We start from the raw sequence: 72,089 nt of genomic DNA, 5'->3' as shown, positions 1-72,089 counted from the left end.
CTTTGGTTTGGCTCGCACAGTTCTGAGGTAAGTTCACAGAGATTGGTTGGCACATGTCTGAAATTGCATGGTCTGAAGCTCGCATCTCTATTTCTAGGGCTTTGGATCTTAGTTGCGTGCATGTAATAGACAAATTTAGAAAAAAAGGATTTCATTCACATGCATGACACATATTTAATGTGACTGCAATGTAAAGGTTGAATTTTCAGTTGACCAAAGTTTGTTTCCATTGACTACAGAGTTTGATAGTTGACTACTCATGGTGACAGTTGACTGCAAGTTCTTGAATCATGGTGTTTGGATTATTATCATTGTTTGGTTCATATTATAGATATTGTTTAGTTTATTTTGTTGGATGGTTGTATGGATGAAGATATCGATCATTGTACTCTCTTTTGTTGAATCATTCAATAACAATATAATTGGAATAAGAATTTGAAAGGGTTTTCCCTGTACTAGGTTTTTCTGTGGTCTCACACCAACCCTAGTGTCTCTATGTGTGAATGTTTTTCTTCTATTTTTCCTGTATGATGCAAGCATTGATGATGATATTGTTCTTTGTACATAGTTCCATATGTTGTTGAATAATGATGTGAATCTAAAAAACGATATGATGTTCTGGGCTGAATTTAAATATGGAAATCATGAAATGCAATTATCAAAGAAAAGAACAATATAGCCCTAGGAAAAATCAACAGTTTTCTACTGTAAATGTTTCCATGTAAAAGGTGGTGTTCTCTTGTGTTCATGATTGTTACTTATTGGGAAGTATTATTCATTTTTATGATGGATGCTATTTTTTTATGCACTATCATATATTGAGTTGTTGATGAAATAGTTTTGAAAGGTTGAATTTTCTTGTACACTGATTCACCTCACCTCTCATTGTACTCTTTAACGTAATATGATTTGGGCAAATGCTTTTTCTCAAGGAAATTTGTGGTTCACGGTGGTCTTTCACATGGTTTTATATTTTTTGTAAAGGAAATATAGTTGTATTCTAATACGAGGTAAATTGATTGCTAGTGCATGGATGTTGCAAGAAATATATGTTGTATTATCTAAGAACTATATATATATATATATATATATATATATTTGTTTTCTAGTCTTGTATTTCAAAGACAAAATGTATATGTTTATGTGTGTGTTTTCCATTACATCCTTTTTGTTTTATTAATAGTATTTTTGTAGTGACTAATTGTATATGGTTAAAACCTACACCTTAATCCTTTTGGAGTTTTTCAAAAGTAGGAGTTTCATCTATAGTATCCACTTCCCTTTTTGTTGTGATCCCTTGATACCCTCTGAGAGCCTTCAATACTTTTTACATCCATTATTCTCTGTCATTTTGTAGGTATGATAGTATGTTGTTTCTCCAAAAATATTCAAGGGGTGGGGTTTCTACCATCATCTCCTCCCACATATTCTTCATATTTCTCTCCTCTTCCTTCAATAAATTCATAATTCCTATTGGTAGAGAAGGAAATGTTGTGGGTTTGTTGGGTAAAACTAGCATCAATGCTAGTTCTCGATTTCCATATCTATTAATGTTTAGACTAATCAAATTCCTCTTATAGGAGAAATTTTTTATGATGAGTATTCATACTAGAATGAGAGTAACCTCATCATGGCAGACTTGTTTCTTTTATTTAGAAATAAATTTTCTCTTGGTGGGGACCTTTTTTGCAACTTAATGTTTACTCTCATTTTTGTTATATTGTTTCATAACCTATAGTGTTACAGTAAAAGGCACACCATAACCAACCAAAATCATGTGTCCTCAATAATACTTCTAGGTCAAAACATTGGCATGGTTTAGTCTCTTTCATATGTAACGAACTCATGTGTTTAACCATAATGGTCAAATAAGATAAAAGTTTGAATGAAAAATTAACTATAAAATGGTAAGATAATAAATTAACACTTTATTTTATTATCAAGGAAATCAGACTAGAATTTATATTCTCTACATTATTCAACAAATAAATACCTATCATGAACCAAACAATGGAGGAGGAAAGGCCTCCACTTAAAATAAAAATAAAAATACGATATAATTTAACTCTTGTCTAGACCTTCATTCTTTCTGGTTGAGCGACTTGTTCCTATCTTTCCAACCTCATCAGGATGAATACTTTCAAGTTTCTTTGAAATCCATTTTGGAGGACAATTCTAAGATGGACCAGGCTGCAATCAATTGGCAAGCTCTGCATAGCTTTCTCGTTCTAGGTTTTTCATGATCCCTTTCATGTGGATCGTTTCATGCCTGTATGTTTGATCCTCTTCTCCTGAGGTTTCAGATTCTACGAGCTCTTCTACTGACGGTTCTATATGTCTTCCCCCTTCGGAGGGGCGGGTAATACCCCCCCTCCATGAAATTCTGGCCCTGCGGCGAAACTTGCCAGGAAGCTCTGCGCCAGGGTTGCAGACAGATTCTGACTAGACCCCCACTACAGATAATATAAGTGACGCAAATACAAGCTCTAATGTCCCTATGAATGAGAGCACTGAACAAACAACTTCTGAGGCTCAACCAAAATTTTCCTCTACCACATGCATCCCTAAAGTAGCAGATCGGGTCAAAATCGACCTCCCTAGTCACTGTATCAATGGTCACATTCAGTATATGAAAGATGATGCCCTCATTGGACTCTGACCAACTGAGAAGGCTTTGCAAGGATGGATAATGACCAAATGGAATCCCAAGGGACAAATAACTCTGTAGCTTGGCCCCAGAGGATTTTTCACTGTTGTCTTCCACTGCTTAGAGGACAAGACCCACATCCTTGAAGGAGGCCCTTACTTCTTCAACTTAGGGGGTCTGTATCTACGTGACTGAATTGAAAGATTTCATCCAGACAGGGAAGACTTCCATTGGGCTCAAGTTTGGATTTGCATGTATTCCATACCTTTGGAATATTGGAGGAAGAGACATTTCGGGACATTGGAAATGGTCTAGGAGAGTTCATAAAGGTTGTTGAGGAAACAAAACTCAGATGCTACACTTCCTATGCTAGAATCTGTGTCGACATGCACCTTGATACGCCTCTTATAGACTCGGTAAGCTTATTTCATGATGAATTTGAATGGATTCAGACTATTGACTATGAGCATGTTCCATTCCACTACAGAAAATTTCATGAGCATGGCCACCTGTTAAGAGATTGTCCTCTGACCTAGAAGCCTAATACCTCTCCCCTTGAAGCTGGAAAAGATGCATAAGGCTTCACCAAGGTTTCCTCCAGGAAGAAGAATTCCAAGAAATCCCCTATTATCTCTATCGCCCCAAAACATCCTGACACTAGCAATAGATTTGAAGTTCTTGCCTCTCAAGACCCTCTAGGGGTTCACCAAGCCCAACCCTTTGCCTCTAACCCTCATTCTGACTCTTTTGCCTCTACTCTCAAACCCCAAAATGCTGACGCAGCTTCAACTGTCTCTCCTGCCTCCACTTCTGCTGAGGTCCAAACAATGCCCTCTGTTCCCACCACTACGCTCATGGAAGTGGACTACTCCCAAGCTATGGTCATCCCTCTTGGTCCGAACATCGCAGATCAGAATTCCCTCACCCTCATGGATGAAGAACCTGAAAGCGTTGATATGGGGGAGCTGGAAATTCTTCCTTTGGAAGAAGCATGCCATCAGAAAGACTATAGCAACATTCACCATCGACAGATCGACAATTTGGAAGTGGTCCTTTCCCATGAACCATACAGAAACTCACTAGGCATTCAACCAGGAATCCTATGGGATGGAAGGAAAACTATGAAAGAAACAAGAAAAAGAGGAAGGAAGACAGACTTACAGAGAACTATTATTATAGGTGAAATACTTGTGGAATCAGGGAAATTTCCCAAGTTTACAAAGTTCTACAAGGCTCTTCCTCATAGTTCCTCATGAAGCTTATCTCCTAGAATGTGAGAGGGCTTAATATCCCCTCAAAGCACATAATTCTTAAAAATTATGTTACAGCAATACAAACCTTCAATTGTTTATCTTTAGGAGATGAAATGTAATAGCATAGCACTTGAACACATCGTGGCCAAAGTTTGGGCAAACTGTCACTTAGTGATGGTGGACGCTTCGGGTGCCTTAGGAGGGCTAGCAATCATTTGGGATCCTCAAGTTCTTTCTCTCGATGACCTCCATGCATTACACTATTTTATTCAAATGACCTTCCATCTGGTAGGTATCAACATACATGATAACCTAACCAATGTATCTTTCCCGCAAGAAATCCAAGAGAAATTAGATTTGCTCCTTGCTTTAACAAATTCGAACTCCTTGAGGTGTTTCCCTGTCTAGATCTGTGGGGGGGATTTTAGCATGACTACCTCCTTAGAGGAAAAATCTAGCAGAAGGCACAAGCTATATGGGCAATGCTTAGGTTTTAAAGAATTCATTCTAAGCAACCAGCTTGTGGATCTACAGACATCCAATGGTACGTACACCTGGACCAAAAAACATAGAGGGCCACAACACATTACCTCTTGCCTTGATCAATTTCTCATGTCAAACAACACTACTCATCTTGGGGGTGACTTCCATTCTTGCATATTGCCTCTTGCTGGATCGGATCATTGGCCCATCCTCCTTCAATGGGCTCGTCCGGGTTTGCGCTGCAATCAGCCTTTTCGATTCGAATCATTCTGGTTCACCCACAATAGTTTTAAAGAACTTGTCATTAAAGCTTGGCATTCCTATGTACCACCTGAGGGCTCAAAAATGTTTCAATTCCAACAAAAGCTTAGGAATCTCAATCACATGCTCAAACATTGGAATAAATCTCAGTTTGGTAACATCTTCGACAACCAAAAAGATATATAGCTTCAAATGAGACTTCTAAGAAAATCATCAATGAAGGCAGAAGAGAGGACTATGACAGTAAGGAAACCGATCTCCTCAATAAAATTAACAAGAGTAGGCAACAGGAGGAGACTGTATGTCAACAAAAATCTAGGGTCAGATGGCTTCAAGAAGGGGAGAAAAACATGAAGTTTTTCCACAAGTCCACTATTCAAGGAAGGATGCATAATAACATTTATTTTCTTAATAAAAATCATGGAGTTCATTTAGAGGCACATGAGGACATTGAAAAAGAGCTCAGAGGGTACTTCTGAAATATTCTGCAGGAACCGGAAGGAAATCAAGATCACGCTATTTGATCTATCACACAACATATTCCTAAAATCGTTACTAAGGATCAAAATGTGTTGTTGCTCCAGTTAGTCACTCTTCATGAAGTAGAGCAATCCATAGCTCAACTCAAAGATGGTAAAGCACTAGGCCTGGATGGCTTCACAGCCAACTTCTTCCACTGATTTTGGGAGCATATCAAGATGGAGGTTTGGGCATTAGTGGAGGAATCCCGCTCCATGCACTAGATTCTTCCTTCACTAAACTCAACCTTCCTTGCTCTCATCCCCAAGGAGGAGAATTCAAGCACTCCGGACAAATTCAGGCCCATTACGCTCTACAATGTCATATACAAGTAGATTTCTAAAGTCATTGCGAATAGGCTTAAGCCCCTCCTACCTCTCCTTACCCCACAAGAGAAAACCAAATATGTGGAAGGGCGACAAATCCTGGATGGCATAATACTCTTGCATGAAGTGATTCATTCACTCAAGTTCCTCAAGAAACTAGGTATGCTTATCAAACTAGACTTATCTAAAGCATTCAACAAATTAAGTTGGAATTATATCAAACAAATGCTCTTGGCTTTTGGTTTCAATGCCCCTTGGACTCAGTGGATCATGAGCCTTCTATCATCCCCCAGCTTCTCAATCCTTGTTAATGGATCTCCCTCACTTCCGTTTCAGTCTTCTAGAGGCATCCGTCAGGGGGATCCCCTGTCCCCCTTCCTTTTCGTTCTCATGGCAGAAGGCCTTAGTCGCCTCATTCATCATGTTGCCTCATCCAACTCTATTAAAGGGATCTCTCTACATGACAACTCCCCTATCACTCATCAACAATTCATTGATGACAACTTGCTTTTTGGCCATCCATCCATTCAAGAAGCCTGGGCCTTTGAATCCTTGCTTAGCACATTCTCAGATGCTTTTGGAACCACCATTAATTCAGACAAATCCCAAATTTTCTTTTTGAATACCCCCTCCATCTCTCAACGCAATATCTCCAGAATATTGGGCTTCTCGATTGATGTTATTCCTTCCAAGTATCTTGGGGCTCCCCTAGTAGACTCGATCATCAAGCATGCATCTTGGAGAGCCCTCCTTGATAAGCTAGAAGCCAGACTCTCCTCTTGGACATACCATTCTCTTAATATGGCCAACAGAATCATCTTAATCAAATCGATACTCCAAGCTATGCCTCTTTATCTGTTTTCCGTTATGGCTGCTCCAAAAGGGGTTCTGAAGCAAATTCACAACTTACAAAGGAATTTTCTCTAGGGATCTTTGGGCCACAATAGAAAGTGGGCCCTTGTCAAATGGACGGAGGTTTTCACACCAAAAAAAGTTGGGGGGCTATGTTTGAGAGATCCGCTTCATAGAAACCATACCATGGGAGCCCGTATCTCGTGGAATTGGATCTCTAAAACAAAAATCCCTTGGGCTCATCTTTGGCAGGCCAAATATGCTCTAGGTAGACCCCGCGAAGATCTCATCTGTATCATCATGGATGCCCTTGGTTCGATGATTTGGAATGCAACAAAACAACATAGTGCTTTCATTCAAGCTCACAGTTTTTAGGAGATCCAGTCAGGAGACAAAGCTAGATTCTAGGAAGACTCTTGGCAAAAAATACCAAAACTATCCTTTCTTTTCCATAAACCATTGTGGCAAATATTTCTTCAGAACACCATCCTGAATCAATTCGATCAGTTCTGACGACCCCTCTCCTCTCATGGTCATCAGTTGTGGAAACCAGCTCTCACCTGGAAAGAGGACTGGTAGGGGGAGACTGATGGCAACATTGAACAGGAGCTCATCTTAAGAAGGATCAAAGTCTCAGCCCTCGCAGATAGGCTGAGGTGGGGATACACTCAACAGGGTAACTTTTCTACCCAAGAAGCTTACAGGTTACTCTATTTCCCCCAGCAGAATCAACAGGATCGCATATGGGTTCAAGTCAGGCTTCCCAGAACCTGGCCTAAAATCTCCTCTTTCCTCTGGCAGGATCCTCAGCAAAGGAAAAATACCACGTGGGACAATCTTCTGAAATGAGATTTTATTGACCCTTCAAGGTGCCCCAACTGGCCCCAACTGTAGTTGTTAGGCAAAAACCATACAACACCTCCTTGACTCTTGCACTTTAGTTACTCATATTTGGGACCAATTCACCTTCTGCTTTAAAAGAACTAGTAGATAGGTTGGTGATATCAACAATACCATCAGATGGTGTCGCTCATAGCCATTCCAAATTCAATTACTCAATGCCATCTGAAACTTTTTCCCTGGCTTCATATATTGGTCCGCTTGGAAAGAATGCAATTACAGGACATTCAAGGACACATCCACACTGGTTGAAATCCTTTGGTCCAAACTCAAGCACAACCTACAAGAAACTTTAGCTCTTGTTCGCTAGCAAGATTTGGATATGCCTTCTTCACCGATTGAATGTCTCATTTTGAAAAGATTGAACCTCGATCTCAAACATCCTGGGGGGAACGTTCAGAATTCCTCGAAGCATTTTGACTCGCCTATCTCCAGGTCTCCTCCCATGACTCATGCTTTCAAAATCAACTTTGATGGTGTGGCAAAAGGAAATGTGGGCTTATTAGGCTATGGAGGCATCTTTAGGAATCATGAGGGCACTATCTCGTACATCATCTTCGGCTCTCCTGGTCGCGACTCTAACAATGTAGCTAAACTCGAAGGCCTATGGCATGGGTTATGCATAGCTGATAAAGAGAACTTCTTCCCTCTAGAAGCTAAAGGGGACTCTTGGACCCTAATTGAGGCCGCAATTCGTCTCCACTCTAGCTCTACAGCAACTAAAGCGGCCTTGAGTAGGTGGCTGCTGAGCAGACTATAATAAATTAAAAAATGGCTCAAGGTGCCCAGAGCCATCACCTTTAAGAATATTAGATGCACGACTAACAAATTTTCTGATCAATTGGCCAACGAAGGTGCCACTCAGATTATTCCTTTCTACAACGGCCCTCTCCACAACTCTGATGATGTGCAACTCATCAAAAATTGCACTTCCTAGGTGCACCAGGATCTTCAAGCCTCAGATGTGGGTGATCAGAGGGAATGATATGTGGCAAAGGATTTGGGCATGCACATGGGATTCTACCATCGCCATCATTCCTCTTGTCCTCATCCACATTAACTGCATTAACGACGAGCTTGCCCACTGCCCCACTGCATTTATGCAGCACAGTTGCCCATGCTCGCGTCTGTTCTTCAGCAATATGGCTTCTTCTAGAAGCTTCACGCCTACTTTGTTACCTCTGCACTCTTGCTGCTCCTTAGCTGTCTCAGAGCACAGCTCCAAAACCAACACTGGGGGAAGATGTTCAATTTTCTATTGCATTGACCTCATTTCGGGCTTTCATGTTACGCAAAGCTCCCATTGCTCTTGGGGATTCTAGTTTCACTATGACTCTTTCCCTGATTCGTGTGCCCTTTCCCTGCCTTTTGATGTTTTCACTGGTCTGCCCATTCACTCCCTACCCTCTACTTCTTACTTTATCACATTCAATCATTCTCAATTGTATCCAATGCCTCATCTATGCCAGAGGATGTGGTGTCATTGCAGCTTGAGCCGTGGGTGTCCTCCCCACCACCCTCCCTCCACCTCTCTGAGCTCCTCGTCTCCTCCCTTGAACTCCCCATTGGGTTGTTACCCTGAGACAAGAAGTGGTCGTGGCTTCTGAGCTGGTCGCGCGATTTCTTAGCCTACAAGAGGCATCTACAGTCTCATCCCCAGTCAGCAGCATACTGCCCAGTTTCGTTTCCCCTGTTCGTTGAACATGCCGACTATAATAGCCACCATTACCATTGATTTTAAAGAGGAGCCCCATGAAATGAGTACCGGGCTTCCAAGAACTAATTTGGTGTAAAAGGAAGCTGAAAGGCCTAGCTCTCCCTCCAGAGGTGGTCATAAAAGTAAAGTGGTTGAGTGCAGCACCTCGCAGGATCTCAAAGTTGAAGCCGGTTTGTGCGACCCCAAGTGAGGTTTTTCCAGTGCTATAGATGATAAACTGGATGAGGACGACACCAAGCGAAGTTGTTCCAGTGCTAAAGATGATATGCAGGATGAGGATGACCCTTACGCCTATGCATGTCATGTGGTCAAATCTCCCAACTCCTCTCCAGGTACTTAAATGGCTAATCTCCATTTTTGCATGTTTTTGGATGGACGACAGTCCAGGTTAGTCACTGTTACTCGCTCATTGCCACAACTTGGTTACCTTCAGATTTATAGCTTGTGAAGTCGTTCGTTTCCCCTTTGTGGGCGGCTGTGTTTTTTGACTGGGAACAATTTTGTATGCATAACTTCTCTTAGTTACTGTGGGTTGATAAATTGTTGGAGCTTCATGGACGTTTTCCCCTATGAGGGCCACACTCTCTTATTGAATTGCCTGATACATGTTGATCATGTCTGCTGTTTTAGAATGCCCATACCACGGGCCAGAACTTCTGAGGCCCAGGCCTCCATGTAATCTTTTTGTATACTAATAGATTAAACTTATTCATAGAAAAAAAATCCTGTCCACACACACACACACACACACACACACAGATATATATATATATATATATATATATATATATATATTCCTTTTCCATCGAAAAGATTTAGCATTTCCTCTCTAATCTTGTTTAGCTCTGCTTTAGTAAGCATACATTTTAGTTATCTGATAAAGAAACATTGAATATGATAGGAGTGAAATGGTTTTTTATGTTTCTACAATGTTGGGTACTAGAATTTATTTGGGTGTTCATTAAAATACATATTTCCTCGTAGGGGAAGTAATTCAAAAATACTACTATGAATTAAAGAAAAGAAAAAAAAATAATAGGTCATGAAATAACTCTAATTTACAGTAGAGTTTTAAGGTTTATAGGAACCTCACTAGAACTTATTCTTTCTTAGATAAATACCATATTCATTCATATCAAGAAGTGCATCATGTATAAGAAATACGTAGGAATGTATCCAACCATGTCTTGAACGAAAATTCATGAAAATACCCAAGAGAAGTACTTGAAATGTTTGAACAACATTCATATATAAATTTTAGAAATATTAATTGACCTATTAGAATGTTGAGCTACAAAATGTTTAAGTAAATTCATCCCATCGCCCTAAGAGTCGAAGATAGTGTCTACATTAACAAGTGTGAGAAATTTTTCTAGAGTTAGTAGTCATAAAATCCTCTGAAACGTTTTAGAGAAATGAGGACATGATTCTTCTAGATTTCCTCAACTTGAGTCAATATTTGATTAGGATCGAATTTGTTCACACATTAGGAACCTATTTTTCTTTAAAATCAAAGACCTAAAGAATTTGAAAAGAAATATCTAATCCAAAAGGATAGTATTTTTTTTGGAAATATTGTATTCTAGTGAATGGTTAGGAATCCATTTACAATATGCAAATCACTAGAATTCTCTACTTTGGTGAGTTAGAGAGTACATTATATCTCCATAGAAAGGATTTTTCCTTCATCACCATCTCTTACTTTTAATTTGATTCGTTATATGATTGGTAATTTCTCATATAAATGAAGGCTTCATCTCCTGGGTGGAAAAAAAATCATTCGCAATTCTTAATTATCTACCACTTCCCTTTATACAAGCTATACCATAATGCATGCAATTTATTAGTAGTAATTGTTATTTTTATGTGAAGTATTTATAGGAAATTGTGATGATTAGGTTCATTTATTACCCAAAATAATTATCATATTGTGGAAGGTGAACGATAAATGCACCATAAGTTATATTGGTAATGGAAACTAGAAATTTTTTAAGAAGTGAAATACAACACCAAGACACGTAGAAATGGTTAAGCTGTGGAAATATTTCCTACGGATGAATGGCTATGTGAAGAAGTAATTCATAAAGAAATGGTTAATGTCAATAATTTTTTCATCAACACATACCCATACGATAGGCTACATGAATTGGGAAAATAAACTTAGGCTACATGAATTGGGAAAATAAACTAAGTGTATTATTGATTAGCAAACAATGATGTCGAGATGGAAATGTGATATGGGATGGAAGATTGTAAAAAATGGAAGATAGATGTTTGTGGGATTTTTTCTCCAATATTACATTAATATATTCATGTAGGATGCATAACGTGGAGAAAGGTAATACAAGGATGAACGGATATTTTCTTCCACATTTTCATAAGTGAGGAATTTTTATCGAATGGATAAAATAAATGCAACATAAAAGGTATCAAAACTCCTATATTGTTGCACTATATTGATGGTGCTCTTATTTGTTTGCATCCAAGACATTCCCATGTTGTGATTAATATAAGGGAAGTTTAAAAATAATATAACCATTTATTTTTCTTAACCCTCCATGTTAGCCATCCCTATGTTAGTTGTACCCAGGGACTCTATCTCATCACAAAATATCTTGGTGTTTGTTTCATCTAAATTTATGGTGGATGAATAAGGTACTCCTTCATTGGATATTCTCCTATAATATGCTAATTAATGCTTATATCATTTGTTTTCAACCCATTAGGATCCAACATTCATTAGATCAAATCCTAATTAGGCCAAAATATTTTTTTGGATATTTCAAAGAAATAAGTTATTAATGGAATTGAACATAATATGAGAAATATCAAAGGGACAAGAATATTAATTAATTTATAACCTTCTATTAGATTGGGTAAAATATTGTATGTATGAAACAATAATCCCTTCCAACCCTAATTGTGGTCAATGTTTCCGAATAGATTCGATCAATTCGATCAATGAAAGACATTCCTTGCTTTACACCCCTTAATTTTAATTAGATAAGAAAAATGCCAACAATATTCAATATTTGTATAGATGGTGCATTTATTCATTCAAATAATCTTTTTTTTGGAAAATTAAATCAGGGTTATGCAATTTGTTATCCAATTTTCGATATAATGCATGTTCTCTCTTTTCTCTCAGCCTTTGTTTGGAAAGTTGTTGTAAGTTTTCGATAAAAAGTATCCCCTTATTTCTTTTTCAAGTTTTTGGATTACTGTCATTGATCCATTTTTGTATAACTCTATCAAATTTTTTTGTGAAAAAAGTTATATTGTTTCTCCACCAGACAATACCACATTCATATACCTTATCTTCTCTCGAATGAAAACTTTTCCAATCACCTTTATTAATTCCTTCTAATTCCATCTCTCACATTGGATTGGGATATTTGTTACATATTGATATGATCGATACCAATGACATATTTCATAAAGTTTTGGTAAATATCTGGTTGATGTAAAAAAGAAGAGGTGAAAAAAGACCATTTGGAAAACAAAGAAGAATTTTTTTCCTTCTTTCAAATTTGTTTTCACACGTTATTCAAAGAAATAATTTCGTGATTTGTAATAATCATATTATTATTTGGTATTCAAGTATCCATATATGGAACAAAGATTGACAATCTATTATGTTATACTTATAATTAGTATTATGCAGACTATGTAATGCTTACTCTTAAGTTTTTCATTTATACAATAGTGGCATTTTTCATTTCTCTTTTTATCTTTGTATTTCTATTGAATGATCCAAGATGTAATACGAGACATAAAGAATAGTGAAAAGATTCTATAGGTTAATCGTCTTTTATGTTCGATAGAAATATTTAAGGTTTATTCGTTTCGGGATTAATAGTGGTCAAATAAAGGGAGAGGGATTAAAAACCTCAGTACGGATGATCCTTACAATGGATTAGAAATCCACTGCTTTGGCCTTCTCAGCCATCTCTCCAAGGTGGAAGAGTTCATGTGTAACAAAATGAATGGTGGAGTAAAGGTGCATATCATAGTATGTAAAAATTATATCATCCATATAATGAATATTGCAATTATTTAGTTGGATAAAGAACAATCCAGTCAATCGTATTGCACATTTTGTTTAAAATAGTTTTTTTTCTTCCCCTCTTTTTTCTGACCTGCTTAGCCTAGCCGATGGCTAGGCCAAGAAAATTAGAAAAAACATTCCTACAATGATTTACCTAATTTGAGAGCTATAATACTTGTTTTAAAAGAAAGAAAAAAAGCTACCCAAAAATTAACCTCTATTATAATCTCTTCATTTCCTCCCCAATCAATTTGAATAAATGTGTTACATGGGTTAGTCCATTTATTCCTCTCCAATATCAAATTTTATTATCTAGATATTGAAGGGTTATCTATCTATTTTATCTTATCTATTATTGCAAATATATTAGTTTCACAAGGCCATAGGTTCTGGATTGAAACTCATAAATGGGTAGGAGTATGAAGAAGGAAAAATAAAAATATTAACCTTGACAACATTTTATTCATACATCTAGTCGATGGAGGGTGAACAAAAACCAACTGGATTTAGAAGTTATTTCATAGGGAACGGTTCTAACTTTGATGGTTGTATCCGGGTCATTAGTGATAATTTGTTAGAAATTTGGAAAGGTAATATATAATTACAATGAGCCATCTCTAGAGATGAAATACTATTTACTAATTATTTCATCTTCGGGGATGGAGATTCATGTAACTATGAAAATCAATTATGACTGATAGAAAATTTTAATAGATATTGGTTGATAACTCCTCATCTTACTATTGGTTGGACAAAAGATCAATCTGTATGCTGTAATTGGATCATGGAGGGTATAGTTTAGTGGTAAAAGTGTTATTCGTTACATTATCAACTCGAATAGTTAAAGGAACTTTTACATAGATTTTTGATCCATCTAAAGCTCTATTTCCAAACAGGTTGAAAACATTCCTTACGAATACCTAGAATTAGAATACCTTCTCATCATTTGGGTTTGAAACGAGGGAAAAGAAACACATTTTTGGTTTCAAGATAGTGATGCAAAATCTTTGAAAGGTCAGATAAATTACAGATCTATGGGGATCCAAAGATATTTTTTCATCATGACTAAACCTTCAACTTATGGATGGAAAGACGAAAGGTTGAATTTGAATAGATATAAGACTATGACTTTGGTTTACTTGGGTTATCAACATTTCATTCGAGGTCGGTGGAATATGTTCTCGTAGGGAATGAAATCAGTAGAAATAGGGAATGGAGTAACTAGAAATATTTGTGATTATTTGAAACTTTTCAAATTTCTCTTTCTATCAAGGTCATCTAGAAAGTAAGTATTCTATAATTTTTGAAGCTTCACTTAAGAAATAGAAGAGGATAAAACAAAATAAACTGACATAGATGCGATGGGTACGATAAGAAATTAGGGTTTTATTAGAAAAGAGAAGAAAAGAGAGGAATGGAAATTTCCTTTCACAAATATTCCACTTCTTCCCTGATACCACTCTTTATCTTCCATGAAGGACCCAAATGACATGAAATTCTCATGTTGGGTTCTAAATTAGAAGCATTGAATAATCAATGTCATCTATAACCTCTAGCCTTCCAAGCTAACGACGGGGATTTGATTCTCGATACCCGCTAATATCTCTCTCTCTCTCTCTCTCTCTCTCTCTATATATATATATATATATATATATATATATATATATATATATAGATATATATATAAAATAAGTAGATATAAGGTGATTCATTACATAACATAATTCCACGATTCACCCTAAATCAATTTTCCATTTCAATGTGAAATATATTCCATTACTTTCCTATCCTATAATCTCATTGTGAATAAAAGGGCTGACCCAGACAATTAATGCGAAAGGGAGTGAAACTAAAAAAAGGAAGAGAGAAAGGGCATCCATTGTCTAATGGATACGAGTGAGGTATTCTAAACCTTTGGTATAAGTTCAAATCATATTGGATGTAATACTCTTGAATTGTTCTAAATTGTTTTGCAATGTATTGGAAGAATTTTTTTTATTATTTTTCATGTTCTAAATAACCCCATCAAATGACCAAATATTCATTTTTGTTCTTGAAGTAAAGAAAGTCCATTATGTTCCTTAAAAGCCTCTTCCATAAGGTATTCTCCTTTTGTAAATTTGGTAGTAGAATGTTAGGTTATTTGAACTGTTGTTTATTTTTTATCAAATACTCACACAACCGAATGATAAATTTATCACTCAAGTGTTATTTCTAATATATCCAGGTTTCTGTTTGTTCCATTATAAATAGTATCTATTTCTTCTTCCACTTTCAAAGGAGCCAACTAAGATTATTTGAGCTACTCACGTAATCGTTGACACATTTCGAATTAACCTTGAGTAACTTTATCAAGATCAGAAGAAGATTCTGCAAGGAGTTCCAATTCTACAAATTGATCTAACTCTAATTTCAGCCTTGTAGCTACATTTTTCATAGCTTTTATCTGAGCCGCAGATCCTACTCTAGATACAGAAATACCCACATTAATAGAATGTTAGGTCCTGACATTGAATAGATCGGTCAACGAAAATGTTTGTCCATTATATTGGAGCTTCTAGTCATTAGAAGAATGTTTCTGTATGTTTTTGTGTCATTTTACCTCATTAACCCATGATTTATTAACTCTATGGATGTTTGACATTAGCTTATTTATCCACATTCATTAGATTTTACTAGGTACCTTGGGGTTCATTATCATCATTGAGTGATCCTCTTGGATATATTAATGGTTTTCCTTATTTTTCATTGATGACACAATTTGTAACATAATCGACACTAGCTTCTTTATTTTCATGATATAAAATCATATCATTGGGGTTAGGATGAAGACATTGGGCTTGGGAGCACATATCACTAATTTATGCTACTCATCCAAAGACATGATGGTGTATTTAATTATCATATTTTCATTGAAAACCAATTCAAAACTCCCATTAGTGTTAGATGTATTGCTAATGTATAATATGACATAGATAAACATTGTATTATCTTATGGCTATGGCTGCTTTTGATGACATGTATCCACTATGTACTATTTCATGGCCATGGGCTTTCATATTATTACATGGATCCTCAATATATTATGTTAGTTGTGATGTTTTGTTATATTTTTTTTGGAAGCTTGGTAGTACTTTCTCTATTAATATTGTCTAACCATAATCAAGTTTTACGAATAGTATCAGGTGGCCCCAACCTGCCTGTAGGAAACCAAGTTGGCCACCTGTCAACGTTAAACGATGTCAAAAAATCGAATATGTCTTTTTCTATCATCCATGCAACATTAGCTATTCTATCTATAATAATCATCAACTTAGGAAGGTAAAGGCTAGTTGTCATAGAAGCAAAATTTTATCTAGTACCCTATTTTACTCATCATCTGAGGACTCCACTGGGGCTGGAGCTTTAGCGCTGGATCCTGGCATCTCACTTCTCCTCATGTCTTGCAAACTTTGCTCGATCCTATTTAGAGCTAAGTTGTTTCGGTAGACTTGAATCTAGATTGATGCTACCTATCTGAGGTGCTCTGCCCTGATAGGCTCCTTCGTTTTGTTTCCTCCTATGCCTCTTGTCCATTGTTTGGTTCATGTTCCTTGTTGAGTGTCATATCTCAGGCCACTACATTCTCCATAACCTAGTACTGTTGGATATTTTGTCTGAATAGAGGATGGTGACCGCGGGTGTGTTTCCAAGAAAACTAGTGTCTTTTTGATCTGCTAGCCCCACTAGGATTGGAAGCTATCCTAGAAACAAACAATCAAAGAAATTTGTGATTTCCTCTATGTATGATAGATAAGAGAGAAGCAAAAGAACCAACCTAGATCTTCTGCTTGACTCCTTGCTTGATTTCTCTCCCCCTTGATAGAGCTTGCAACTCCTCTCCTACTTGTCCCACTTAGATAATACCTGTAGTAACAAAGTAAAAAAACACCATCAAAGCATCTCGATCTATTATATCATAAACAATGCAAAATCAGAAATACATTGAACATATAATAACATTCACACATAACAAGATTCACAAATACACTGTTGCCTAGAGGAAAACTCAAAGAACTTTATTAAAATAGAACGAAGAATTACAACCCAGCTGTCTGATCCAGCATCATCCTCCCAACATCAAAGCCCTCTTCACCTCATGAGAAGCAAAATCACCCAACAATACAATTCTCTTTCTCAAAGACAAACTATTAACACTTCCTTAGAAATTACAAAATTTCAGCCTCTGAATCTCTTAGATGAGGGATCCATTTATAGATGTCTGCAAGGGTGTCAGTCATCTCTAGGTTTTTGATTAGTGTCATTCCACTTGTTTTTCTTGATTCCACTTGGAGATTTCTTGGATCTCTTACTCATCCCTGGGCGAATTCAGAGACGCAAGTGTCATAGGAGAAGTTTCTAGAAGATTCCATGAGTATCCACTTAGTGAACTATCTTGGAAATTTGTCCATTCTCACTTATCACACTCCACATAAGGCTTCTTCAGCATGCATCGCACCTGGCTAGTGTAGGAGTCAGTATGCATCGCACCCTGACAATGGAGCAGTCAGTATGATCCCACTTTGGCCAATTCTAAGTGGTTTTTTAGGTGGAACTTTTCGAGAATGATGTAATCGGTTGACCATGATCCTTTAGGGTATGTAAAAACAACTTTAGGGGTTAAAGAGCCCTTTATTTATTGACATATAAGATTGGGGTTGCAGTGCCCAAATATGTTTATAACAGATGCCCCCTAAAGCATGAATTCGTAAATCTTTTGATGTCGAATGAAATGCTTTATCAGGAGGATCCAAGGTATTTGAACTGGAAGATGACCTGTATAAGATACAATATAATACATCATCATCACATTATTTTCATGATGTAGATGAGGTGGGCATTCTCGTGCTTAACTTTATAAATTTGTTTTCATGTACATACGACAGATAATCATCTGCAGTTGCAGACTGGTGATTCTTTACATGCAGAGTGATCATCCCTAGCCTGGATGATCATCTGTGCAGATTCTGTGTACATTTGATGTCATTATATTCCTCAATATATCGCAGCCCGGATGGATGAAACTAGATCCAGGGTCTTCAAACTTGTTTAATCTTCGCTCGATGTACAAGTCAATCCATGTGAAAACATGTCCTGAAGTCGAACATGGAAAGACATCACTTGATTACCAGCCAACAATGTAAGCTATTAACAGGTCCAAGAGGAATCACTGATAATGATAATGAACCTCAAGGTACTACAGTACAATTCACGTGGTGTGAATATGTGATCCGATGTCGAACACCACACAAAATCTTTTGGTCAAAGGCAACTAATGTCAACTATCATCGGAAGTGAGAAACTTGCCATTAAGGCATGCAAGCTCCAAAGCACTGAAAGGGTTGTTTCTAAGTCAACTTCTTGGATAATGAGCTAATGTCGAAGGGAATTGACCCGTTGTAGGAGGGCCTTAATTTATCCCACATATACAACATCAAATGAAGCAAATTATTTTCTGGAGGTGAAAACAATCGACAACACAAGGTTCAAGGATGGTGGTCATGAAAGATGGAGGTTGAAGGTATTGCAGTGGATGAGACATTAAATGGATGGTGAATTCTCAAATGAATGACTTCTCTTGAACATATCAGTGACACTGAGATGGATTGGTAGAGTTAACCCCAAAATATAGATGATATGGAGGACCAATGGTGATATGACTAGTGAACGGACTAACCCAACCTGAATCAATCATGGTGATGGAGTGAAAGTGTCATGTTCAAGAGCGACCTGCTACCAATAAAATTCTTCAAGTTTTCTTCCCTTTTTCCCTAGTCATTGCTAACTAGTACCTCTTTATTTTTGTCAAGCGTGAGGAGGATAACATATGCTTGTTCTATAATTTTCCCTTCGGGAAAACCTGTTGCTATGTTTTAGTGAGCCTAGTGACAGTGAAACTTATTCTTATCTGGGTGGACAAGTTTGTCGCTATTGTTTTTAACAAGTTTAATGACAAGGATAACTCGATCCTTTTCATGTTTAGAGAGCTTACAAAGGTTTGAAAAGGAAACTCCAGTAGTTCTTTCTTGTAATCCCTTAAGTCCGAAAAGGATTAACATAATACAAAAGGGATGAATTTTCTGATCACTTTATCAAGCCAAAAAATACAAGAGCTCGATATTTTTCATGAGATAATCCCTCAGGTTTGAAGAAGATTAAAATATAAAGGAGGGATGGTGCTTCCAATAAATTTAGCGAGCTGGAGAGGCCAACTGCCTGACACTCTTTTCATATTTAGCGAGTCTAAAAATAGTTTAAAGGAGACTCGTTTTTGAGGAATGAGTGGCATTTTAGGGTAGCAACTAGCTCTGGGTAAGCTTGGAACTTCTCAAAACATGGTGATGTGAAGAGGGTGGCTAATAGGACCACTCATTTAAGCTATTCCTCAAAATGGTAAACAATCAAGTGAAAACGTATGATCGGCCAAAAGGATGGAGGTGATGGAAGGAACACAGCCAAGGTTCAAAAGGCTGATATAATTGTGATCACAAGGGCTATTTACCAAAGGTGTGCTCATTATTTAATGAGCTTGAACTCTAGGGGAACATATGCTCAGTGGTAGGTTTATTTTTTAATAAGCTTGAACCATATGATAACATTGCTCATATGTGGGTTTATTTTTTAACGAGCTTGAACCCTGTGGAAACATTGCTCATTTTTTCTTTTTATGTAAGCTAGAAACGCCAAAACTAAAGAGCTAATAAAGCTAGAAAAACTAGAAAGATAAGGAACTACTGAGGTTAGGTAGGATGGTTTCATCAGCAGTTTAGACAAAACAGTTCCTTTGCTTCGTCCACGGAGCAGAAAAGGGTGAATGGTGGATCAAAACAATCACCTAACCTAAGAAGTTGAAAAAAACTAAAAAGCTAAAAAGCTAAAGAAAAATAAAAAGCTAAAAATGAAATTGGTCATTTTTAGATTGCATAAAAAGGTTTGCATGCCCACAGTCGTCGAGAAAAGGAGAGTCTCCAGGTTACCATATGGAAGTCACTGCAGTTCAACAGGATTGTTTTGTCAACAGAGCCAATGAAACACTCCATTGGATTTTTCCATCAAATAGACAAAGGTGAATGGTGTGAGATAACACTTCCAATCACATAACCTATAGGTAAACCTATCTTTCCAGCTGGGTTCGTCTCAAAATAGACAAGGGTGCATTTCCCCTAAGCTTCACTACATTAACCAGACTACTCGCGGTAATTAGGTGGATAGAATGAAGGTTGAAGAGACACTCTTGATGCGAAAGGACCATTTAGGGATGATGTTTGACTTGAAGCTATGTTTGAACCGGGAAATGAAAGTTGGTTAACATTAACAATTTTTTCTTCCTGCGGGAAACACATCACTCGAAAGAGTGTTGTAAACATAGTCACATTTGAGGGGTAGATTGTAATATAACGGTCCCTAGACTACCATCAGATTCAGGTGAACGATTTTCCTTCTCAAAGTTATCAGCAACTTAGGAAGGATCCCTAACGATCGAGTGGTTCCTTTGTTAAAGCCTGACAAATTCTGTGTAATAGGCATAAGCGATGGTGAACCAAGTGCTTTCCAAGCAGTTGAGGAAAGGATACTCACTGAAGCCCCTTCATCTATGATAGCGCCAGACATGACCATTTTGTAAAATTGTACTATGATCTAGAATGGTACATTAGAAGGAAGGCGGGATCTTGCTAGTTGATTCCAACCAAAGGAAGTAACCAGACTGCTTGGAGGGGGTGCCACATAAACAGTTGAATTAACCCCTTGAGTCGCGGGAACTAAGAGATTATCTTCTTGTTGTGAAGGAACGGGCGGATTGTCCCCAAGTTCATCGGACTCTAAAGTAACAAAAAGAATTTGAACAATATCATTCTTACTCTCTTTGGGAATGGTATCATCTGAAGATGGACTTTCTAAAGGAAAAATTGGGTCACCTGCCATCTTGACCTATTTACTTTGGTCCAGTATTGACTTAGAAGATTCACTCTAAATGATAGTTGTTTCGACCGATGATTGAGTTATGTCAGTCGGATTTTCAACTAGTAAATGACTTGGGGAGAGTTTCTTGTATCTAAATGGAAGTTGTTGTGGTGAAGCAAGTGATGAGCCCCAATTTTTGGTACAATTTGGGCTCATTTGGCCTACTTGCTCTGCTCAAACCATTCATTTTTTATTGCTTATGCATTCATTTCTTGGTTTATTCGTGTTGTTTGTAGGAAGAAGGGTAGGCATTCTATCTACGTGACTAATACATGATGATTTCAGGTTTTTGGCATTAAAAGGGAGCAAAGACCACGAGAAAGGAGACAATAAGGTGGCACTGCTGGTTTTTAGGAGAGGATGTCCACAGTCTTGGGGACCTTCCTTGTGATTCCCACCATAGCTCCGAGCTCCAATCAATCTCCCCACCGAGCTTAGAGGCAGCCAACTGTTCTACAGGAACAACAGTTATAACTGTTCTACAAGATCAGCAGTTTAACCTTCAGTTGGACAGCCGAGCTCCACAAATCAAGGACACCTGTTGGATGATCATTTTGCATAAATACTGAGGCCGTAGCCTTGGATAGAAGCTTTTTGAACTTTTGTATTGCTCTTGTAATTTGGAAGTACGAGCTACAGCTCGGTGTTTTGTTCCTTTTGTAAGCCAGTTTTGGCATGACATCAGATTTTCGTTTATGAATAAAGGCAGGCAGATTTTGATCTCATTCTGAGTTTCTAAGGGAGCTATAGCTCTCAGGTTAGGGCCCAACCTGAGAGCAATAGATCTCCTCGGTGTTGTAATGTTGTTTGCATTTCGTTCCAGCACTTTGAGTTTTTACTTTAACATGCAATTCGAATTTACAGTCTGTTAATTTAGTCTTTTTCATGAGATTGAATAGGATTAGTTTATGGTGAATTTGTTTCCAGTTGCTTAGGTTAGAAGAGGATAGATATAATTCATTGGAGCTCTAGAAAAGGGTTGTTAGAGCTCACTGCCATCTCTGCTTAGGGATTGGGGTGCAGTCCATAACCAACCACCAAAAAGAAACGCAGTTCTTCTAACTTCCATGCAAGCTGCAACATAGACATTTTCGTTGAAGATCCATCCATGCACTTTTGATATTGAACCATACTTCTACATTTCGCTTCCATGCACGAGTTTAATTTCTTGGCTTTCCATTGCTGTTCATAGGTTTCATGGCACAGTTATCATAGGTTAATGAATTCTCGTTCGTTTGGTGCATAAGTCATTTGTTTCATTTACACTGCTCCATATCATTCCGCTTCCTTTTCCTTCTTCTTAACCTCTCCTCAAGTCGCCTACTCGGCCTCTGTCCAGCTCGTTTACCCTCCAATTCATCCATTGCCACGTAGCTTCATCTTTTTGACCTTTTGTTGATCCCATCCTTCCAGCCATCAACCCACTGCATGCACTCTTCCTCCATCTGATTTCTCTGCTCCTGAGCCATCACCAGTTCCATCTCCATCTCACCTATCCTCCCACACCACTCCAACACTTCACCATCTCCCAAAACTTCCACGATCAAACATCCTGTAGAATTGCACAGACTTCCTGTAGAAATCCCTGAGTTTCCTGTAGGATCCCCTGCAGACTTCCTGTAGAAGCCTGCAAACTCGGTTGCTGAGCATCCGAACGTGGTAGACTTCTATGGACTGATGCTAGAGACCCTCTGGGACCTCCCCTAGCCATCCTGACCTTGCCCATGCTTTCCTTCCATTCCAACCGCTCCTGCACAACCAAACCCTAATCAAAAGCATCATCTCAATAAATCCAACCACTTAATGAAAAAATACAAAAACATGTCTTTTCAGATGCAAGTAGCTTAGATGCATGTATTTCAGTTCACTGCAAGTAATGGCATTATTGGTAGTGGTTTCATTCACAGTTTTGCATAGTTAGGGTCTAGCTAGTCAAATTAGGGTTTACTAGGGTTTTCATGCTTTGTTGGCTTTCAGTTTCTTTTTGCAGATAGATTAGTCTCCTTTGAGTTAGCTTTCGTCCATCATTCATAAAGCTTCTTCTGTGAGCATATAGAAGTTGGCTTGAGCCCTAGCGGACTTGTGCCAGCTGACCAAGTGACAGCTGCGACAAGAGCTAGTACTTGTGCATACAGCACCGTCGCTTCCAAGTTTGTACGAACTACCGGGTTGATAAAATTAGAGATAGGAAGCTCCAGGAGTTGTAGCATTATTGCTACAATACTGGAGCCCACCAGCAGGATGGTTATGTAAGACTCCTTTGGCTTCATCGAAAAAAGGACAATGAGGAAGGGTATTGTCCCCTTCACATAACTTACATGGAATTTGGACCTTTCTTCTCAACCCATTATTACTAGTTGATGGTGTGCTATCAACTTTATCACCAGAGGTTGACGACACCACATGGTGTGAATGGGGGGACCATTCTCTCAAGATCTGAGGAATGCACAAACATTCTCGATGTAAATGGCCTCCTCTACAAATTATGCATGGATCTTTAGGTTTGAAAAGCTTAGTGTGCATATTTTCACTAGATGTTGCATGGTTTCCCCCTTGCTTAACCGACTTCTTCTTCTTCTCCTTCCCTTTTTTCTTCTTCTGAGGAACTTGGTTACTAGCATCAATATTTTCACCAAGCGAAGATGAAGAAGGGGAGGGAGAAAAAAATGAAGAGGAAGGTGAAGGGTGAACTTCAGTATCAACATGATGCTGATTTGATTTCTAAGGAATCACGGTGTTTTGAATGACAGTGGTTGAGAATAGCCATTCTGGCAGGCCAATGGTAAGTCCTAGAAGTGACAAAGTGGCCATATGAGGAGCACCAATATTTCCCCAAAATGTAAAGGGACTAGGATTCCCTTCGAGAGGGATTCCTTGATTAGTGGACTCCATTATCTCAACCTAAGATCAACGAAGGAAAAATGTATGTTATTCTGAATTTAATAAATTTTAATGACACTTTGACACAACTTTGCTTTTTCAATTTTTAAGAGTCGAGAAAAAGCTAAAGATGACTCTAGTCCCCTTCGATTTTTAATGAGCCTGACGTGACAAGTACTCAGATGGACCTTTTCTTTCAAGGAGTCGAAAAGGAATGAAAGTGACTACTCTAGAAATCTATATAGAGGGATTACCAAACCAATCGCAAAACTAGAATATACACCTTGGTGATAAATTAAAGAGAAATTACCAAGGACTTATCTATGGAAGTCAATCTTCCCAACTGTTGTGTTCAGTGCATTGCGATCAATAAGGCTGCAAACATAGCTTCCTATGGATAAAGGATATAAGCCTATTGTGGTCTCCCAATATATACTTGACAGTACAAAGAGCATAAGTCTGTGCTAGCACTTGTCATATCAAAGAGGATGAATCACCCAACCTTTGATGAAAATGATGGTTACTATATTTTACGATGTTGGAACATGTCTCTAGCCTAGACCTCTAGATGTGTTGTGTTAGGTTCCAAAGCGTTGTTAAGTTCATTGAAATTTATTTTAGAGTTTATCTTGTTTATAAGTTTGCCTTTCAATGGTTCACCACGTGATGTATATGTAAAATTCCTAAAAATGCAATCTACAATGACAAACAATCATTTTTTATTTTTAGCAATGAAAATCCTAGCTACTAAGGAAAGAAGATTACGATTCTTTCAAACAAAGAGTAAAGAGCACACACTAAATGAACCTTTCCTAAATAATATTTCGCACACAGTCCAAATGCAAATGCAAATACATGTATTTTTTTTCATTCCCCTTCATGTGAAAAATGCCAAAAAGGAAAACTAAGTATAAATTTCAAATATTTTCTTCAAAGCAACATTTCGACAATTTCTTTTTCAAAATAGAAAGGAAGAATAGCCGACACTTTTCAATTTCGAATAGAAAATCCTTTTGACACTTCAAATATCAAATAAATCAAATCAAATACATGACAAAATGTTCAATCAACTATGAGGAGAAGGAAGACTGAATGACACTTCTATTTTTGGCACAAGACAATAGTTACGACACTTTTTGTACCAAAACAACAGATCGATTTAAACAACTTTTTGACAAAGGATCGTAAATGATGGGAAAATACATAAAAAAAATTATTAATCCTAATCAATGGAGGCTGGTCTATGTAATGTAAGAAGGCTTCAGTAATGAGACACTGTTCATGAGCAGCAAAACAACTAAACAGCACTGAAAACAAGGACAAAAAACCCCAAATTTCAAGGAGATAAATAGGTTCAGTCAGTCATCACACCTATGCATATTGGTTGACATTGACAGACAATGCGATGGGCTAGGGAGTGCAACTGAGGTGGGTTTTGGCTCAAATTTGCAGTTGATTTCAGTGATTTAAGCTGAGCTATGATGGACAGTAAAGAGCAAAGTACAGAGGAATGATCATGAGAGTTTACTAAGCTACCAAAAGGTCATCTAGAATGCTTGTAAGCCAGATGTTCAAATTATAAACTAAATCAGAGATTCACTAAAGCAGCATTCATCTACTTTGCAATTGCAGAGCAAGAGTAGTTTGAAGGCTATCTAGATAACTTCAGGCTCCGTCTATAGTTTATAAAAAAAACAATAAACAACAAAAAAACAAAATATTCGATCCCCAACGGAGTCACCATTTTATTTCCGGGAAAACTAGTGTCTTTTCAATCTGCTAGCCCCACTAGGATTGGCAGCTATCCTAGAAACAAACAATCAAAACAATTTGTGATTTCCTCTATGTATGATAGATAAGAGAGAAGCAAAGGAACCAATCTGGATCTTCTACTTGACTCCTTGCTTGGTTTCTCTTCCCCTTTATAGAGCTTGCAACTCCTCTCCTAGTTGTCCTACTTAGAGAATACCTATAGAAACAAAGTTACAAAACACCATCAAAGCATATCGATCTATTATATCATAAACAATGCAAAATTAGAAATACATTGTACATACAATAGCATTCACAAATAACAAGATTCACAAATACATGATTGTATGGAGGAAAGCTCAAAGAACTTTATTAAAATAAAAGGGAGAATTACAACTCAGCTATTTCATCCAACATTATCCTCCTAGCATCAAAGCCATCTTAACCTCATGAAAAGAAAAATCACCCAACAATACAATGCTCTTTCTCAAAGACAAACTATCAGAACTTCCTTACAAATTACAAAATTTCAGCCTCTAGATCTCTCGGATGAGGGATCGATTTGTAGGTGTCTGCAAGGGTGTGAGTCATTTCTCGGTTTTTTATTAGTGTCATTCCACTTGTTGTTCTTGGTTCCACTTGGAGATTTGTTGGATCTCTTACTCATCCCTGAGCGAATTTAGAGAGGCAAGTGTCATAGGAGAAGTTTTTAAAAGATTCCATGAGCATCCACTTAGCAAATTATCTCAGCCATTTTTCCATTCTTGCTCATCACACCCCACGGAAGGATTCTTCAGTATGCATCACACCTAGCTAGTGTAGGAGTCAGTATGCATTGCACCCTGATAGTGGAGTAGTCAGTATGGTCTAGTTTTGGCCAATTCTGAGTGGTTTTTCAGGTGGAACTTTTGGGGAATGATGTAACCAATTGACCATGATCTTTTAGGGTATGAAACAATACCTTTAGTGGTTAAAGAGCCCTTGGTTTATCAACATATAAGATTGGGGTTGCAGTTCCCAAATATGTTTATAATATGGTGTTCCCGGATCTTCTACGATGGCTTCCCATTCTTCCATCTTAGTGTCCTGGTTGGTGATGTTGTCATTAGGTTCCCACTCCCATACAACTATTTGTGCTCTTACCTCTAGTGAGTTTCCAGCCATGTACGCACTGATAAGAGTCTGCATATGCTCCTAATGAGTCTTCCTACCTCTCTTGCATTGTCCTATATTGGAGGTTGCATCCCCCCAGGTGGTTCATTTCCTTTCTTTTCTTGTTCCTTTGCTACTCCTTTTAGCCATCTCTTTTCCTTCTCTCTCGCTTATCTCATTTTCTCAATTGCAATTTTCTTCACCTGAATCTTTCTCCTTTATATTCTTTCTCACTATGGCACACTATGTGGTTTGGGCCTCCACAGTGTGTTGCTCTCTCATTAAAATTAAACTAAAATAATACCATAAGAAGTATCAGTATTTTGTATGTATACTCCCCAAACTAGCTTTTGTTTATATGTTCCAAGTTGGCCTATTGTCCAAGTCCTAGCAACTTGGGTTTTCCGCCCTTCTCCCCCACATACCCCTATTGATATCAAATTATGACTGTCCATTCCACTTAAAATCCTATTTTGATTATCATTTTTGACCATTTAACCTTCATATTCCAGCTATAATCCTTAGAAACTAAATAATATGATGTCATTATCATTATTTTAGCTTGAAATTAATTTTTGAAATTATTCTGTTAAAAATGACATTTTTCAGAAAATTACAAGAAGTTGTGACTTGCTGTAAATGCTCCATTGTTTGATATGTTCCATAGTAGGTGGAAAAATTTGAAGATTGTGGCCATAAACTAAAATGTACACAGATGGTGGATTAGCTATCCACTTTCGGTTTTCAAGTAACTAGGTGTCTAGTCAATGCTGATCAAACCCAACCACTTTAGCAAAATTTCCAGATTTTGTGAAGAAAATAATTTCTATTTTGAGAATTTTTGAATAAATGAAGGAAAAAATTCAATGTCGATCTTCTTGGATGTAATTAATATAATTTTTTTAGGATAATATGGAGGAGAAATATATTCTTTTGTTATAGGATTCATGATAAATAACCTATAGGAGAAGACTATGATTTTCTGCTAGATTTTGAACATATGAAAGTACAATTTGTGCATTTTTAATCTCCAGATTTAATAGACACTTCATTATCGAGTTTACGCTTCCAGATCCAATAGTCATACTCTTCTGAATCATTTTTCAGTGTGCTTGTGAAGTGTTGAAGGCCCCTCATCACTACACTAGTACACTATGTTTTCAATTTTCTTTACTAGTTGCATATTTATATTTGAAAGTTAGAAGTTATTTTATGTGTTGTAGGAAAGGTTATGTTCTTGAAGTTATCAATTGAAAAGAATTTGCATTCGTTGTGAAAAGAACCTTGTAAAAGGATTCAACAAATTCTGATCTTGAAAATTGATATATATGCTTGCTGTCATACAATTTCCATATTTGCTAATTGGCTTTGACTTTAAAGATAGTTCATGGTTTTATTTCCAAGTGATTCAGATTTATAATTGTTAAATTCAATTTGCAGTTTGATAAGTGATTCTTGTAAAAATATTTAGCTGTTATTGGTTTGCAACATTACTTATCTTATTGACTATTTGATTTAGTTAGTTATTGAAATTACTTTGGATTGTTATGATTGGGAAAGTATTCTATTGAGCAATATTCTTGTAAGGGAATGATAGGATTTATAACCATTCTTTAATTCTTTGTTTTGTTACCTAGGCAATCAAAATTTCATTATATTTCTTTCATCTAGATTGATGCTTGAGTGATTGAAAAGACAATGAAGGACCTCTTGTAAGAGAGCACTATTAATTTCATTTCACTAGGCTATCATTAGAACCTCAAATCCTTCTAGATATATATACATTAGACGAGTGCCTCTACGTGTACTTTCCTAGTTTGATAAAGGAATTAAGAGATTAACTTACCTTAGTAAGTAAAGACTGAACATTTTGGTGCCATAGTTGGGGAGCTGCAACTAGAAAGATTTAAATAAAAAAATATAAAAAAAAAAACATAAAATCAACGAAACAACAAAAACAGAGATTTAAATTTAAATTTTAGTCATGTTTATTTATGTCTATATTCAGGGATGAGAAAGGAAGATTCACAAAAACCCCCCAACCAACAACTAACCCTCCATTAGGAGCGGAACCATTAGAAAGGATTGAGTATACAACACCAAATAGAAACGTTATTGTGGAAAAACTTGAAGAAAAACAAAGATCAAGCCAAAAGACTTACTCTTGTTGAAAGACAAATCCTACTAGCTCATGAGGCAAGGAAAAGATATATACCTGAGACTTTTGAGGTAGGGAAATTAAAAGAGATTAGTACAAAAATCCAACAGACTATCTTTGAACAAATTTTCCCTCAAGAACTAAAACAATAAGAAGAGATAGAAACCTTAGACAAATCACAAATTACAGTGGCTGAAGACAGAGGATCCAAAGGACCTACTCCTGAACAACTAAGAGAGTATGAGAGACAAATGGAAGAGAGGAGAAGAATAAGAGAGAATGAAGAAAAATAAGGAAATGATAATCTGTTTGGAGGAAATCCAAATCCACCAGAAATAGAGGAATCCACATTTAAATTTCCAATTCAAGATAGAGGAGAGTATATGGATGAGGAAATTAAAATGAAAAATATGCCGCCATCTGTATTACCAAAATTTTATGGTACGACATCCAAAGACCTGGAATCGATTTTGTTCGGATTTGACATAGTATGCCGAACCTATGGATATAGCGATGATGCACATAGACTTTGAATTTTTCCTACTACCCTAAAAGCATCAACACTTAGGTGGTTCATGGGATTAGGTGAACATTTAGTCACTGATTGGGATGACATGAGAAATATATTTTTGAAAAAGTATCAAGCTTACTGTCGATCGAAATATTCTAAAGATGACATATTTAGAATGAATCAACAAGAAGATGAAACCTTAGAGGAATACTTGGAAATATTCTCATATAATCTACAAAAATCAAAACATAGAACCATGTATGTTGATCTTATTTTAACAATCTTTCTTAAAGGCATCTAGGATGAGTATCTAGATGACCTCAATCTCATGGGTAAGGGGAACATTTCTAATTTACCTTTTGAGGAGCTTGTTGACTTGTGTCAAAAGCACTCTAGAAGTAGGGAAAGAAATGGAAAAAGAGCCATGACATCAAAGATCAAAAAATCTGCTACAAGAAATATTACTAGAGCTGAACTATGAAATCTATTTGAAGATTTCAAAACAAACATTCTAAGTACTTTGGGTAATCAAATAGACACATTGAAAAAAAAGAAAAGAAAAGATGAATAAGAACAATGGTTATCCGTATTATGGCCCAAATGCAGATGAAAACATGCTTTGAAAGAATTTCATTTAGATAATGTGCATATTTGTGGGTTTTGTACAGAAAATCATGACACTAAGGATTGCACAAAGATGAAAATTTTGTAGAATTACAATTTGGAAGCCAATGCAGAAATGGAGAACATGTATTTCATGGGAGCTAGAAGGCCATGGCAGCCAAGACCTCTAGGTATGTATCAAAATCCAAATTCAGCAGATTATAACATGCCTATTCAAAATTCTTGGTATATTCCTATGCCTTGAAAAATTGGTTTAATCAACAATAGCAAACATAGCCACAACAAGGATGGAAAGCATATTCTTTTCCTCAATAATTTACTCAACAACAACCTCAACAATATCAGAAACCATTTGCTCAGCCATATCTCCAAAACTATCAGTCATAATATTCTCAACCATATCCACAACAATACCCTCAAGAACTAGTAGCTTATCAATAGCAGAATCCTCAACAAACTTTACATGCTCCTCCATAAATAATTTCACCACAGCTACAACTACCATCCAACCAACCTCATAGACCCACACAGCTACCAGCTCAACCCATACCTAGCCAAAACAACCATATAAACAGACCAACTTACAGTGTAGATGAAGGACCATTGTACCCAACTCTGGCACTGGAAAACATTGAACTAAGGTCAAGTCGAAATCTCCAAAAAGAACCTCCACCTATTAAAATGCAGTCACAAAAAGAGAGTCAGAATGATGAACAAGAAAAACAACCATGTTGAAAACAAAGTGACCCAACACAAAACAATATAGAACATGATAAATAAATCAAAACACTACAATCACCTGCATTTCCAGAACAATTACTTCAAGCAAAATTACCCACACCGTTGCCACAATTTGATGTTCTTGATGAATTGAGAAATGTGTATGTCAAAATTCCATTACTCCAGGCAATCAAGGATATTCTGATTTATACGAAAGCCAATAAAGAGCTTTGTCTAAAAAAGCATGCAAAGAAAAGATTTGATCCACAAACAATACATGTCATTGGCAATTTAGCTAGCTTTCTGTCGAATGCCATTTCCATGGAAAAATATGTTGACCCAGGCATACCGAGAGTCACATCAATTATCAAAAAAATTTCAATTCCAAACACTCTGATTGATTTAGGAGCTGCAATAAATGTTATGACATTGGACATAATGAAAACTTTGCAGCTAACAAATTTACAATCAAGCCCATTTTTTTTGGAATTAGTAGATCGCTATAAAGTCATTCCTGAGGGGGTACTGGAACATATAATTGTTTCACTAGAATATTAGGATTATCCAGTTGATTTCTTAGTACTCTGGCAAAAATAAAACTTAGTAGGACATACACTCATACTTGATAGACCATGGTTAGCAATTGTTGATGCATTCATTGGATGTAGATTTGGTAACATGATCATTTCTAGAGGCACAGAGAGAAAAAAACTTACCTTGTACCCATCAACACAAGCCCCAATAGTAACACAAAACTTATGTCTTGATGACAAGTACAACGATTAGGAAGGAATATACTCTATCTTAAGCATCAACCAAATGTATGATATTGAGGAGAACAACAATGAAGATTTAGTGGAAATGTTTATCTCCCAACCTGATGTTTCAGAAGAATTGAGAAATGAATAATACACAACTGTAGATCACATGTTGGCACAAAGCTTTCAGGAAACTTGTACTATGTACTCTCTGAAAGCAATCTTTGAGGAAAACTTTCCAATCAACTCCATTACAAACAGACAAAGCAAGACTATAGAAATAAGCCTAGGAAAAACATTGAATGTTGGGGCCTTTCTAGAAACATCTCAAGAACGAAAATTGCTTGATTTTCTCACCAAATACCAAAAGGAATTCGCTTAGGACTACACTGATATGCAAGGAATTCACCCAAAAACTTGCACTCACCATATCTATACAGATACAAGTATTCAACCAGTGAGGTAGCCACAAAGACGGATGAACCCCATGCTCAAAGAGATTGTAAGGGATGAATTGCAAAAATTACTAGAAGTAAAGTTCATTTACCCCATTTCAGATAGCCAATGGGTATCTCAGCTAGTAATAGTTCCCAAGAAAAATGGTAAGTGGCAAGTTTGTGTTGACTATCGAGAAATGAATAAGGCCACCCTTAAAGACTATTTTACACTACCATTTATTGACCAAGTTTTGGATATATTAGTTGGAAAAATGTCATTTTCCTTTCTCGATGGTTTTAGTGGCTACAAGCATATCAGCATAGCCTCAAGAGACCAAGATAAAACAACATTTACCTATCCCTGGGGTACGTATGCTTACAATGTACTACCATTTGTCTTGTGTAATGCACCAACAACATTTCAGAGAGAAGTATTAGCAATTTTTGTTGTTTTGGTCCACAAATGTGGTAAGGTATATATGGATGATTTTTTAGTATATGGTGATTCCTTTGGCAATTCTTTGCAAAATATTGAGAAAGCTTTACAACGACGTATAGAAACCAACTTATCTTTAAGCAATGAAAATTGTTATATGATGATGAATGAGGGAATAGTCTTAGGACATCATATTTCTCCCGAGGGAATCAAGGTGGATCAAACCAAAATACAAATTATGTTCGAATTGCCAATTCCAACAACCCAAAAATATGTAAGAAACTTTCTTGGATATGCAAGTTATTATATAAGATTTATTGAAAAATTTAGCAGGATAGCTTTACCTTTGTTTAAACTTCTTGCAAAAGATGTATCCTTCAATTGGAATGAGGCTTGTCAAAATGCTTTTGAGAAACTAAAAGAGAAACTTAGCACTGCACTAGTTTTAAGGGGAGCCAATTGGACTTTACCTTTTCACATGTCAATTGATGCATTCGATATGATAGTAGGGGCTATATTAGGCCATAAATAAGATTCTTTAACTTATGCCATTTACTTTATCAGCAAAAATTTAACTAAGGTTGAACTCAACTACACAGTAACGAAAAGGGAAATGCTTGCAATTATACATGCAGTGAACAAATTTCGTTATTAGATAACCAGATATGAAGTCCTCATTCACACTGACCACTTTGCCATTAGATACTTAATGAATAAACCTATTACTACTGGTAGGATCACCAGATGGTTACTATTATTGTAGGAATTTAATGTCACCATACTAGACAGACCAGGGAAAGAGAACCAAGTAGCAGATTACTTTTCTAGACTACAAAATCAAGGTGAAGTTGTCCAAGTTGAAGATTCATTTCCTGATGAACACTTGTTTGCAATTTCAGTGTTAACTCCATTGTATGCTGATTTAGCTAATTACTTGTCCATAAGAAAGGTACCTCCATCTTTGAGTTCAAAGGAAAAGAAAAGGTTGATCAAACAAAGCACAAGATACACATGGGTTAATGGCGATTTTTTTATAGTGGTTATGATATGATCATTAGAAGATGCATTAGAGATGATGAAATTGTTGATATACTAACCTCATTCCATGATCAACCTTGTGGTGGCCATTTTGCAGCTAAGAGGATAGCACAAAAAATTCTTAGTCTTGGCTACTATTGGCCATTAATTTTTAAAGATTCAAAGAAGTATGTAAGAACTTGTGGCATTTGCCAATGCATGGGCAGACCAACCACCTCCAATGAAATGCCACTACAGCCATAAGTGCATCTAAAGCCATTTGAAAAATGGTCTCTCAACTTTGTGTGACCCATCAATCCACCATCCAAAGGTAAGAAGTACATTCTTCTATGTACCGATTATGTGACTAAATGGGCTGAAGAAAAGGCACTTGGAAGGGAAAATGAACAAACAATAGTCAATTTCCTTTTTGAAGAAATCTTTGTTAGATATGGAGTACCCAGAGAGATAGTAACTGACCAAGGGACTCAATTCAAGTCAAGACTGGTTCAAGAAATTACTGATAAGTACAAAATCAAGCATAGAAGGAGTACACCCTACCATCCACAGCCCAATAGCCAAGTGGAATATACAAACAAAAGACTAGAAGGGATCATGACAAAAAAAATGGTAACAAATAGGAAGGATTGGGCAGATAATCTCAATGAAGCACTCTGGGCATATAGAATTACTTGGAAAAACACAACAGGGTTTACACCCTATTAGCTAGTGTATGTCAAATAGTTCATCCTTCCAATAGAATTTCAAATACAAACATATAAATTGGCTACAGACTTAGGAATAGATCTCTCTAAATCCCAACAAGAAAGAATCATGCAATTGAACCAGCTGGATGAGATGAGACAATAGGCAGTGCAAAGGACAACAATGATACAACAGCTAAGGAGACAATGACATGATAAGTTAATTAAAAAGAAGGAATTTCAAGTTGGTGACTGTACATTAATCTTTGACTCAAAATTCAAAGATTACAAAGCTAAATTTACAACCCAATGGATGGGCCCTTATGAAATCATTGAAGTCTTTGAAAATGGATCAATCAAACTCACCTCAATTGACTAGGAAGGACAAACATATATAATGAAAGGACACAGGCTAAAGATCTACCATAAGCCTATCAGCAAAGAAGACATCATGAAGACAGTGTCATAGCAAAAGGAGGTACAAATAGTACAACAGTCAGCTATAATATCGAAGCCTGAATCAGTTTCTGTTTTCTACAATAAAATAAAAGAAAAAAATAAAAATAAATAAAAAAACATTATATATACATATATAATAATGTTTATATACGAAAACGACATATGGCATAATCTAAACATCAATTCTTATGAGAAAACCAAGAAATTAGCTTGTAAGAATTCCTTTTTTTCTTTTGTGTGAATTGCAAATAAAATGATTCTGAAAGAAAACATGACTTGAGGACAAGTCAAATCATCAGTTGGGGAGAATAAAGTCTAAACTTGTTCATGCTTTTCTAACTCCCTAAGTCCATCTCCAGTAGAGGAAGAGATTTTTCTGTACATTTTCTAATGGATACTTAAAACAAATTATTGTTGTTCAGTATTTTTCAAAAGGATTTGATTTTAAACACAAAACATATCTTAGAAAGGGACCCATTATATATAATTTATCAGAAAGGGACCTCTTATATACAAATTCTCATTCTCGGGCAAGGGACCTGCTCTATGCATGTTATCAAAATGGGATCTGTTCAGAGGAACATTACATCTACAAAGAAGAAGATTGCACCTAAAAAGAACAAAATTGCAAAGAAGAAGACTGCACCCAAGAAGAGGAAGATTGCATCTACAAAGAAGATTGGACTACACCTAAGAAGAAAGAGATTACATTTAAGAGAAAAATGAACACCATCACAGGTTTGAACTATGCCTGAACATATCAAACAACAAAAGCCAGCTCCGAAACAAAGAGATATCAGAGAGTTGTAAGAATTTTCATTTTAATATTTTTAATTTCTTTTATTAATTTCAATTTTTAAATGGTGGTTTATGATGATTATTGATTTTAGTTTCTAAATACCCAGTTTATCCTATATCATTCATTCTTATATCCTGTAGGAGTTAGTCCTACCCTTCTATCTACATCCTATAATTGTAACCTATTTTCTATCTCTGAACATTAGTCCTATCTTCTACCCTATATATATTCCTAAAAACCTCATCCTTAAAGCCTACCCTTCTATCTTGTACATACATTTCTAAACAACCTATAGTCATAAGTACCAATAGATCTACCAAAACTAACCATGCATACTTTAGAACCAATTATGTCACCAACTGTAGATTGGAGGTCATCAAATAGTAAGCCATAGAACTGAATTTTGAAATAGGGATCAGGTCACGAAGATGAAGGATTTATAAATTTTTATGGTTTTCAACCTAAAATTTTTTAAATCTAGAAAATAAAACATATTTGATAGACAAAGGGTATGTCATCATAAGTAAGGATTACCAGCTAGTTTAGCGAAATCATCATGACCTGATGCTCTTACAATGTAAAGGTGCCATAATGATGTTTATCCCTCATGATTTCAACAAAGGGTTTGCACCATACCCAATTTCAGCATTCAAATACCACTGCAAGGACTCTGTAGGGCATCATTAGAAATCCTTGTGTACAGCATTGAAGGAATTATCAGTGAAGTATATGCTGCGTGAAGAGATTGAGGATTCATTGCATAAACATGTAATGAATGGAGGTAGTAAGAATAAAACCACCGTGTTAATAGGGGAAGTAAGTATTGTATTCATCACGAAGTATAGGTAGAAGTTTGAAGTTGTAGAAAATGTTGTGAATTAGAGCTATTTACCATTCTGAAAACTATAAAGAAATACTCTCTGAGATACATAAGGGTATATCGTTATGAGTATGTTGACAATAACAATATCAACATTTGAGTAAAAGGGCCACGACAGAGGGGAGACTCTATAGAACCAGTTGAAGGGTATTTTCATTTAACTAGAAGCGTCCTCCATTAAACAAGAGATATGCATACTGCTCAGGCTCAAGTAGTTTCCTTATCGAATCTATGGTGATTTTTTTTTTTACAGCATAAGGGAAATGCAGTAAATTTTATAAACTATGGCAAATTTTTGTTTACAACTATAAATTATTCTTACAGCACAGGGTAACCAGAGATAATTTTTTTTCATGGCAAACCGAATAGAGCCACAACAATTTGACCCTTCCAAGTACCATAAGGACTGCATAGACATTTTTAGGGCAAAACAATGGATGACATTCCTAGAAAACTTCAATGGGCACAATGAGCTAGCAGCAAGGGAGTTTTCCTCCTCATTCAATGGAGAGAGGGCCATTGTAGGAAACTTGTCTTTTAGGGTCTCAAAAGACACAATTTCTCAAGCAATAATTATAATCCCAAAAGGAGAATGTTAGTATCAAATATGACTGTCCATTCCACTTAAAATCCTTTTTTGATTATCATTTTTGACCATTTAACCTTCATATTCCAACTATAATCCTTAGAAACTAAATGATATGATGTTATTATCATTATTTTTAACTTGAAATTAATTTCTGAAATTATTGTGCTAAAAATGACATTTTTCATAAAATTACAAGAAGTTGTGACTTCCTATAAATGCTCCATTGTTTGACATGTTGCATAGTAGGTGGGCTTATTTGAATATAGTGGGCATCAAGTAAAATGTACATGGATGGTTGATTACCTATCCACTTTCAATTTGAAGAAAATAGGTTTCTGCTTAATGCTGGTCAAACCTAACCACTTGACTAGAATTGCCAGATTTTATGAAGAAAATAATTTCTATTTTGAGAATTTTTGCATAAATGAAGGAACTGATTCAATTTCGACCTTCTTGGATGTAGTTAATAGAATTATGTTAGGATATTATGGAGGAGGAATACCTTATTTTTCTATAGGATTCATGATAAATAACCAATGGGAGAAGACTATGTTTTTCTACTAGATTTTGAACATATGAAGGTACAGTTTGTGCATTTTTAATCTCCAGATTTAATTCAAACTTTATTATCGAGTTTATTCTTATAGATCCAATAGTCATACTCGTCTGAATCATTGTTCAGTGTGCTTGTTAAGTGTTGAAGGGCCCTCATCACTATGTTGGTACACTCTATTTTCAAGTTTCTCTACTAGTTGCATATTTAGATTTGAAAGTTATAAGTTATTTTATGTGTTGTAGGAAAGGTTATGTTATTGAAGTTATCAATTGAAAAGTATTTGCATTCATTATGAAAAGAACCTTGTAAAAGGATTCAACCAATTTTGATCTTGAAAATTGATATATATGCCTGCTGTCATACAATTTCCATATTTGCCTACTGGCTTTGACTTTAAAGATAGTTCACGGTTTTATTTCCAAGTGATTCAGATTTGTAATTGTTAAATTCAATTTTCAGTTTGATAGGTGATTCTTGTAAAATTATTCAACTATTACTGGTTTTCAACATTACTTATCTTATTCATTGTTTTATTTAGTTAGTTATTGAAATTGCTTTGGATTGTTATGAATGGGAAAGTATTCTATTGAGCAAGATTCTTGTAAGGGAATGATAGGAATTTTAACCAGTCACTAATGCTCCATTTTGTTACCTAGGCGTTCAGAATCTCATTAGATTTTTTTCATCTAGATTAATGCTTGAGTGATTGAAAAGACAATGAAGGACCTCTTGTAAGAGATCACTCTTAATTTCATTTCACTAGGCTATCATTAGAACCTCAAATCCTTCTAGATCTATATACATTAGATGAGTACCTCTAGGTGTACTTTCTCTGGTTGATAAAGGAATTAAGAGCTTAACTTACCTTAGTAAGTAAAGACCAAAAAACCCCCCTGATAGCTCTTGGGTTAGCTTTCTTCGACCTCTCAAGTCTTCTTCTCTAAAATACATATCTTCCTGACTACCCACACTCTGATGGTTTACCTTAATAGTCCTATAGGAGAGAATACAAAGGGAAACCATGTCCCTGTCCTGTGTTTGAAGGGGGTTCCCCTATTCTCTCTCCTCTCTGAGGTCTCCACTCGAATTGAGTCCCCGAATAACCCCTCCGTCTTATTCTAGTCATTCCAATTAGGTTTCTCAACAATCCAGTCTACGATTAGCTTAGCTTCATCAGGTTCTGGGAAACCCTCCACTCTACATCGGTAGCCTAAGTTATCCCTACCATGCCTCAGGTACAACCTAGATGGAGCTAGTTTCTTTCTGCGCTCTCTCTTACTGAGATCTATCTTATCTCCCCGACCTCCATCCTTCCCTCTATACTCTTTTTTCGAGGCCAACTCTTTACTTTTATCAATTCTCTCCCTTTCATCATCGTTCCAGACCTGGTTAGATTTCTAGGAATCACTGATTTCAAATTGTTATGAGTCTTGGCTTTCCCAAGCCTCTTTCCCCGGAACCCTCACATTAAACATTACTGTAATTCTATCGTTTAGGGTATTGGGGATGAAATACCATTGATTTGAGTTGACTCGGATGCATCTGTCGGCCTGTGTCTGCCTCCTACATCCACCACCTTCCTTTTCTCTTTCCCTAACTTTCATTCTCTGCATGGAACTATCCTCTTTCTCTCTCGCCTTTTTTTTTAACCTGTTATCCCTACTATCTTTCATCACACCTCTCACTTATCTTCCTAATCCTCTCATCTCCCTTTCATTCATTAATACTCGTCAAATGATGACCCTCTGTCACTTCTAGCTCTGTCCTTCACTAACTCCCTCATGCCTCTAGTTGCTCCTGGCATGGGTACTGCTTCATGCTCATGCCACTTTCAAGCTCCAATCTTCCTGCCCTATCGCTTGTCCCAAGGCCTTTCTCTCTCCCTCCCATTCTCAGTGACACCTATCCTCTTTCTGTGCCTTCCTCCTCCTTGCCCTGTCCTTCTTCCTGCCCTTCTTGCTGTCACAATCCCCCACATCGTGATGTCCTCTGTCCTTGTGCTCGAGTGGGTGATTTTTAGCACCTCCAGCTCCCATCTCCTGTGGCCCACCTTGCCGTCATTGTCACACCCTGATTGGGGTATCTCATGTACCAAATATAGGAATGCCTACCGTACGGTGATTTATATGTTTGGTTGATAATTACTGGTGGGTCCTAACTAGTACCTTGACCATATACTACTTCACTAAGCTACTATGGTTGTTGTAGTATCATAGTGTGCTTCGACTATTAATTCCTCTTTTGACCTCCCTTATTATTAAGAATCTATTATAACCTCGTTTTTCACTCTAAAGTCTACTTTGTTGGAAACTTGACTATATTAAGAGGGGGAGTGAATCAAGATAGTGCATTCATGCTCATCAATTTACAATTTTTATTATTCTTTTCAATATTTATCTGAACTATTAGATGTGCAGTGGTATATCATATGAATAAAAAATTTGACATATAAACTCCATTAAATTAAAACAGAAAAACCAACACATAAAAGTAGCATTTGTACACACTAGATATAAGTGGAACTCAAAAAAATAAAAAACCAAAAGTTGTGTTGTTGTGATGCAAATGCAAGCACTCAATCCATTTTGAAATCATCTTTTGTAGGCACCCACCTACAGGAGACTTCAACCTCTCTTCTATTTTGCAAGCATCAACTTGTTGGAAACACCCACTGCCACTTACAATTTCTTTTGTATGCTCCTACCTACATGAGGCTTCAACCTCACTTTCCTTCTACACAATACAACTTACTTGAAGCACCCATTTCCACTTACAAGCTTCAATCTATTCTTTTCTTGGCTACTACCATAAAGGATGCACCAATCCCTTGATACATGAAATTTTTAATATACTAGATTCCCTAGTCTTTCATTCTGAATATCAGCTTTTGTTTTGTCTCTCTTCTATACTCTATATTTGGATAATTTATGGTTTTTTATCTCCTTGTTGAAGCCCCGAAAATCGGGTCGATAACAAGGGGGATACCCACCCGGTCCGGACCTTGGTTGGCAGCTCCTTATCCATTTGGTATAGCGGGTCCGACTGGGGATAATGGGACTAGTTTCCCAATCTAAGGGTGTGTGTGTGTGCAGAGTTGGATGTTGCTAATCTAAGAATACTTAAAGCTAATCTAATTCAAACTTTTAAACTAAATCTATGCTATTGTAATCTAATGAAAAACAACACATCTAATCTATGCTAACCCGGGGTGTATTTCTTCTATTATGCGATCTAAAAAGATTTCAAACAATAATTGGTAATAAGGATCATTCAACTATCATAAGAATAGAAATCAATTAAGATGAACTACTTTGCATAAAAAGTTAGGCAAAACAATTGTGAATAGCATATCGCATAATAAGTTATTCATATATCAAACATAAATAAATGGCTCCACCGTACAAAAGTGCCAAATGGTAACTCACACATTCATGCAATAACATATAAACAACTAAAACTGTATATCACTTTCAGAATATAAGCAGAAATGGCCAAGAGATAAAAGTACCATTTATGATTGATCCTACTTATAAGCTTCAAGAAAAATTGATTTATCTCTACTTGTTCTAACATCTACTAAGAGTACAAAAGTGCAACATCAATAGCAGACATCAAATGCAAACATTAATAAACCTCGATCCATCCATTCATCAAAACATCCTCTGAGGGTGCAGAAGTGCATGTTCTGAGGACAAGTTTTTGACAAATTTCTGGACCCCTCCTCCAAATGCAATGAGAACGATTAAAATACTACTTCCTAATTCTAATAATAGTTTGTTTACAAAATTTAGGATGCGGTTTTCAAATGAGCGTCGTTTTTCTAATCTAAATCTAAAAGGAAAAACAACATTCTAAATAAGGCTATTTCTGAATCTGATCTTTAAAGCTGCAAGTGTTCATCATGGGCTTGAGGAGAGTCGGCTGGCTAACTTCTGCTTTGAGCTGGGCTGCGAAAATGGAATCTATGAGAGTTAGCACTACTTTTTCGGCCGCGTTTATGATGCATTTCACAGTCATCCATTGACTATGCGGCTTGACCAAGTATGCCCAGTAACACTCCCAATTTAACTTGTTTAATGCTTGGATCGCTTTTCCCTTCTCCTGTGCCTTCTACTTCCATTCTGCTTCTAGTCGTAGTTTATTTGGTAGATACCCCGGGGTGGTCTCTTCGATTAAATTTGCTCTGTGCAAATTTTCATTAACACAGTCGATAAGAATGCTTGCCTGCGTGGCCGCTGTCTCCGCTGCTTGTTCCGCCTGCCTGATTTGATCGTCCGATTTATCAAATAGCAATTCTTTGTGATTCTCATTTATTCTGGGTGCACTTGCTCTTTTCCCTTCATCTTCATCCTGCCAAGCCAAGTACTCCGTCACTCGTTTGTCACTCTGATCATAGTCACTCCGCAAGTCTACCACTTGATTGGTGATTTTGTCGCTCAGTTCGCAATAATGACTCCACTGTGATATCTTACGTCCCAACTTTTCCTGTTGCTGCAGTAGTTGTTCATCTAAGCCAATAGACTCTGAAATAAATTATGTAAGCTTAGGCTCATCTTTATGCATTTCTTGGAAAAATTGTAATTATTTTCCTTTCTCGTCTACACTTCTTTGATAGCCTATCTGCATCTGCTGAAAGTCTTTCTGCAACTTCTCGAGCTGTTTGTTAGCTTCAATATTAGCATTGGCTTGTTCCAATTGTTGTTGTAGTAGCTATATTTGATCTTCTTGTTCTTTCAATAGTTTCTGAACTTCTGATGCCTTGTTAATAGTTGTAGAAGCATATGCTCCTGCGATCTGAGACAACTTAGTGAGATTTTCAAATGGGTTATTGTTGGGGTCTTTCCATAAGACGTCCAATTGTTCAGCATCTTGTGACAGTGTATTTTCTAGTTTTCTTTTCTTTCTCTGTCTTCTTACTACTGCTTTATGTTGGGGACTATAGAATACGTCCAGTGGAGGAATTTCTTCTACATTAAGTAGAAGCTCAGAAGTTGGAGCGATAGGAATGTGCTCTATTTCCGTGACACTGCTGACTATGGTCGAAACCACTTCTTGTGCTACCTGTGTATTGCTCACAGGCGTTCTTGGGGCTTGCCCTTCAAGATTGATCAGCTCATTGAAGGTTTCCCATTCTTTGTCTAACTCTGTCGTGACGGGTGGCATTTTAATGAGGGGAGGAGGGACATCTCTTGGCGGAGAGGTGATAACATGCTGTTGCGACATTACACTTGACTGAGCCGTGTCCTTAGTTGTTTCTTCGTTCTTGCCTTGGTCGCTTCTAGACCCTTTAGAATGTTCAGGTACTCCTTGCGCAGTGTTAGATTTAGATCTGGAAGTGCTCGAGTTCCCACTAAGGCTAACACTTGGAGTCTGTTCTCTGGCAGGCAGTCGCAACTTTTCTAAAGGAACACTGGCCAGTCTTCTTTCCCTGTATACCATGAATTTTGGGAGGTCATTTGGAGACAACTTTGACTGAGCTTCCCACAAAATTTCCTGGAGTGAGCGTTTATTCTGAAATAAATCATCAAATAAATCCTTCTTTCCAATGAATACCTTTATTTTGACATTCGTTGTGAAATCTTGAGCAACTTCATTAGGGTCAAATGTCCTTGCTGGGAATTTAAATAATTGTAGACACGTCACATTCTCCACTTCGATGAATGCGTGACCTACATCGAACAATGAAAATTCCCACAAGCTACAGGAAACTGAGGCCATATGGCCTTCTTTTCATCTTTTAGGTCCTTAGTTAGGCCGCCTTCTGAACAGGTTTGATAAGCAATTTCTCGAGCCAGCAGTTTGTCAGGAATATACAAGGGCAAGACATGAGGAGGGATGGTGCTTCCAAATACTCTAATATAGGTGAACCATTCTTCTCCAAACCATCTTGCGATGGAGATGATATCTATCTGCGCCTCGGGTGAGCACCTCGGGCGGTCTTCATCATACATCATTCTATACAAGGGTAAGATAAGCCCGTCACAAATCTGGTAGAAATGTGGGATGAACTAAGAATCCCACAGTATCTTATGATAAACATGGATAGGTAATGGGTCCTGGGTAGTCCATTTCCAACCCATAATGGGAAATTTAGACACATAACAGATAGAATCCATAATATATGGGGATAGATAAAAAGGAGGATAGATCCTTTGAGACAAGGATCTCTTAGACCGGTAATTGATAATAGCCGTGCATAGATTATCAAAAAAGATCTTGGCCCAATCCATAATATTGGCATTTGTGGCAGCATCTTTTAATGGTAACCATTCAGACAAAAACTTATTGATATCTAGCATCCCAAATAATCTACAAAGCATGGCCGTAGCAAAACAATACGGAGAGGTGAGGGAACCAGTGCTGTACATAATGTTTTTGTCTTTCTTGAGCGGTTCCTCTTTTCTGGACCAACCTTTGGTGGTCTCTGATAGGTCTGGGTTCTCCGCCACAAATTTCTTAACGAATTGTGCATTGTAAGTCGCCTGCGGTTCAGGAAGATGATACATAAGCTTTAAATCTTGTGCAGCGAATGATCCGATGAGCCCTTTTCCTTGAATCTTGAATTGTCTGTCGTTCATGTCTGCATTGTCAAGTATCCACTTGATCATATCCGTATATGATAGAATTTTGGGTCTTGCTGCGATCCGATGAGGAAATGAGCATGCTAGCTCTTCTAAGGATGCTTCGGAAGAGCGTTGTGAGCCCGCGACAGTAGTAACCTCCATTATTCTGGGATTCTCCTCTTCAAGCAGTCTGTACATGCTTTCCCACGTTGATATCCCTGCGTCTTTGTTATAGGCAGTGTCTGTATACAAAGGCGCCATTTCCTTCGTCTTTTCCTTCGCCTCAGAGCCCTGAGCTCTATTTTTCTTTCCCATTTCTTCCTGCGTATGGTTGTTTATCGTCTTTCGCTCTCCATTCCTGCAGCTCACAAGTGAAATGGAAATGACTGATCAAGAAAGGTGATGGGAGAGTTTTAAATGCAGTAGATATATCAAATATGCCACCTTACGTGAAGTAATTCTTTACAAAAGCACACATCTACATTTCATTTAATAGCTGACAGCTAATCCCTTTACTATCATTAAAAGCGCATGATCTTGAGTCAGATTATGGTAAGTGGCTTTCCTTGAATAGCGTGCCTGAAGGATTCGTAATGAAGTGATTTTACAATTTGCCTACGTAACATCGCAGATCGCACCGTCGCAGATCGCACCATCGCAGATCGTGAAAACACACGAATATAACATCACAGCGATCGCAACATCGCAGATCGCAGAAGTTTTATGCTTGCCAAATCTTGTCAGCTCATTTTCTGCGATATGTGATCTTGCGATCGGTGTTATCGCAGATCGGTAAATCTTGAAGTTTTTCTGTTATGAGTGTTACTTTATTGCGATGTGATATATTGCTTAGCATGAGGGTCTTGTACATACCAATATTATAGGGAAATGGAGGCACTTCCTATCCTTTTTTGCAACGTGGCTTTAAAGATTTCTCCCTTATCATAGACTTAGGTTTTAAAGTATTCAAAAGGTCTTCCTAAGTTTACGATGGTAACCTTATTTTGAAGAAAGGAAACTCTTGCTTTTCCTAAATTTTAACTAAGGGTCCCCATTCATTTAGTATTTTGGACAACACTTAAATGAAAAAAGGGGGGGTTGTTGCTAGCCACAACACTCCTCTACTCGTCTTCCTCAATTTTGCTTCATATCTTCTCCTATGCCTCTTTCTCTCTTTGTGAGGCAATCCATTAACTAGATATCACAAACTCAATCCCTAAGAAAATCAATCCTCCCATCCAAAAGCACATCTTTTTTAATACATAACTTGTTGACTATTTGTGTTACAATGTAGAAATTTGATTTCAAATGTTATGTCTTTCTATTCCAATTTTTTTTCTTTAGGTTCAACTATTCGTTTCCAAATTATTTCAATTTTTAAAGATCAAAAGAAAATTAATGATCCTCAAATAAGATTAGGAATTATCCATATTAATGATTGCTTAAGCCAAGGATTGAAAAATTTCAAGCCAACCTTCAAGTGAGTCCCTTATGTTTAGAAACAAATTTTATATTTACCTTGTCACAGATAAGATCAACTGATTCACAATCAACTAATTCTCAATACAATCTCCATGGATGCTCACAAGAAAATTCTCCACAATACACAATGGCTGACACAGTAATCCTTCATCATATTTTCCATCAAATAAAACTTTTCCAACAATGACCCCCTTTGGTACTAATGGAAACACTAATTTGGTGCTCCCCCTTTTCTCTTGAGAATAATTTCTCCTTATTTCTCCTAACCTCCCCTTTGACATCAATGACAAATGGTTCATTTTGTGATGAAACTCAATAAGGAGTGGTGCACAAATAGATGTATTCGTATCCATATATGTCAAAATATTGGCATTTCTTTCAGGTTCCATCTCATGGACTCTTGCCTCACCATTTTCAAACTTTCTTGAGATCTATCTTCTTATCATTTGGAACCAGGCTATCAACTTGCAATTTTGGTCCCTTCATACCTACTTTCCTAGAATAATTTATAGTTGCAACAAAGTTATTATATGTGGATCATAAGATCTTATGACCTTCATTATCTTCATGCAAAATATAAGGTGGCTAGACTAAATCAATACCAAATCCTATTCATTTAAAAATAGTAGAAGAAAGCTCTGACAAGCTCCTAAATCCAAAGTTGAAATGATCAACGCAACTGTCAGAATCATGTAACTTAAAATCGGATGTATTCACAAGATTTAACAACTAATATCCCGATTTTGCTAATTTTGTATCATCAATTAACTCCCTTTAATATTTAGATTTGAATTTAGAATGAGGATGATCTATATATTTAAATTAGATTTGGAATATTAGTATCCATGAATTATTGAAGTGTTTCACCACTAGATGATTTGCAATATGACACAATTAGATGGGCTGATGGATGATTTAACACATGCCAGCTCTCTAGAGTATTTTTTGTTGCTATTCTTACTCCATGTCAATGTTCATCTCTTTTGTCCCTATCTGGTGTTAGAGCTTATGATTACTATTTTCACAAAATCGAATCAATAGATGAATCTTAGTTATAACACATGTAGTCTAGTGGATTGTCGCTAATTTTGATTAAGAATATCTATATTAGAAGTGTGCAATATCTGAAACACCCTTCATGAAAATAAATCTAGATGAAGTTGAGTTAAAATTCATCGATTAAAATTGGAGACATTTCTTCCCTAGTTGGTCACCTAATCAATTCTCTTCTTTGGTCTAATTCACCCAATTGATTCTATGCTTTGGTACAATATGCATAAAGGCATCCTAACTTATTCCACATAGAGGAACCAAACTATGTAATGACTTGATTCCTAATGTGATTTTATTGACTTATAATGCATACTACATGTCCATAGTTTACCCACATCAATTGGGCTAACCTGGCATAAGGTCTACATGGAAATAATCCATCATTCCCTTACGACTGTTCTAACTATATTAATTTTAGACTACAATCACCATCTGCATTTGATTCCCTAACAATGTACTTTTTTTTGGGAATTTACATTGGGTTCAGTCTATGTGAGAGTGTGGTAACGTATGTCTCAAATCCAATTCAGACTATGCAATTTTTCATGTAACTTTCTCAACATTTCCAGACTATGTATTAGTGGGACCATAATATAACTACTACGACCAGTAAATAATGATGCATTAAAGTAAAATGTTTCTTTTCATACATGAAGTCTCTATTCATTTGCATAAGAAACTAGATTTTAGTATGTTAATACTTAATGTGAATGCAATTTTTTTTTTTCTCATTTTTCTCATGAAGACAATTATGGATCTTATTGCCTTTGTGTATCCATGTTTCTCCCCTTATACGAAGGCACTATGCCTCATTGTTATCTGATTTTTGGATGTGAATTTTCCATGTAGTCATTAATATTTCATGAACTAATTTTATCTTATTTTATTGTGGTGACTTATCTCAATAGTTAATTTTCTATTCATCAACCAAGTTGTTGTTCGTTTACAAGGGTGGCCTATCGCGGTAGTTAATTCTTTGTTCATCAACCAAGTTTTTATTTGTTCAAGGGTATGACTTATTTGTATAATGATGATTCGTATTACTCGAAGATGATCAGTAGTTATCTCTCTTTGTTTCTAGCATGTTTTTGGTTTGTTTTGGGACAAGTCAACTTGAGAATTTATTTTGGCTTCATGCTTCTTACTTTGTTTGAATCATAGCTTGGATTTATTCTTTCTCGATAGAAAATAATCCTTTATTTTGGATCATATAGTTCTTGCTATTGCTATTCATTTCCAAGTATGTCTACTAAAATAGAGTTGTCACAAGCCTACAACTACAAGATATAGAGCTTGGATTCATACCAATTGCCCCACTTCAAAAACATACCCATTAGTGTAATTTTGAGGTCTAAACTGGGCCTCCTAAGAAAAATGTACAACCAAAAATAAACTTATAAGAAACAATAAGATTCAATATGATGCTGTCAACCATGGGCGATGATTCACCATTTTTGGAGTAAAAGAGTAAAAAGATTAAAAAATAATAAAATAATAAAACTATTTTTTGAACTCGTATTTTCAACATATCTCCCTAAGGTTTTACTCAAATTTTGAGTGGGAGTACTTGTTGGATGCAAAATTTGTTTCCTCATCCAAGGATTATCAATGTTTCATACTTTTGATGGACCCACCTACACAAAAATCAGAAATACATGAAAAAATGTGATTTCAATCACCATTTTCACGTATTTCTCATTTTTTGTGTAGCAGGGTCCTTCGAAAGTATGCAACATGGGAATTGCTTGAATGAGGAAACAAATTATTCATCCAATGAGTGTTTCTGCTCGAAATTTGAGTAAACCCATAGGGAGATAACTTGAAAATATGAGTTGAAAAAATAGTATTTTCTTTTTTCCCTCTAAAATTTTATGATGTAATCTAATCTTATTTTATTATTTCCACTATTATTTTATAATTTTGTTAGGAGGCCCATTTTAGACCTAAAATTTCCCCTAATTAATTGCCCCACATGTGAATGATCCACAATGAGATTCAACCTTGAACCATATCTCCTAACTAACCATTCAATTGTTTATGGACTAATAACTTTAAACATAGTCTTCTCTAGTCCCAACAACCTAGATATTATTGATATAGCATCAATGCACAACATGTCAGCATTTCATGAATCATGAGCATATATACTTGAACCTGCAACCATATCTTCACCTTTCTAAGTAATAACTCCACATATTCAATCATTTTGTATCCCTTTGGAGTGGGAGAAATACAAGCCTCAAATTATTTGTCTTCCTTCTATCATAGAACATATTTATACCAAATAGAGGTTTTCCTTTCAGCCTTTCATTCTTTATTATCCAGATAGGTTGCTATAGAGTTTCTTCAGGAATTTTGAGTGAATGAACATTGAAATATATAATATCAAGACCTAAATCTTTGCATTCCTCAACATATTTCATGAAACCATTGGGGCCCTTATGTAGTAAAAGATCAACCCAATCGCCTATACCCACATTCATTTTATGCTTTTGTTCCATTTTTTTAATCTATTTAATGATTTTTTTAGGCTTCAAACTACAAGTCCTTCCTACAAACTTCAATCCATCAACAAATTTCCCCAGTGCTTCGAGAATGTCCTTTAGGATATTAGGGTCCGTGAAGAATAACAAGGTCTCTAATTTTTATGATTTCATAATAGAAAGGATTCTTTGGATTCACTCCATATTCATCCTCAATGAAATTATTCCTTGAAAACCATGCAATCATTGATTCACATATTTAAACATAAATGTACAGATGCTCCAGATATTGTGAGATTGAATCAAAAAATTTAAGTTTCTTTGTTGAGCAAAGATTGTGTTGGAGCTTCTTAGAGATTTAATGAAGCAAAATTAGGGATTTCTATACCACACCTAATGGAAAAATTATGTAGAAATAACAAGACTACTTAATGACAACTAAATAATGGGAACCTAATTATCATCTTTACAAATCATTAGAATCAAATCAATATGAGAATGAATTAAGGATTCAGACCTTCTCTTACATTTTTCTTTGTAAATGTAAGCCCTCGTGTCTTTATGATGATAGACAACCTTTCAATTATTGTTTCATCACATAGAATCCAACATATTTGATATATCTTCAAGAAATTATTGGGATTTCTCTACCCCATAGGTGCTTCACATTGCATGATTGCTACTTTAATATAAACACCCTCTGGATTCTTCTTTTCTCATGGGCGCTTTCATTTTTTTAAGGTGCTCCTTATGTTCTCATGATGACTTCAATATTTCATTGAAGTCACATTTTGATATTTCTTATTTTTTTCCAAATTTTGGCGATCTTCCTTCTAATTTGTGTATCACTTTTTGGCTTCTTCTATAATATCCTTTGAATCATCTTGTCACTTTGTTTGAATTTAATTAATGAACATGGAAGTTTGAAATATTTAACCATGTGGAAAATACTGTCACATATATAACATCTTATGTGACTAATAAAATTTGGAAGATACTTATGCCTCATTGTGTTGCTATCCTCATATGACTTTCCCTTTACATTTAGCACACTCATGCTCTTCTCCGAATAGGGTTCAACCTTATGTCAAAAAGTATTGCATGAATAAAAAATTTAATATAAATAACTTGTGTACCTTATGGTATATGGTCTTCGTGAGGGGAGTGATCTTCCTTGATTGCTTGTTGAGAGGACGTCCTTTTCTATTGATTCTTTTTTTGGTGGACCTTAACTTGATTGTTCCTACAATTAGCTGCAATATATCTAAAATTATTGTAGAAGCAACATTCAATACTATTAACTAGGGGAGCAAAGAACCTGCTTTGCATCCATGCAAATTTTCTAAATTCATCTCTAATAGTAGGTGGTCTTCTTGAAAAGGACACTTTCTTTGACTCACTCCTTTCCTATTTCTTATTTTGCTTGTTTATGTTTGCTTCCTTACTAATAATGTTGCTGGAATATTTCTTATAGGACTTTTCTATGCTACCTTATTATCTTGTATAGATGGAATTGAGTTAGATATTCTCTTTTCTAACTCATTTCTCATGGAGACAACCCCTTCCTCTAAATTTTAACATAATCTATTTTTTCTTCTGGATGGCTAGGCATCACATCTTTAGTTGTCCTTTTTTCTTCTAATTTTTTCTTCAAGTTAATGATTTCCTCTTTAAACACATGTTAGTTTTCTTTAAGTATGTGAAGAAGGTTATTTTTTATTATGTTTTCAATAGAGAGTCTTTCTATTTCATCCAATGTTGAGTTAAGCTTAGCTTGGTCTTCATTTCTCTTCTCCTCATGAAAATCACGTACTTTTACAGTAGAAGAATGGATCTCATTAAACTAAGAAAATTATTTTTGAGACCTTGTTCTTCTTCTCTTTTTTATTTTATTTCTCTCCATTACCACTTCTGATATCTCATTCATGCAAGACCTACAACGTAGCCTATATATTTTTGACAAATTTGAGATCTATTACCTTCTCAACATATAAATTTTGAAGTTCATTATAAATTTCAAATTTAGCCTCATAAATCCATTATTGGACTTGTTTTGAATGGTGATATTTACTATATACATTATGTACTAGCTTCCAGACTTCAAGTGCACATGCTATCAATTCATATTTTACTTTCTCTCTCCATTCCTGAAAATTTGCAGCGCTGAGCATAGGCACACTTTTACGATCCTTGATTCAACCATGTGTACCTTCCAACTATTAGGTTGAGATAGAAGGAACAAACTTTGATACCAATTGTCTTAAATTAGAACATTATGAGACCAGGGGGGATGAATCAGTACAACACATTCATGGTCATCAATTTACAAATTTTACCTTTCCTTTAAATATTTATACAAACTATTAGATGAGCAACAATACATCATATGCATGAAAAAATTGACGCATAAACAATGTTAAACCATAGCATAAGAATTAACACATAAAAGTAGGACATGTAGACACTAGATATAAGTGAAAACCCATAAAGGGAAAAATTAAGATTTCATTTTTGTGATGTAAATGAAAGCATCCTCTCCCTTTTTGCATCGACTATTGTAGACCCCACCTATAGGAGGCTTCAATCTCTCATGTATTTTATGAGGTTTGTTTGCTGGAAGTACGCAACCCCACTTACAATGATTTTTGTAGACTCTTTCATAATGGAGGTTTTGATCTCAATTTTCTTCTACAAGCAATAACTTTTTGGAAGCAGAAACTTCCACTTATAAGTTGCAATATGTTCTTTTTCAGGATACTACCAGAAAGGAGACACAAGTACCTTGATACAAGAAATTTTTAAATTGTTCCTTACCTGATTTTTCATTATGAATATCTCCTTCTCTTTTGTGTCTATTTGGTTATCTATATTTTCATATTTTACTATTGTTTATCTCATATTTTACTTTTCATCAATTTTGCTTCATATATGCTCCTCTTCTTATTTCTCTCTTTTCAAGGAAATACATGAACAAAATCTCACAAAGTCATTCTTAAAAAAGTATTCCCACATCCCAAAGCACATATTTTTATATACATAACTTGCCGACTATTTGTGTTCCAATGTGGGCATCTGATGTGAAAGGTTGTCTCTTCGTATTCCAATGCTCTCTCTTTATGGTCCACTATTCATTCCCAAATTATTTCAATTTTTGAAGATAAAAACAAAATTAATGATTCTAATGTAATATTAAACATTAGCCACTTTAATGATTGCATAAGATAAGGATAAAAAATGTCAAATCAACTTTCAAGAGAATTCTTTATGTTAAAAAATAAAATTTACATATATCATGTAATAGATAAAATCAATTGCTTCACAATACAATGGGCGTGGATGATCACAAGTAACTGCTCCACAATAAACAATTATTGACACAAGGATCTTTCAACACCTTTTCCATCATTGGTAACTTTTCCAACATGCTTGAGGGATGTATTGGTGTACCATTGTGAATGAGTGTTTCCTATCCCTAGAAAAATGACAATGATTTTCTCATTACTCCATTTTCAATGGAAATATCTGACTCAACACTAGCTGTTCAATGATAACTACTTCTTGTACCCTACAAAATCACATAGATGTTTATCTTCATCTATATTTTACTGGTGATATTAGATCATGTGAGATGCGCTACCTCATTAATTGAACTTGGGGAATCGAATTGGACTTTGAGTTAACCATAACCTACGGTCTAGGTACAAACTATCACATATTCACCAAGTATCCTTAAATAATATGTTATTAAGGATAAACATAGGAAAATATACATATTAAACCACCTTCCAAACATCAAAAGTGGAACTTTTTTTATTTGATATTATATTCAAAGTTAGCCTTTCTCGTGGGTGAAACCTAAGGAGGAGTGTGAAGTAAAATCCATGGAGGATTGAAATGATGCTCTAGATATATGATTGAAATTTTTCATTTTATCATGTAGAATTCATTGATCCCCTCTAGTGTATGCTTAAGAAATTTTTGAAGGGAAAAATTTCGCCAATTAGCTATTTTTTGGACATTTTTTTGAAAAAAAAAAAAGGTTTTCCCATTTGGTTAAGAATTCACCTTTTCTTTACATATATATGTTTAGATTGAAAAATATTTCCTAAAATTTACCATTTCTAATATTAAATTACATGTTTTTATTGAATATTTTCCTACATTCTATATATATGATTTTCCAAACAACAATACTGACCTAGATTACTATACATATGGATAATATTTGAATCATTAAAAAATACCATATATATGATATTTATTAGATGATGTGTATATATCTATATTGTCTTGAGAAACATGGGTTAGGTATTTAATATGTTTATTACTTACATTATTACGAAGGGTAGGATTTGTGTTTGTTGTGTGCTATGATGATCTTGATTATTGCTACACGAGTGTTGTAGCTCCCAAGTCTACTAGCTTTAATTACCAACACTGGATTCATACAAAATTAAGAGGTGACAACGATATATCCATAATAGGTTAAGTTATAATCATGCCACCTTCAAGCAATGGAACATACCAAGGAATATATAGACCACACTATGAACTGACTCAAGGAAAGGAAATTGCATAAAAAGACAGTTTTGTTCTAATTATAGAAATGGAAATATTATTCTACTTGAAAAAGGAATGAAGATGCTACTTATCGAAATGTAAATTCTAACCCTAGTTGCAATAATATAAATGATATATTACTTGCCAAAATGGAAACATTAAATTTCTTGTAGAATGTGAATTATATGCTACTTAAATGAATATAAACATTAATCAAATTGCACAATGTCGAAAGTTGCATCGAAAAGGAAACTGACCTATGTAATAACAATGCTTTTAATTGAAACCTTATAATAAGCATAAATTCAAAAGAAATGGTCCTAATATACTATGGATAGATCAATCCACCTTTAATCACCACGTTTAAGGATATTTATCTTTAGTGATAAAGTTCATTAGGCATTTTGTGGGACAATCAAGAAAGTCATCTTTGTAACTTAAAATTTACAAATATGTCCTCTAACCCTAATCATAGAATTTAGTTGTAGTGAAGGAAAGCTAGGTCTTAAGTAGTTTTTTTTCTTCGTAAATCATGGCTTCAGAGCCTAACGAAAATTATTCAAGGCTAAGAGGTAAAAATGAAGCCCTTGGAGAAAATCAGGTCAATTTTACATTATGCTACAAGATGCTAAAAAGTTGCCCTATTTTGCTACATGATTAGATATGTGAGCATTATGAGGGTGGAAAATGTGATATAAAGGTGGTAAAGGGTATATGGGGCTATATGAAGGATGTTTGAGGATTTTTCCAAGCTTAGCACTTATCATAGGCCCATCTTGCACAAAAACAAATGCACACATTGTCCTTTAATGACCCAGAAATTTACTTTCAGTTGCAGATTTTTGAGGGAGTTTTGAGGTGAGGAGAAAGAGGTTGATGATGGTATGAGGAATGCAAGATGCATATGCCAATATTGTAATACACTAGTAGTATATAAACAATACAAGTTGAAAAGAATGTCAAAATAATGACCAAATTGCAGCAAAATGAACTAAACAAGAAAGGATGAGTTGAATTTTATGAAACTAAGTAAAACAGGACAAGTTGAATCCTTTTTTCATCAAAATAAAATCTAGCTTGTAGCATGAATATGACCTACATCCATGAAATCTTAAATAATATTGTGAGTTAATCTCTACGTATGCAGAAAACAATGTCTATAAAAGAGAATTAATCTAAGGTATAGCAGTTGCAGAGGAAAGTAGCCACACGTTTTTGGCTTGCTAATGCATATTCCTAAACCACACTTCCAACAAGAGAGGTGGTAGATAGAAATGAATGAGAAACTTTTATTATAAAATTTCTATCAAGAAAGGAAAGAGATGTTACTAAAAAAGGAAATGCATGGATAAAATACACAAAGAGATACTAGAGCCTCTAGGTTGGGCCCTAACCTAGGGGGACCCAACCATATGAAACAAACCCATATGAAAGATAATAATAAGAGTTTCATTGACATAAAATAGAGTCCAGGTACATCATGCAAAGGAAATGAAATGGTAGTCTCAAGCTCCTAGTTCTTTATAGCTCCTATTCACTCCAAAATTTTGAATCCTATTGAGACCTTAGGCTTTTTAATTATAAAAAAATGACTTAGGGGTAGTCTCCTTGGAAATTTAACTACTTCTCTCTGAAATATCTAAACAAATTGGATCTATCTCTTACATCCTCAAAATTCCTTGAGTGCATCGACTTCTAGTAGATACCCAAGTTGTAGATGAACGATATTAGGGATCAATTCAAGTTGTAGGTGAATATATACAAGGTAAAATCCTCCTACATCTCCTCCAACTACCTCAACCATGCCTATGCATAGTAAATGAAATAAAAAGCACTCTTTTCATACACATTAACCACATTAGGCCACAAGGTATGAATAAAATCCTCTAGCCTTGGTATTAAGCACATTATAGCTAAAAATATGTTAATAAATGTGACGAGAAAGGAAATTATAGGCCGGAGGATGGAAAAATGGGCCTTATGATGTACCTATTTATGGGACCCATCATCACCCCCATTCTAAAGGTGTTTCTCACCCTCTAAGAAACTTTCTCACTGATTTGTAGTGAAAACATGGTCATGGTAGCCTCTGTGACATCCCAAGGCACCTCAGAATGTATGACTTCTGACGAGCCTCAATATTGCAAAAATAATGTTACAACTCCCAAGTATACCATCTTAAATTATTAACTGGGGGTTCGTCCAAACCTAAGAGGTGTCGACACTATATGTGCAACATACAATGTGTCCCCCTTTCATTGATTTGATGTAATGGAGTGAATATCATGAAATCAAGATCAACTAATTTTAGAAATGGAAATTCTATTTACTCAAATGTAAATGCTAAACTTAATTGTAGAAATGGAAATAAAACACTAGCCTAGTTAGAGGTTCTGAAAGTTGCATTAAAAAGGGAACCTAGTCTTAACTTAAGAATAAAGAAAGAAAACTAATATAACATGCATGAAAGAGAATGTAATCAATAACTCCATTCCTAAGAGGTTATATAAAGTGATATATTTCATTATATACTTCATGTGGAAATAAAGCAAATCATTATTGTGCTATCCAATTCATAAATATGTCCATTAACCCAAATTGTTGAGATGTGTTGTGAGGTAAAAAGAAAAATACTAAGTGGTATTTGGTCTTCCACAATCATGGATTTAGATCCTATGGGTCATTATTAGTCTAGACTAAGTAAAAGTTTTAGTGGGGATCAAAACTAGTGAAGGAAAGTGATGCGACAAGTTTGCTAGAGCTGATTGCTACACGTGATTACTATATGAGGCCTATAATGCTACATCAGAGAGAATCTTTCTAGATTCCTACGTAAAAGTAAAATGGGATGGAGAATTTATTTTTATTAATTAGGATGTCTTAGGGATCTGTTCCAAGTGGATCACTCCAAAATACCCCTGCTAACATGTGCTAAAAAATAAAAGAAAATTACTAGTCTAAAATTTGGAAATTCAAAAACTAGTGAGCTATTTAACCTATCAAATGCATAACATAATCAAGTGAAAATTAAATCAGGTAATATTTTTTATTAAATTGAAATTATTTATGACCTAATATAGGTGGAATAACCCAATCAAATCTGATTAACATGTTCTAAAAAGTAGCAGAAAATTACTAGTTTTTGCTACAAGGGACTTCTAGAAATTCTAGATTTGTGAACTAGTAAACCAATCCAAGTAACTCAATGATGAATATGAATATTAAAAACAATTATAAGGATTAATAATTCTATGGAATGTTTAAATCACCTACCAAAAAACTTAATTTAGTCATTTATCCGAATCCTAAAACAAAAGAAGCATCAATACTAAATGCAGAAATAGGAAAAATGAGAATAAGAGATGCGTGTGAATAAGAATTGAAAAGAAGAAAATAAAAATTTACAAAAGGGATTTGAGGCTCCATTTATGGAAAATCCCAAGGATACCAAGATTTCTATGAAGGATACCAAGCTTTAGAAGCTAAAAATGGCACACGACTTCATTATTTGAATCAATCCAAGTACATCCCTCCCAAACATGAAAGTGGAGCTACAAAAATAAAAAATTTCTCCACAAGAAGACTAAAAATACATGCCTATAGAGGAAACTTCGAATTGGTACTTATAAAAAATTATGAGGAAGAATTCTCATTGCAAGGAGGAATATTTTCTCTCCAAAATCTTTCAAATAGTGGATCTGGTTCCCAACACTAGGAATCTGCATTAAATGTCAGGGAACACATTCCTAGATTTTCTCAATCAATGGAGCTCTAGAATTTGTGAAATAATTTAATACTATCCTATTTATTTATTATCCAGTCTTGATCCTCCTATAGTATGGAGGAAGTCCCTAGATTATCTCCTCCTCCAAAGCTTCACAATCTGCCCAATATTCTCACAATATTCTTCAAAAATAAATAATATTAGGCACATAATATGCAATCATCTATAAACTGTAGGTTTTAACCCCATATATAAATTACCTTCATACAAATGCTAAAAACATAAAGTAAAGAATAGCAAGAACATAAAACAAAAAACAGACATACACAGAGATCTTCCCCTTGATCCCAAAACCAAGACTACCAGATTGATTTTTCATTATATTCCTTCCAATGTTACAATACATAAATATACATGCCAAAGCGATCATAAACCCCATTCCATTAACCCTGAATAGAACATAAGCATAGTTCCCTTTACCATATCTACAAAATACCATGGGCAGAAAACCATCATGCCAAAAAACATGTGCAAAACCCATGTAGAAAACCATAAGTAGGTGTACTAGTCGTGGAAAGAATATAACACACACCAAACATAAACCTATTTAAGAAGATATTAAATAAAAAAAATATTATTAAGTGTAGAAGGAGAGGTTTAATATAGCCTTCAATTTCCCAAGAAAGGTTAGATGGGCCTTAATTTGTGTCAAATTTATAAGCCCATCAACCCCCTCGACTGAAAATGTTGCTCATCCTATGAGCAACCTATCCATATTCTTATGTTATTCATCTTCATTTATGTTGGCCTATTTCATTCTTTGTTTGTTGGTCCAGGTGTTTCTCCTCTTGCTTCACTTCTTTATACTCTTCTATTTTCATTTCTTCCCCTATCTTAGTTTCCCATGGAACATCTAATGTAGGTTTAGGCTGCTTCTTTCTCTCAAGTGATTCTTCAATTATAATGGTTCTATTTGTGAGGGAAACACCTAGCGGTTTTTCTTCTTGGTATTCCTATGACACTTTTCCTTGTGAAAATAAGGATTTCTTAGCATCCATTTCCTCATTACTAATTCCATTATCATTGAATTCCAAGCCTCTTACTACTAATACAAATTCTTGGCCATGACACATCGTATTATGCATCAAATTCTTATGATCTCCCTTGCTTATATATCTAAATTCACTTTTCTCATTAAATTATGGAATTAAAAACACTTAACATGGAGCTCTTTCTTCTTAGAGAGGAAGAAATGATGGTTAAGAAATTGAAGCAAAAGAAAGGAATGACGTGATGACCAAACTGGTCACTTGGATACCTTTCACCCTTAGAGAATTTACCATTTCTATAACAAACCCTTTTCAACTCTGCTGCTTTTATTGCTACTTTATAGCAATTCATTAATCATTATCTAACACCCTAGTAGCAAATTTTTTTCTCTTGTAGCCATTTTTTAACTTCCTGTAGAAATTTCTCTATCTCCTGTAGCACCTTTCTTCCTTCCTGTAGGAAATATGTCCCTCATGTAGAAAATATGTTCTTCTTGTAGTTGTTTTTTTCCTCCTGTAGAAAATTTGTTTTCTCTTATATAAAAAACATGAATCTTGTAGCAGCTACTCATTGCATGTCAAGAGGTGGTGGGTCCATCGTTTTATTCTTTTATTTTTATTTTTTATTGATTTTTTCATTACTTTTTTCTTTTCTCAATTTTTTTTGCATGCAAAATAAAATAAAAGTGCTATGAGTTAACTGAGTTGGCATCCAACTACCTTTTTAACTCCATCATAACATCCCACTCTCTTAAATCTTCTTTTACATTTGTCTCATTTATCTCCCACATGTGTAGTTGTCCTTTGGAGAAAAGTTATGTGACTTGCTAGATAAGGCCGAGGCTTCATGCTATTGATTTTGGCTATAAAAGAACTTTCCTTCTCACACTTTCGATTTCTTCTCAGGCTATAATAGGTTTCAAGGGTGAAGTTAGAGAGTTGCATACATGTTCCTTACCATGAGTCTTTTTTTTTGTGCAGAATTTTGTTGTAATTGTAGGGGTTGTCTTTGATGATCCTAAAGCTGCATGTGATAATCTACTGGAGGTCCTCTAGGTTTTGTTGATTTTGTTATTGCTCTACTCCTAAAATTCCCTATATGTTAGTGTTGTAGCTGTTCATATGTCCTTTCTAAATAGAGGTAAGGTTGTTGTGCATGCCTTCCATAATTTCTTGAGAAAGATATGTATTTCTTTCAATGTTATCTTGTTGGCTAATGCTTGATGATGTAGGTATGTTGTTCATGTATATGTTCTGTGCATCCGATGTTATTATTTGCTAAATGATAAATAATCTTGTAAAAACTAACAAAATGTATTGTAGTTTCTTGAGGATCCAAGTTATCATCTCAAAATTGATCCATGGTGGCTGACTTACGGATCTGGAACTCTAGCTATGGTCTAGCAGGGGATGTGCAAACTCTTACAAGACTGCATGTCTTCTAGTAATACTCACATAGATCCCACTAAGATCAAAATTTCCTTCATGTTATTCCTTTAAAAATACATATAATTCATGAGTAATCTATTGACAAAGATCATAGGTCTTTTTTGTGGTTGAAGAGATTGAAGAAGGGGTGAAAATGGGTTCCTTTCATGGACATGGATGAAAATTAGAGTGGAGAAGAGGTCAAGTGGAGTGGAAAATGAATGATGAGGATATTGTGGTCCTATCTCAAAATTTCCTAAACAATACATGACCTTTTGGCCTCTTTCTCCAATTGGATCTTCCTCCTATAGCAATTCTCGTCCCGCTTGTAGTATTTTAGGACAACCTCTTGTAGAAAAATTGTTTTATCCCTACCTCTAAAATGGTAGACTCAATTGACCTGAAATTTTTTTAGCATGTTTCCATCATCCTTAGAACATCCCCATAAACAAATCTTGTCTAATGGATGCACCAATCCCAACAAAAAAATCAAGATGGTTGTAGGTGATGGAGGTCGATTTCTTGAAAAGTGTGCCCTAGAATTTGATGAAATTTCTTAACCATGTTACCATCATCCATATGCATATCCCCATGAAACATCTCGACCAATTGATCAATTTTTTTCAAGATATGATAAAAAAAAAATTCTTCTCTATGTATTTTAGTCTCCTGTAGCAAAATATAGCTCTCCTGTAGAATTTTAGGAAAATGATAAAAATGTATAAGTATTTGGAATGATGGGTGGTTGTTGGAAATAGATGAGGGTGAGAGATTTCCATGGCCTTGTTATTATTTGAGCATCTAAGCAAAGGAGGAAAAAGCCCACGTTTGACTTTATTTGACTAGGATTTTGATCAACATTTCTTTTGGTAGATAACTTGTTTTTATTGCTTGCAAATGTTGGAGAGAACTTGCACTCATCAAAGAGAGATACATGAAGCGAATAGTTTTATTTTTTTAATTTTTTTTTAATTTTTCATTTTTTTCTTTAGGCCTACTAGTTGCCTCAATGAGGTTTTCAACTAGTAGGTCTGCCTAAGTGCCTCAAAAGAGGTTTTCACTTAGGATCTTATTTCTTCTATATTTTTTTCCAACCCATTGATCACCTCATGGAGGTTTTCAATCAATGAACCAATCTTAGGTTCCTCAAAGGAGGTTTTCACTTGAGATTTTATTTTTTCCTCTTATTTTTCATTTTTTACTTCTTTATATATCCTACTCTAATTAAAATCAAAATACTTTTCAAGTATCAAAATACTTCCACTGGAGCCATGTGCACGTCAAGATGACAAATAAACTCATGTGTAGGCATGAAATGTATGTTTTTACATGTACCCAAAGTTTAGAGACCAAATTCTCTGAATTTGATGATATCAAGTATTGTTGAAGAAGGGAGTGATGCCTCATCTTATTGATTTTCTAGAACCAAACCTCAATATGACTTTGATGCCCTTGATTCGCTTTCTTATCCGGATCATTCTTCATGTCTTATTCTACCATGATATGCAAATATTGCTCTTTTTGTTGATTAGTATCTTGAACACATGGAGTATCTGATGCTAAACATGAGGGAACTTTCTCAATCTCTAATTTTGATGTCTTCTCTTCATGAAGTGCATCCCATGATTCTTTAGTCTTCTCATCTGAATCTCGTTTTTGTGGATATCGTCCTTCAATTATATCAAGAGAATCTCTCTTTTGCAATAATGTTCCTGAGATAAGATCAATACCATTGAGATCACGAGGAGATGTTACAAAGTCTTGTACTTTCATATTGTATGTGGGTTGAGGTACTTCCTTGTGTGGGATTGGAAATGGTGGTACAGGTAGTGGAGTGGGAGGAGATATTTGAGATTTATGTGGTCGGGGTTGTGGTTGTAGTGGAGGTTGATGGTAATAATAACATGCAGTTGGGTATGGACGATATTGAGCATATTGTGGATTTCTCCTATAAGGTCCTTGACAACCTTGTTGCCAATATTGGTTTTGGGGTTGACATGGCTAAGGCTTCCAAGGAAATGGTGTGTTTCAATTATTTTGAGATGGATGTGCATAACCTTGGAATTATTAATTAGGCTCTTGCATCATACTAGGTTTACTAGACTTCCATGGTATTTTTTGAGCTACATAAGATAGCCTTTTTGGTGATTGATTAGCTTCATGTACTCTTGGTAAACATCCTTCAACCTCAGTAACCATGGGACATATTTAATATCATTTGTTTTTCATGGACAACATAAATATCAACATCTTCTTTTTTCTGGTCTTGCATTCTTAACATTTCTACTTGTTCACTTACATTGCTAAGAATTTCTATTTTAAAGTCAACAAACAAATTTCCAAGTTCATCTTCACTTACCAATCTTGATGATGATTTACTTCCTCTTGTCATTCCTCTTGATACATGTTTGCATGTTTCATAAATTTCTTCAAATGATAATTGTTATACATTAGTTATACTCATCAGATAAAGGATTTCAATCCACTCATCCGTAATTGTTCTAAGTAAGAGGGATTTTAGTGAGCCAGATCCTAAATGATGTAATTATTCCCTCTTAGTATTGAAACATGAACCTCTCAATTAGATCCTCAAGGCTCTCATATTCTTTTTGATTCATTATAATTATTTATTCTTTAAGATCACGATCTTTATATTTTTCTAGAAATATCTTTTTCATATCATTACATGATCTTATTGAATTAGTCCCTAAACACATGAAATATTTAAGAGCTCTATCCTTCATTGTTGCTGGAAATAATCTCAACTTTTGGGTGTTTAATAAGTAACCATAAGGTCTACAAACAATTTCAAATTCAAAGAGAAAGGTTTTTGAATCCTCTCACCTCATACCATGGAAGTTGGGAAAGAAAGACAAAGTGATGTTCTTCATATGAACATTGTTATCAATATCTTGAATTTGAAATCCAATAGGATCTTCCTCATTGTAATCATTTCCATCCATTTAGCCTACCTTCTTTGTTACCTCTTCCTCTTCTACCTAAAAAGGTGGATGATGATGCGGCTCTTACTGCACCACATGATGAAATGGGGGGGCTTGGTGTTGGAGAAGTATTTTAAAACTTTTTTGGAATAAGAATGCTACTGGAATGCAATCTTATGTTTTTGAAATGAAATATGCCTAAAAAATTTTATGTTCTTGCATAAATTAAAATAAATCAATCAAATATGGAATAAAAAAAAATGCATACTTTGAAACCTCCTAGGCAACGATGCAAAAAAGTGACGAGCCTCAATATTGCAATAAGAATGTTGCAACTCCCAAGGCTACCAAATTTTATCAACCTGGGGTTCGTAAAAACTTAAGGTATTTCAAAACTATATGTGCATCATAAAATGTGTCTTTCTTTCACTGATCTGATGTAATGGAGTGAATATCATGAAATCTAGCCTAAGCTAATTTCGAAAATGGAAATCAAACACTAGCCTAATTATAGGATGTGAAAGTTGCATTGAAAAGGGAACCTAGTCTTAACTTAAGAAGAAAGAAAGTAAACTAATCTATCATGCATGGAAGAGAATTTAATCAATCACTGCATTCCAAAGAGGTTATATACATTGGAATAATTCATTAGATGCTTTATGTGGGAATCAAGGAAATCATTATTGTGTTATCCAATTCATAAATCTGTCCATTAGCCCAAATTGTTGAGATGTGTTGTAGGCGTAAAAAGGAAAAATTTTGGTCTTTACCAATCCTGTATTTATAACCTATGGGTTACTATTCATATAAAATAAGTCAAATTTTCAATGGGGATCAAAACTAGTGAAGGAAAGTGATGTTATAGGTTTGCTACAGGCAATTGCTACAAGAGGCCAATAATGATACATGAGAGAGAATATTTCTAAGTGAATAAGTAAATCAAATTAAAATGGGATGGAATATTTTTTCTATTAATTTGGATGTCTTAAGTCTCCATTACAATTTAAATCACTCCAAAATATCCTTTTTAACACGTGTTAAAAAAATAGCAGAAAATTACTATTCTAAAATTTGGAAATGCAAGAACTAGTGAGCTAGTTAACTTATCAAATTCCAAACCTAATCAAGTGGAAATGAAATGGAGTAAATTTTTATATTAAATTTATTGATTTTATGACCTAATAAAATTGTATTCAAGTCAATTTAAACTCACTAACATTTTCTAAAAAATAGCAGACAATTACTACATTTTGCTACAAGGGACTTCCATAATTTCTAGATTTGTGAGCTCATAAACCAATCCAAGTAGCTCAATGATGAATATGAATTTTAATAGCTATTATAATAATGAATCATTCTTTTGAATTTTTAAAATAATTGAAAAACAACCCACTTCAAGCATTTAACCCAATGCTACACTAAAATAAGCATCAATACTAAGTGCAAAAATAGGAAAAACAAGAATAAGAGATGCATGTGAATAAGAGGTGAAAATAATAAAATCAAATTATACAAAAGGGATCTGAGGCTCTTGGAATGGCCAAGCCCAAGGATAATTAAATTCCTATGATTTTTAATAAGCTTTAGAAGATAAAAATAGCACCAAGCTTCATTATTTGAATCAATCCGAGTGCATCCTTGCTAGAAATGAAAGTGGAGCTGCAAAAGTACAAGTTGTTTCCACAAGAAGACTAAAAATACATCCCTCTAGAGTAAAATTCAAATTGGCTTATAAAAAATGACAAGGGAGCATTATCCTTGAAAGAAGGAAGCTTTCCCCTCGAAAATCCCTCAAATAGTGAATTTGGTTCCCAACACTAGAAATTTGCATTAAATGTCAAGGAACACGTTCCTAGATTTTCTCAATCATTGGACCTGTAGAAATTGTAAAATAATTTCATAATATCATGTCTATTTATTATCCAATCTTGATCCTCTTGTACTAGGGATAAAGTTCCTATATTATCTCCTCCTCCAAATCTTCATAATATGCCTAATATTCTCACAATATTCTTCAAAAAGAAATAATATTAACCACATAATATGCAATCATCTCTTAGCCTTCCTAAGAACATATTAAAGTTAAAAAAGCATTTTTAAGTGTAGAAGGAGAGTTTTAATATAGCCTTCAAGTGGCTAAGAAAGGCTATATATGCCTTAATTTGTGTCTAATTTAGAGGCCCATCACCTTCTTGTGGGTAAAAAATACATTTTCTTCTATTTCTCCCCACTCCCTTTGTTCCTCTGCTACTAAGTAAGGGAGGAATAAGATTTAAGGGAGGACTAGGATTTAACCGTATCTAAATGATATTCAACCCCTAAAAAATTATCTTGTATAATGGGGTTCACTCTAGGGCATTCGTCTACCTTTCAGGGGAGTGATATTCCCTAATTTGCAGAATGTGGGGCAGAGCATGCCATCTCCTTTGCTAGGCTTGTAACACTTAGTCCCCAACAATTGAAAGATGTATTCAAAATGGAGGATCTATTTCTCTTGTTTCTTTAAGTATAGAGGGGCTAACTGAGTGTCTTCGAAGATGATGTTATGGTTCTTATGACAACCTTGGGACTTGTTAATTATGCTCTAATATATAGAGTCCAACTTCCTTCCTTCGCCATAACATTCTTCACTTCCTCATCCCTTACTTCCTCACAGACAAGCCAAGAGTGTAGGGCCATTAGCTATGCATCCACTGACCTTTAATTAGGCTCCCAAAAGTTCATGTTCATGAGGATCATATTGTGCATATATAAATCAACTAATTTGACCCTATCTTCAATGTTGACCTGTTGGCGGAAATCAATGAACTTCCTATAGTTCTGAAATAGGAGAGAGCCATATTGTGCCAAGTTTTTTATTTGAGATTGCAGCCATTATTTTTTGAGGAATGTTGAATATGATTTAGATGGATACCTGCACTTGATGGCCTCCATGGCCAAGATTTCCATGGTGTCAATTTGTGCTTCCTTCTCTTAGAGTTGTTCCCTTAACTTCTGATTTTCTAATTGGAGGTGCTCCCTCATGTTGGTGAGAGAAAATTCCCTAAGGTAAGGGTTTCCAACCTCAACAAATTGAAGTCAGAATATAAACAAGAACCATACATTCAAGAAAGAAAACTATGAAAACTTCTAAAGTTGGTTTGAAGAGAAGTACATGTAGGTCCTACATTTGATGTCCATCCCGTAGGGTCTGTTATCACTCAAGGAAAACCCTGGTGGTACGGAAAAGCCCTAAGGTAACCTTAGAACCTCTTTTAGGTTAAATCTAGGCCTTAGAGCCGTAGAGGGATATCTTCGTAAAACTCAACTACCCTATGGTCACTGTAGTAGACAATTTTCTGCAATTGCGTTTAGGTGACCAGATTTAGGTCTAGGGATAAATTGGTTGGGTGATCTTCAACACCTAGCATTTGGCATGGAGTCCAACTATTAAGAAAAATATCACATATCTAATGAGAACATTGTAAAAATTATGAAAGAAACAAGTCCTTTGACTGTTTGGGAGATTTAGAAGAAAGGAGGACTGGAAGGAAACACAATTTTTTAAATGGCTAGAGAAACAAATATTAATGACTCATAAGTTAGGAGAGGAGCATCAATGAAATCCAATATCATGAACTAAAGTTTTTAGACATGGAATAAAACAATTATATAATAGATAAATACTAACAGGGAGATGTAATACATGAATTTCCTACTAACTTCTCATTAAACAATGTGAATACATTCAATATTGCTCAAATATATTTAGACTACAAGCATTTTTTTCAATAATTTCCAACCATGTTTCATTATTGATAAACTACTTATATAAGGTTTAGATAACAACTTGCATATAATAGTCATCACATAATTAGAAAAACTGAGATATTTTAAATATTGCTCAAGTTCATGTATGCAAAATACAAACTTAAAAATATTCTCTTTCCTAGAATAATTAGAGGAAGACATGCTTATGTCTAGGAAAAATGAAATATCTTTTCAACTTCCTTCCCTAAAATTAGAATAGTTCCCTAAAGCATAGCTCAGCTTCCTTGGTGGCGAAACAAGTCCCTCTGCAAACTGTACCAAAACATGTCCTTTTTTCATCATGTTTTCCTTTAGTTATACTAGAAAAGACATTGATAATGCAGATGGTAGCGTTAATAGTTTTATGTTCTAGTTTTTATTGAAAACTGGGAGGTCAAATTTTCCCCCTATTTAGATATTGTTGACAAAGGAGATGTCAACATTTCTCACTTGCCCCAAAAGTGTTGACAGGCAGACTATTGGCCTTTCTCCTGTGACGTTTTATTATCAACCAGTATACTTAGTTTTTAGTTAAAAAAACTGACAGTGGCCATGTCAATATTTCCAAAAATGTTGACAATGATATTTCCATCTCTCTTGACTATTATAATGTGTATAAAAACTACCAAACCGATTATCAATGATAAGGTGAAAATTGTGTTTTCATAGGATAGGTAGGCGGAATCCGAGTTTTAATATCTTGGAATACTAGTTGATGGTACTAGTAGCTCCAAGAAATGCATCTACCTTATCTGACCTCTATATTGTACTCTGCCTGGTCTCCATGGGTCTTCTTTTCTTAGTTTATTTATTTTGGCTCTTCGTAGAGTCTTCATGATTCTTCTTTTTATTAATAATTAGGTCCTTCAGGGTCATCGCATCAACATCAATTACCTCTTTATGTAACTCTAGGTTACTTTTGTGTTTAATCTTATATCTCAATTTGTCAATTGGTATGTATGTCTATTGCATTGCTTGAATAAATTAGGTGAAGGCTCCTCTTCTTTGTTTTCCATCTCTGGTTCCTTACCCTTCAAGTCCTTAGGTTATTTCTCCTTAGGATAATCTAGTTGAGTCGTTTCTATAGCAAAAACTTGTTAGGGTATGGCCGAAGTATGGTAAAAGTCAATACCAACCTCTAGGTTCTCTAGGAATGTAGGTTCTTTTTTGTGAAGGTGGGCACTCCTTCTCTGATACACCCTAGGTATCTTTGGACCAGATGAGGTAGATGGGACCAAGGGTTTCGTGACTAGTAGGGGGTTCAATAGGAGTCTGGCCGCTTGTTTTCTTCAACTTTATGGAAATCTATGGTTTTCCTCTTTTTCTCCTGGTGGGTTGAGATTGAAAAATTCTCCAGAAAAGGAAATGATCCCATGATCTCCCTAATTTAGCTAACTCGTTCTCTATCAAAAATTTAATTAATGCATTATGGAATATAAAATGAGATGAAGGATTAAATCAGGCTGTGTATCTAATAGCCATATGTTTCAAGCTCTCTAACAGGTAAAAGCGTGGAATAATTTTGATCTATCCAGCTAGATGAGTTAGAAAATGAAAATGGTACAAGTTCACTCTATTATACCAACCTTCACAGGTAAAATATTGCTAACAGAGGTGTAGGGGTACGTACCACTGATCCTGTAGCGACTCTTTTTGAATTACAGACCTCCAATTCTTCCCTTTGTGTTCCTCTTTGAAGAAGAAATGAACATTGATTTGTGCTAGGATGTGGCTGTGAAAAATCTTCTCACTTTCCATCGGTAAGGTCGTAGATTCAATGATGGTGTGATTTCCAACGTCAAATGACATAACCCCCACCTCCATATGGTTCCCTTGAAACCCTTACACAAGATACTGAGCCACTAAGTCATGGTAGTCAAAGCATTGGTAGAGGAATCTGCTCCACCCTACCTTATGAAACAAACGAAGAATACCAAGTTATATGTCCACCAAATGTGGCCTCTTGGGCTCTGTCTGGTATAAGTTACCCACTGTTCCTATTTTGGTATACGTTATCCCTGCATTTTGGTCCTGAAACCCTGGAATGAAAATATATGTCAATTCCAAGTGTGAAATTCCCCATATTAATCACCAACTAACTATTTACATGACAAATTGAGGTGGCCCGACATAATGATCGAGGTAACATAAGGCAAGTGGAAGATAAAATCATTTCTTGGTTATGATTTTGAATATTATTAGCATCATATGTGTTTTCTCTCCCATATAAAACCTTGCATTTCTTATAAGACCACTACCTAGGCATATCTAAATTCAGTGTATCTTATATTATCCTTAAGAAGTCGAAGGCATCATATGCATCTTCTACACATAGTAATTACAAATATACAACTATACATATAACAACATGGGTTGGCTCCTTCATCCAAGGACATAAGACATGTATTTCAAATATCCTGTCACATATACAACTCACAATAATAAGGTAAAAAATAGTGGAGGTCGAGCAATCAAGGACTTTCAATTTAATTAGATTTTGTAGAATAATGAGAGAAGAGAAGGAGAATGCTACCTCATCACATAAAGCTTGAAAAATCAATATTTCTATACTTATCTTAGCTAAAGATAGATAGGTGGATGTATAAAGAGTAAATTCTATGATTTTAGGAAGCACACATTTAAAGATATAATCTTATACTTGCATACAGGAATATGTATTAACTATTTAACACCAATGAATTTGTAAGAATATAAGAGATATTTATGGCAACTACAATTGCTTGAAATCAAAGAGGAAGTGCAAACATAATGGAAATTCAACAAAGAAACAACACACTTTAATAATTGAACATGGGAATCACCACTATTTCATTCATATTAGGAAAGATGTAGATATGCAATCCATACAACCTCAGAAGCAGCTGCAGTTTTTTCCCAGAATTTAGAACCTTTCTTCAATGTTTCTTCCTCCCTTTTATAATGAGAGGGAGGGCAAGAAAATTAGATGGAAAAAATATCTTTCAGGCTAAAGTTAGAGCTGTCTGTATGGATGGGTCTCTCAATGTGAATCCTCTAACTATTACAATACGAAGATTCCTTTCTTGAAAGGAAAATAGAATAACAATATAGTGAACAAAACAACAATACATAATTAATCCATTGAAACTCAAATGATGGTTTCTGGAAATATCTTCATGCCACTATTCTTTGCTAGTCTTTGGTCTCAGCGTGTTCCTACTAAGTCATGGTTAATCCTCTCTTGGTTGGTTTCTGGTCATTGTCTGCCTTAACTGCCAACTCATCATGCCCTTTTTCCCTCTGTCTTGCACTAACGGTGCCTCACTGAAGTGTGATAGCCAAATCTCTCAGTTGTGGGCATCTAAATACTAAAAATGGATGAAACAGGCAGGCAATTTTAATTTTCCCCTTAGCCCCTTATGCTTTCAACCTCTTCTGTAACATTCCACGAATGGTCAGGGGCTGGAACAAAGGTCATAATCCTCTGAGTTTTGAGGCTCTCAACAACTACATAGGGGCCTTATTTCTCTATTATTGTAATCAAAAGCACGAAGAGGGAGAACCCTTTAACTTTTTCCTTAACGAGGGCTGACAGTCTAGACGCAATATCTTTATGGAGAATATCCTATTGAAAATCACATCCGAGGGGGCCCTTTTCTTATCGTAATCGCAGCTGGGAAGGAGATTCAGCAGAAGAGAAAGATTTACATCGTGTGATCATCGATTGCTGATTGTGATGGGTGATGTCATCACTGCCACATGACATCCTGTGAGTGGTGCTACATGGAACCCAGAAAAGGTCCCATTGGACCCCTGAAAATGCCAAAAATGGGTGACACATATCCACCACCACGTGATCATCTATACTTGCCACATCATCGATGATGTCAACTACCATATTAGCTCAATGGACCAACCAGAGGTCATGACATGGCCCCTTCGAGGAGAGAGAAAGAGGCCCTCTGAGCCTTATTTTTTCATGCTTTCCTTTGCATTCAGTTTCCTCGTCCCCCAGATAATGCACCGCTTTATCGCAATATCAAGAGTTTGCAGGTCTTTTTAAGTTGAAACCCATTGATCCACCGATCGCTGATCGTCGATGCCACGTGGATGAGAGAGAAAGGGGGTCACCCACCTTGGTTTTTTCAAGCATTTCCTTTGTTAATTTTTTTCAGTGCTTCCCCACAACATTAAGCCTGCATCGCAATATTGCCCCACTACATAGTTTTGGGACTTAAAACCCCGTCGATCGTCGATGAATACTGGGCCCTGCTTCATCAACTACTGATATACGATATTTAAAATCAGTGGATTGCTATTTATACTTCTTCTTTTGCTCCTTACCCTCTAGCAAGCTTGATTTTCGATTTTGATCAGCCTCAGACCTCCGGTTGTGATTTGTCTTCTACAATTAGTCATTTCTCTATCAATTGGGCTTTTCCAAGGTAATCTTCAAAATTATTTATCTTCTACTCTTGGAGTCCATTTTTGGAATTCCCTATACCATTGGAGAGATGTTTCTAAGGACTTCGCAATGAGGAGGGTTTGGTTAAGTTTTGATGGATTTTGTGGCCTAAAAAATGGCTTTAACTTTGTTTCTCTCATGCAACCTTGACCAATTTAAACCCACAATGCAGTGAGTGACAATAATATGAAAGAACATGTGACATGGATATTTTACTAGTTACAGTGGATAAAACATGATTTAACCCTGTACTTTTCCACTTTAAAAACAATGGAGACACATTAAAATAAAATTGCTGATGTGACATGGTCATCATAGTCCACACTTTTCAAATTTGAAAACTCATTTTGGCTCTGAAAATTGTGCTATTAGCCTAAACGAAAAATCTTGCTACCCTCGTTGTCAGTGATTTCTTTGAAAATACCATATCAGATTTTAAAAAACGTTGACACCCCCATTATAAGAAATTTTTCCCCGTTTATTCCCATTTTTAAACATGGACACTGCAACTGTCTGTATTCTCTAAAAAATTAAAATTTGAAGTGTTTATTGTGATAACAAGGTCCAAACACTTTGCTTCCTCCAAAGTGATAAGAATTGTAACAAAATTCATAGAAACATATACATAACAAGTAGTTCAAATTGCATGCATAATAAACATGTTAGATCATTAAGCACAAAAATATAAATCATGATATATTACACATGAATCATAAAAAACATGAGATCAAAACATCTCATGAACAGGATAGGGATTCTTTATTGATACTAGCAAATATGAGTGGAAGAATACAACTTGATACAACTACAATATGGAGAAGACCTTGTCGTGGCAGAAAAAGTCGTTTGTGTGGACACAACTGACCTCCCTAGGAGTCTAAACTCTCTAGCGACAAACAAGACAAAATGGAGCGATCTTTCTCTAAATACACCTTTTAAAACATGAAAACTACAAGTGTTTAGGCTTACCTTATTCCAAAACGCTGTTGTTGTAGTCCGTCCTTGCCGATCCGGATGAGCTCCTCCTTCACATCAATTCCTGCAACCACAAACAATCAAACAATTACCAAGCACTTGCATCTCATATAATAAAACATATATTCAACATGCAGACCAAGGAACACATGAAATAA

At 35.6% G+C, this 72,089-nt stretch overlaps 1 pseudogene; it reads right to left on the bottom strand.

Moving 5' to 3' along the window:
- Window positions 1-30,400: 30,400 nt before the first annotated feature.
- Window positions 30,401-61,266, bottom strand: LOC149218850 (protein HEAT-STRESS-ASSOCIATED 32-like; annotated as a pseudogene).
- Between the last annotated feature and the right edge of the window lie 10,823 nt (window positions 61,267-72,089).

The sequence above is a fragment of the Pinus tabuliformis genome, chromosome Q, assembly GCF_031772625.1.
Source record: "Pinus tabuliformis cultivar Carrire ecotype Pingquan chromosome Q, CPIR1, whole genome shotgun sequence".
In the NCBI taxonomy this organism is placed as follows: Eukaryota; Viridiplantae; Streptophyta; class Pinopsida; order Pinales; family Pinaceae; genus Pinus; species Pinus tabuliformis.
Note: the sequence above shows the minus strand (reverse complement) of the source record. Positions and strands in the feature narration are given on the sequence as shown.